Raw genomic sequence first — 72,089 nt, forward strand, 5'->3', positions numbered from 1 at the left:
GTTAAACTATGTGCAAATGTCGAGTGTTGCTAAACTACTGCCAGTCACGAAATGCACGCATATGTTACAACGCAAACTTTCCAATCACCACGGACAAATGTTTCGCGGGAGAGTTGAATGTTATCTTGAGTTGGAAGTCAAATAATTTCATGTTCTCTTTTCTTTCTCCTTCGTTGGTTTGTGCATGCACACACACACACACACACATACATACACACACACACACACACATCAAGCCCCGTATATTGGTGTCGTAGGTCTTTTTTTATTTCTATTATTTATTCATTTATTTATTTATTGCCTAGTGTTGGACTCCATGGGCCTTGTTTGCCTAGTGTCTGGCTGGTGGACCAAAGAGCTCGTGGGTCTACTTTCCTTGATGTCGAACTCTTGAGCTTTGTTCACTTAGTGTCTATCTCGTGAGCTGTATGACTCGCGGGTGTCGGACTCGTGACGTGCATCCGATTCTTTGCATAGAATCCATTCCATTTTACATTTTACAACGAAGCAAGATACGATGCGATGAATTAACAGTGTGAACGCGAGAACTAGACCTATCATTGTCAAAGGTGAAAATCAATGGAATTAGCGCTGGGAAAGACAAATCTAAGCAGACACTGCACTTGTGAGGGTAAACAAGAAAAAGATTAACTGCTTCATATGAACAGAGGAAATAGTCTGTGTGTTTGTATATAAACGATTCACCGTTAAAACGGGGGGGGGGGGGGTGAGATGAGAAATAGGACGCTTCACTGTGAGAAAATTAAAGAATAATAGGAGCGTGGGTTGTATTTCCTTTATTCCACACGTGAATGCAACGCCAAACCCTGTTTGACCTTTCTAAAAGGCTCTATAATGAAAGAATTTATAATATGTTTGTTTATTATACTGATATACAATGTATTCCATTTATCTATTTCAATCTTGCCGCTGCACGAAATCGTCAACTCCCTGCGTTTGAGGCATCACCGTGGCATATTGAGCTCTGGGCGATAATTTTCTTCCAACTTAAAAGTTTTTAGACATTTCTTTCTTTATTAGTTAAGTCGCATCAACATAATGCCTATATCTGGACATTTACCTGTACACCTGCATAGGCCTATATGTATGTATGTTTGTATGTATGTATGTATGTATGTGTGTATTTATTTATTTATTTATTTATTTATTTCTTTATTTATTTATTTGTTTATAGATGATTTGGCTCTATTAGTGTGCAGAAAACTTTTATTTATTTATCTTGTTATTTTTATTTTTATTTTTTATTTTTTGCACGAAAGTGCCAAACTCTCACCCCTGCTGTGATATTCCTTACGATTCTTACCACAAGAGCGTGTTCAGGAACGTGAAGGATTTAATGACTGCGGGGGATGCACAGTGTGTATTATATATATATATATTATATATATTATATATACATATATATATATATATATATATATATATATATATATATATATTATGTATATACATATATATATATATATATATATATATATATATTATGTATAAACATATATATATATATATATATATATATATATGTGTGTGTCTTGTTTCAAAAACATGCGCTTTCCTCGCCAGGATAAAGCGTTTTAATGCCATTTTAGGTTTTAATCTCATATAGGTATGTGTATATAATATATAAATTTACCCCTTTCTCTGCAAAAAGGACAATAAGGCCGTGTGAAACAATAAGAAATGAGATTTTTTAGATGGAAAAATCGCAACCTTTGATGTGCAGACTATGTCCACGTTGTTAGCAACATAAAAAAAAAACACTTTATTGCTTTCTGAAACAATTTACATGCATTGGGTATACTTGGTAAATGAGTTTCAATGGTTTTCCAATAAATACCCTGTGCCAAAACGGGAGGGGATGGAGGAGGTTTTCTGTCTGTAAGACTGCATGGGTAAAATATGTTTGGAATGCATGACTATGTCACTCAGTATTTTATAATCTTCATACATGTATTTCGATTTGATTAGATCTATTTATAAGAGTACATACACCAACATCTTCTATACATTGTATTCTGTTTTTAATGATCACTGCACGTCATTGGGGTCATTTTGAATTAATCAACTAAGCAACTGAATTTAATCAGTTTAATTCCTATTCCTAAGTCAATTACAGTTGACCGGTTTCTGTTTCGTATGACGAAAACGTACATTTTGTCAATCTGTTAATCAACATCTGGATATATCCTCGTATAAATTGCATGATTTAGGCCTATGAGAAGATCGCTAAGATTACATGCTTTAATGCAACAATGTTAATGAAACTTTGAAAAAATTCTGACCAAAAACAAAAAAAAAAACAAAAAAAAATTGAAGAAAGATATGAGCACATTTTTCATTTCATAAATCATTGCCTACTTCCGTTAATTTTTCACAGATATGCAAGTTGATGTTTTAATTTTCCCCCTCTTCTGAATTATTCCTAAAGAAAAATTCGTCATTGAGGTCCATCATCATGAAGAGTGCAACTAAAATATCAATCCAGTCCAAAAAGAGATCTCCATAAGTGCAAATCTTGGTGAATCAGAAACGAAATGACTGTTTTTCATGATACAGAGATAATTCGTATCAAGGCCTACAGAAACGCCCATGCTCTTTTAAGTTTTGAGGATAATGATCCACAGAATTTGTATAGCGCCATATATCTCTTGGAGAAACAATCAAATGCACAGACTCCTCCAAGAGAGTTAGCAGTTGAATGCCTGGTGAAAATGTGAGTCTTGAGTGAGGATTTGAAGTAATCCAGTTTGTCAATATCAAGGATAAAAGATGGGAGGAAGTTCCCTTGGCGAGGAGTGATAGAGGAAGATGCCCAGTCTCTATATCCCTTGAGATGTGTAATGGGCATTTGGAGAGTAAGACCAGATGGACGAAGGCCAGGGCAAGGCCAACGCCGCCAGATTAGGGAAGACAGGTATCCTGGGGCCTGACCATGAATGGCATAGCCTTAAAAGTGAGCAGTAGGATCTTGAAATCAATTCTGTTCTTGATGGGAAGCCAATGCAGCTCAGCCAGGACAGGGGTGATGTGATCATACTCCTAGCTCGGACCAGTGAGGAAACGTGCCGCTGCATTCTGTACTGCTTGATGGCTTGAAGTCAGTTTTCCCGTCCGTCTCATTATTGTTAGGCTCGACTAAGCCCCGATGACTAATTCTTGCACAACGCATCTGGGCAGATCTTTGCAAGGGTCCGGGTCGAAATCCGTGAAGAAACCCAGAACGCTCACCAGCGGGAACATGATGAAGGCGCCGAGCATAGTCCCTATCGTGGTACAGCCACCGAACCACATCAGCAGCTTGCGGCTGTCCGTCTCGCCCCGCAGTATCCAGCCCACGGTGGCCCGGCAGTACGAGAAGAAGAGTCCTTGCAGAATCCAGGCCAGGATCTTATATCGATGGAAATGGATAGATGAAATATCGTAATAAGTACCATGGCTTTGCAAAAATCCTGCAGAATTGTCATCTTATCTTATCTGTAATTTCTGGGACGTATCAATCTGGTCTAATAGGGAAATGTGACTAGTATAGTTCAGACAATAAAGACTTACCAAGATAATCTAAGGCAAATATCTCAAAAATTTGCAGCAAAACAATCTTCAAATACAAGTAGGCCTCGAATCTGTTCTGGGCCCTGTTTCATAAAGCTGGTCGTAAAATTACGAACAACTTACGAGCGACTGGTGATCACTTCTGATGTGCTGTACTTATCAGAATTTCCATAATTCAACACAAGAACTGATCACCAGTCGCTCGTAAGTCGTTCGTAACTTTACGAACAGCTTTATGAAACACCCCCATGGACTACCACGTGACTTATGTCAAATTGCACTTCTTAACTAAAATTGTAAAGGGAAGACTGGCTTTATTAATGAAGAGTATGCGTATAATTATGATTCAGAATATGTCAGATAACATTAAGTTTTTGCTATGTCCTATTCAAGTACGGACATAGCAGCTCATTTTGATAAACTGAAATAAAAGAAAGTATTATTTCGGGCACACAATGAACGAAAAGGAGCTCTGAGATGACGTAAAAGGTAAGTGACTGCATTGGCGCCGTTTGGCGGGTTCCATTCAGGCCGCACGAATACCTAATATCAGAGCAATTCAAAGTTTGGAGATGCATGTGTTGTTGACATAAAATTTAACGTACTCCGTTCAATGAGAAAGCATTATTTTTTTTTTTCTCTGGAAGGGCTCTCTTGTTTTCAGACATTAAACTTCTGGTAAGTTCCTGTCTTGTTTTTAACATAACAAGTGTAACAGCACAATACAAATTTGATGAACACGTATAATTATGGCTTGTGACTCCAGACTGGAGTTCTTCCGTGGAGATTTGGTTGCTTAGAATAAGTGAAAACTTTCGGTATCTTGCGTAACTTTCGTGAGAATTACCCAACCTTGAACCATTGGAATACTTTCATTACAAGTTACACACTCGCGTAGAACTGAATCTTAATGGTACATCAGAGTTTTAAGACCCTATCTCTTCGCGTACTATTTTACATATCACTTGTTACACCTGATGCCGAAACAACTCATTCTTCAGGTCTACTTTCTTTCGTTTTTAACGAAAATGCTTCCATGACTCATAATAACAATAATGATGATGATGACGATAATAATAATAATAATAATAATAATAATAATAATAACAATAATAATAATAATAATAATAATAATAATAATAAGGTCTTATTAACCCGGGATAGCCTCTTCAGTGTTGCCACTGCTCTACCACAGGGCCCTGCTATTATTATTGCCCTAGCGTTGCCAGGTACCCATTTGTACACCCTGGGTGAGAGGGACATGGGTGGGTATACATCTTGTCCAAGGACGTAAGCACTCGGCGGGATTCGAACTCGGGTACCCCGAACGGTAGTCGGGAGTCTTATCCACTTTGCCACAGCAACCCCACAATGACTCATGAATGACGTTACAAAGTTATGAAGCTTATGTCATAATTCTGATATTCCTCCACCAAGAGGAACAGGAGTTTGTTTCCTTTATTTTTTTTTTTCTGTCTGAGGAGATGGCTGGATAGCCCATATTTGACTAAGAGCATGAGTTCGGTTTTGCTAAACGTGTTGAATCCTTCGCGTGCATGCCATTGATAAAGCGTCTTAAACTATTGAAGGGCTAAAAAGTAAGGATCTTTTCCCTTATCTGTTTACATCGGTTTTTCAGTAGAGGGCAATGACGCGTATCCGTTTCACGACTACATGTATGATAAATACCCCTGAATTTTTACAATGGTAATACAAAATACCTATTAACAGCTTAAATAGGCTGTAAGCTTTGTTCCACTGGAAAGGATATAAAAAAAGAATAAGGAGAGGGCAGGATTTGTGTCGCGGATAAAGGAATCAAGTCCTTGTCGCGTGGATGTCACCTGATCGCGCCATCGATGAGGGTATCGCCAATACGTAGGTGCCGTGCGCAGAGCAGCGTTTTAGATGCATTATGGGATAGCTCATGGGACAAACTTGCCCCGGTTTTGGCTGCACATGCATTGTTACATCACGCTCTGCCTTAAAAAAGAGGTATTTTTCGTTGAAGGTTGAAGATTTCTTCGCTTTCCATCATGTGACCAGCACATTGAAGCCTTGCAGTAGTGAACCATGACTCTAGTGACCGCAAATCAGTAAAGCTTAGACACTTTCAACTCTTTTTAAGGTGAATATAGCCAATAAAAAAAGGGCTAACAACGGAAACGCAGACAAAGAACTCCATTGAATCGTATGGGAACTGCGACTCGCGTGAGACGACCGGAAGCGAACAAGGGACCGAGGAATCCCACAGTGCACCTGTGACAGAGCTCTTAAGCGTGCGCAGGATTTTTTTTACGTCATTGGCGATAGTGCTTGTACTGAAAGGATGCGTAGGCCTATAGCGTGGCCTGGCGTTGACTTGAATCCCATGCCAGTACAACACGATTGTATTCGTCTGTATAACCCCCTCCCCACCCCCCGGTCTGTATAACCCCCTCCCCACCCCCCCCCCCCCACACACACACACAAACACAAACAGACTGGTTTTGCCGAAAGGGTGCGTTTGGAGCGTGCCTTCTTTCAAACACCTTTTCTTTTTAATTACAGCAATAATGATAATAATAATGATAATAATGATAATAATAAAAATAATAATAGTATAATGATAATCACTTTTACAAGAAGAAAAGAAGAAGGAAGAAAAGGAGAACGAGAAGAGGGGAGAAAAAGAAGAAAATAGAATATGAGGAACAAGAACATGAAGAAGACAAAATGAAGAATAGGTAGGAGAAAGAGGAAGAAGCATGCAGAAGGAGAAAAGATTATCCGTTTATTTAATCATTCATTATTACGAATAGTTTGAGTTGCTGAAACACAATTATAAATTTCTTTTCACTCTTGTAAGCATGTACATACAGGGATGAGAAAATTTTGGTTGATATGGGGCTTCAAGTTTCCAACTTTTTCTGAGATAATGAGAAACCTCTTATCAAATGTGAAAGAGCATCCAATTTATTCTAAGAGGAATTAAAAGTATAATTCATAGAAATTGGTTTCGAAATGGCAGAAATGATATCCAAGAACAAAGAGGGCCTAATAAAAAGTAGGAACAACCTTTTTTTGCGACCACTTTGTTTTACTTTGTTTTGGGATATCTCAGCTATATCAAAGCCGATTTTCATCAAATAAACTTTGCATTCCTCTTAAAATTGTATGCTCTTTATATATTTCATACGCGGTTTCTCATTGGTTTTTTCATCTAAACCAAATCTATGCCATCAATAATTGATCTGCAAAATTCACACAGAGTATCTATGGGAAGTCAAACACAGAAAAACACAGACACGGACACACACATTATCATTATACACACACAAAGGCGCAGTCATACATACAAACATAATGTTACCTGTCGCACACAAACACAAAGGACCAGGGATCTATGTGAAATGACACGAGTACATACTCAAACATACACGCCCCTCCACCTCAATATACTTAGTACGCCATTCTTGGGACTTAACGGAGAAACCCGCCTTCGCGCGTTTTCAAAGCAACAGCCTTTCGCCAAAACGGGGAGCATTGAACTAATATGGTACATGAATTCCACCTTTCCAGTCAACGGAACGCCACGCTACCCGTGCATCCTTTCTTGTAAAGCCATAAACATAATTGAAGGGGTCATGAACTATATTTTTGTTCTTGTTGTTGTTGTTTCTCTTTGCAAAGATTCTTGAATGGAGGGCACTTAACATTGGGACCTAAAAGTTCGTTGACCCCTGTCTGTGACCTTTGACTTTGTGATGACCTTCAACTTTCCAAGGGACATCTACCATCCAAGTTTGGTCACAAACGGACAAGGGGATCAAAAGTTATGAGCCATAATCAAAATGCGCCGTAAAAACTTGTGGGCCCTAAAAGTTCGTTGACCAATGTATGTGACCTTTGACCTTGTGGTGACCTTCAACTCCCCAAGGGACATTTGCCATCCAAGTTTGGTCACAAACGGAAATATACATCAAAAGTTATGAGCCATAATCGAAACGCGCCGTAAAAACTTAACATTGGGCCCTAAAGTTCATTGACCTCTGTCTGTGACCTTTGACCTTGAGGTGTATTTCACGTTTGGTAAAATGTGTAACTTTGTATAACCACTCTTCCCTCCAATTTTGATTGGAATTGAAGTCCTCGGTAGAGAGTTATTCAAGTTTTTGTAGCGTTACGGACGGACGACGGACGGACAGACGCCGCAGGCAATCCCTTAGTCTCCCCACAGCTACGGTGGGCTCGACAAAAACATGACTAATACTGCCTACAAGTACTCTTTATCACTTTCACTGTTAACTAATTGATAGCTACAAAGTGGAATAGAAAACGAGTTGCAGGTATAAGGGAGGTGAGATGTTACTAAAAAGGGAACAACCCTTGTGATCGTTGAGTTGATTGGTCAAATATAACAACTATACCAGTTGAAATCAGAGTGGCGATGCTGGAGGAACATGATCAAGGGACACTGAAATATTATGAAGCTATAAGAAAAATGAAAATGTTGGGATTATCTCTGCGTTTCATTCTGGCTGAAGATGGGTGTGACTGTTAACGCCCTTCAAAGGTGTGGCTTTGGGCTACTCAACACTGGATCATTTCAAACAAAATTTGAAGACCTACTTATTTTGTTATCCCTATATATGCCCTTCGACTTGTACTGTCGCTGCCTGGTAATACATATATCTATCTCCTATGGCGACCAGGGATGATATCTTATAGCGCTTTGCATCCAGTGGAAAAGGCGCTCTAAAAATATATATTATTACTATCATTATTATTATTATTATTATTATCACTACTACTACTACTACTCGATCGTCTATACCCTAAAAATAGCTCACTATTAGCCCTCTCCCTAGTGGATGATCCTGGAATGGAGGTGTAGGGCTGAGCGAGGCGGTCACCATGCAATAGGCGCCAGCCGCAAGTCCACCAGCCGAGGTCAGAGCGACTACCAGATAGTTTTTAGTTGGACGGATGGTCACCAGAAGGAACCCCAGAGGCACACTGATCTCTGCACAGGTTGTAACAAGGAGGTATATGTCCGCCCCGTATGCTCCTGCTGAGTAGCTTTGGATAGACGGAAGAACGCCGTACGTAGCCGCGCTTATCAACGTCAAGACGATGAAAAGAAACATGTAGCCAGCTGAGCAACACGGAGTCGTAGCACCGGAATCAGTGAGTTGTGTAGCACCATCAGTTGACGAACTGCATTCCCGATCTACGTCGATGTGATCGACAGAGGTTTCGCGGGATCCATCGACTGTATTCCCATCAAGTGGTACTGGGTGGAGATCAGGAGCAGGATCCAAGGAGTTGTATGTGTGAATTCCGTTAGGAAGAGCGGTTCCCGAGTTGTTGTCTTGACCTCCGTTCTGAAGATCTTCGTCATTAATAGCGGAGTCATGCTCCTCAGATCTTGGCGTAAGTAACGGGGCCTTTTCTTCATCATCATCATCGCTTGCTTTGTCATGGTTACCAAAACCGCAATAACAACAGCACTGCCCGTTTTGTGACTCAGTTGAGTCCAACCTCGTGTTTGAGTGATCAGTCGCATCATACTGGCTCTGAAGGAAAGGGAGCCAGCGCAGTAGGCAAAAAGACAATGTGCTTAGTGCGAAAAGTACAAATATGAAGGTGAAGTATATCTGCGGTGAAAAGCGCTCGTTTCGATCGCCGCCCACTATCCACTGTGTGCAGTTTTCAACAACAGTTGTGTTGGTTTGAGGGTAGAACGTGGTGTTGATGTACGTGAAGTTGGCTTCGCAGTTGCCGTATCCCCCAGACCCTTGAATCAGAACGACGAAGCTTGGGATTACAGAACTCAGTCCCTCGCCAATGAAGTACCAATTTAGATATTTCGATTTCAGCCATGATACGAACGGTATGAAGGTGAGATTCGAGGTACTATCCACCAGAGACATGAAAAATGTTAACACCAAGAAAGCGGTGGAGTGATCTGACCTGTCCAAAGGCCAAAAAGAAGTGGCGTCCCAGAAGAATATCAGAAGAAAACTCGCGGTGGCACCGAGAGCAAGAATGACGTAAATGGTGTGGATTTCGAGACGACAGTGCCTGGGTGTCAAGTACTGCAGGCCCACGAATATCAGCGGACCTATCGCCGCTGCTTGTGTGATGACGATGACGTAGGAGCCGGTTTTGTATCCTTCAGGAAAGCCGAGGTTAGTCAAGAGAGGCAGTTCTACCCATATGCCGCCGAGGGCTACCCACGTACTGGTCCCGAAAGTCATCACCAGCAGCGATGTAAGAGCCTCGAGGAGCCATCTGTCACAGGACATGTTGTTCTCTCTCGATCAGGAACACTGAACGTAGATGCACAGAATGTGTATCGCGTACAAGTTGTTATCGAAACGAAGACCTCATAGACTTCCAATCAGGGAGAGAGAGATCAGATGACGGAACTTGCTAACGTCGTAGCTCTCCATCTCGTACTGTTCACTTCACTCTATGCATTGCGACATATTTACAGTTAGATTGGTATGGATACATGGTAGGGGTCAGGTTTCCTTATATGATTGACCGTGGTCCTCTTCTCCAGGGTTCACATCACGAGTTGGCTTTCTGCGTCGGAAGAAAGGGGAGGAGAAAGCCAAATGATAATGATAATAATAACACATATTCAATATGCGAGAAATATTCATACACATATAGCATTTCATGAAACAGATTCCACAGCCAGGCTATCTTCTTTTGTATGAAAATCAGGGTGTGTACGTGCTCGTGTTTTTGTCAAAGTAAAAACTTTTGCCAATAATTGGGTTCCAGGGTGCACACGCACTATGTGGGGAAAACATTCTCTGCAATAAACCAGCATTCTCGCGGGATCCACCTCCACACCAACTGGTTTAAAGGGATGGTATATAGTATTGGTGGAGATGAGGATTGGGCTTTTAACATTTTGCCAGATATCAAGAAAGCACTTGAGAAATAGTACAGAGCGTATCATTCTAAGAGGACTTCAAAGTTTATGTGATGACAATCGGTTTTGAATTGGCTGAGACATTCAAAAACAAAGCAAAACAAAGTGATCGTAATAGGAGGTGGGTCCCACCTTTTATAAGGATTACTCTTGTTCTGGGTATCTCAGCCATTTCAAAATCAATTTTCAGCAAATAAACGTTGAATTCCTCTTGGAATTACATGTGCTTTCACATTTCACAAGAGGTTTTTCATTATCTCACCCAATAATGTTAGAAACCTTAAATCGGGTCTCACCAAAACTACACAATCCCTTGAAGTTTCCGTGACAGTAAGACTGAAAGTGAAACGCACGCGACAATAGTAATTGAGGAAGTTATGGATAGCAGAATGATCATGAGGAGGAAGCAGCGGAAACCTCAACGCGCTATGTCTCGATTGACTGGCACGCAAATTGTATTTAGAGGAAAGTTTGAAATTAATGGGGGGGGGGAGGAATTCATCCTGACAGGGTTTTATGGCAAATCATTTTTCTAATCACAGTAATGCTCACAAAATAAAGGTAATTCTTCATGCTGCGAAAACCCATGTCAATATCATTCTCTGATCTAGTTGGTGATTTTGAAGCAAGAAGATATTATTAGCATCTGCGTCTTTCATGATTAAGGGCATGCTTTAAGGCAATGGAAAAGTGACCATATCAGGTAACATTGCGTTCAGGACGCTCAATTTGTGCAAGCTTCTGAGGTATAATACTTCAAGATAATGGTATAGCATCACTGTCTGCAGCGCTGCAATAGCAAACTCCTATGTGCTTGACTTCTCATTTACATCATAAAACCAAAAATAATGACAAATTTAAACAGCATGAACTTATCAAACTTTGCACATTATTACGATGAAACATAATGATATACACTATTCTATAGAGGTAAAGGAGCAGGAACCATCTTCCAGCACCCGTATACCTCAGTGCGGGGATATGTTTGTTACGTCGACATGGAGATCTGCATGTTTGACAGTAAGAAGTGCCTCATGTCAACGTGGATGAAGTCACGATATTTCTACAGTATGTTCCCCCCCCCCCCCACACACACAAATACAATCGGATTTTCGCATTGATAAATACCAATATGATCAAACTGTCTAAATACTACTAAAGGGTCATAAATTATGACATCTTAGCTATATACAGTATTGCAGAAAACTCCATTCAATTTGGTTAAGTGGTCACAGAGAAATGTGGATCGTTAGGAGGTATAATGTCATGGGTCTGATTCTTCCAAGTGTAGCACATGGATGCTCTTTGATCTGCATGTGTGAACACAATGGGTAGAACTTGGAGAGAAGGGATTCCTGACATGTTCTACATAACACCTCATTTTTCTGTGACCACTGAAGCAAATCGGATGGGGTTTTCTGTAAGATGTGGGTAATAAGTTATATTTTCATTCCCTGAAATTTTGTGTGGATTGATTCACTATTCTTAAAGTAATCACTGTGGAGAGTCCAGTTGTATTTTTTTTTTTTTGGGGGGGGGGCATACGGTATAGGTACAAACGCCCCCTGCTCATGCCTAGAGAATGGGAACAACTAACTATCTGGTAAGGGACCTTCATAGAGGATGGGACAGACATGGGCAAAGGGCAGAGGGTGCAAAATATGAATCAATGTCCTCGTTCGAGAAGTACAGGAAAACTTAAATAAACGTACTAATTGTGACTCCAAATTTCGACTGAATATATCCAGTGACTTAGCTCATCTTGTAACTAATGGAAGATAATCCTAGAGCTTTGGAGCTGCACATTACAATAAATGCACTGTCACCTAGCGTCACCTTTGTTCTTCAAGATGGAACTTTCAAAAGAAGTTCATCATTATTTTGGGCTCCGCAGATTACGAGCAGGAGAGTTGGTTCTGGAGGACAATCCCGCTATATGTCACTTTGACCAATATGTCACTTTGACCAGGGAGGTGCTAGAGAAGGAGAGACAACTACTGCTCTCCTTTGAAGTCATGCGCGGCACGCCTAGCAAGTTATGCGTTCAACTACAGGTGTTACCCATGTGCTTTGACAAAAGAGAGCATCAATAATCAGGACTAGCGCTCTCACATCTAGAAATACTTGCTCCTACTGCAATTCGCTCTCTCTTTCAATGTGATGGCAACAATGAATTTGTGTACCTTGAATTGGAGCAGCGAATCAAAATGCAGTGTAAAACTCACAATTTTAACAGCAAATAGTTTAGAAACACGGTGGAACACGCTTTAGCGGAGTACTTTATTTGAAAGATCAAAATATCCCTTATTAAAAGATAGAAAATTAACATGCGGAAATGTGCGCATTATAGAAGAATATTAGGTCTTTAAGAGGGCTAATTTTCATTTCATTTCGATTTGCGAATTACGAAGAAACTTGAAATACGTGTTTATAACATTGAATTCTTTCCTAAATTATTCTAAATCAATTCGAGTATTTCATTTAAAATCCTGCGGTGAAATAAAGCTTGTGATTCAACTAAAGGTGAAATGCGTTCTTTGTCTCCGAACTTCGTCTTGCAACTAGAGCGGTGCCGAGCATGACTTCAAAGCGTAGTGGAATGCTAGACATCCCATTGTAACGCCTTGAACCAAACACGTGTTTGCATGAATTACGAAGAGTTGCCACTCCATCTCTGTAACACCTCCCTGCTTTGACTGACCAATAGGTCACTTTGACTTGAACCACATATTTCACTTTGACTTGGACCATTATGTCACTTTGACTTGGACCATTATGCCACTTTGACTTGGACCATTTTGCCACTTTGACTTGGACCATTATGTCACTTTGACTTTGACCAATATGTCACTTTGACTTGGACCAATATGTCATTTTGACTTGGACCATATATATTTCACTTTGACTTGGACCATTATGTCACTTTGACTTGGACCATTATGCCACTTTGACTTGGACCAATATGTCACTTTGACTTGGACCAATATGTCATTTTGACTTGGACCACTATGTCACTCTGACTTTGACCTATATGTCACTTTGACTTGGACCATGTCACTTTGACTTGGACCATATATATGCCACTTTGACTTGGACCATAATTGTGACACTTTGACTTGGACCATTATGTCACTTTGACTTGGACCCTTATGACACTTTGACTTGAACCATTATGTCACTTTAACTTGAACCATAATTATGTCACTTTGACTTGAACCATTATGTCACTTTAACTTGAACCATAATTATGTCACTTTGACTTGGACCATAATTGTATCACTTTGACTTGGACCACTATGTCGCTTTGACTTGGACCGCTATGTAACTTGGACTTGGACCGATGTAACTTGGACTTTTGTGAACAAAACATGCACAGAATTTGAAGGCATTACTTCACGTTCTCATGCTGGCAAGCACTCTACCAACCAAAGCTGAATCTTTCTTTGCTGCGGAAATACGACACGTTGTAAGATGTAAATGTTATGTGACTGAAAATTCAATTCCATCTCATGTCCGAGCTGACTTTAATGAATCTAAGCGAAATCAGACGAACAGACTTGTAGAAGTTTCAACACATTCGGACGATAAAGAAGGAAGAATCGGCAGTCATAATGCCTTCTCTTTCACCAAAATACATCCAACAAACTGGACAATTTAATGATGTCATCACATCCCACCGCTCCATTTGGCTTACACGCTAAATTTTCTGTTGAAACTGTGGTTTTTGGTCGACATATTATAGCAACGGCAACCTCTTTCTCTCTAAAACCCATCGTTGCTAGAGGTTACTGCAAGACCATGTGCGATACTTTCCGATGGGACTGATCTGTGTGTAGTTCAATGGGGGACTATCACAAGTTTATGGGCCATTCTCCGATAAAGCGTGCAATTACCGTTGTAGAAATGACAAAAAATCAACATCAGAGATTTCATTTATTTTTCATCATTTCAGAAACTTCAATCCCTTAGGAATACAAAACAATCAATGGGTGATTTTTGAGAGCCCAAACTTTTCCTAGAAACATTTCCCAACGTAGAGTCCTTTTTTTGCGTAATCATTATTATTAAAACCAAATATCAGATACGTTACCAGAGGTAGCATCACAAAACTGATGATTGTCTGCCTATTTCTTGCTTTAAAATGGCAATGATAATGTAAAACTACAAGCTTAAACATCTACAAGCATCGTGGAAACATTTTGGAGTCAGCTTTGATCTAATCTGTAATAATAATGATCGTAATCTATAAAATGAAGGCTAAATAAAAATCAAAAACATGTACATATTTCGGCTTGAAATATGTTTCCCTAATCTGAACTTTTTACCTGCATTTGAATTACAACAATAATCTCATTGATTATGTATGCAACTTTATGAACAAGTATTATACCTCTCATAAATAGCAAATGCCAGGTAACATCTCTGTCAGATTAAATACATTTCGGATCGAAAGAAGAAAGGTGTGTGGTAACGTATCTGACGCATCAGACTCTCCGTTAGTATACAATTTTAAACCCAACACCAATCATGCCAATATATTCATTTTAACTTGTAAGAACATCACAATATGATTATTTTCGTTAAAACACCGCACTTCTAAACGTAAAAAAAATGTTCTCGTCCTCGATAGAAGATTAGATCATTCTTCAATAAAACTTTGAGATGTACGTAAAATACGAGTCAAGCAGGCACAATTCCAGAATGCTTCTTTTCTGATATAGTTCCGAAATTTTGTTATTATGATACACGGAAGACGGTAAGAATGAAATTGGAAAAGATATAAGCAAGTGATAAATACAAATTCAAATTCCTTTGTTCCTGTCTGTAATAAATTAGGTCTGAAGAACTAATAAGCGATGGTAACGTATCTGACAAAATATTTGTTTATTGACATAATAAACTACCAATTTACATCAAACCCCGATCACTCAAACATATGATTCAAAAACCTGATGCAAAACGTTAGAAATTGTTAGACATCAAATCCTATCGATATTTTCAGAACATAAGCCTGCAACGAAGGGAGTGATCTTGACTTTAACCATAATACTAACCCCATTTTATGCAAATAAGATGCAACATTATAATGAAAGGGAGACCGTTCATGTAGTTGCGTTTGCTGTGAAGTTGAAAAAAAAAGTGGGTACCAAAATTTAGCCTCTAAAGTCTTTCTATGTTATTGTGGAACATAACACGCACACAGGCACACACACAAACACAACAAAGCAGAAAGAAAATGAATTTGTAACATGTCTGACGGCACTTTTTGTAAATGCTACAATAAGTGATAGTACATTTCTGGTTTAGATGAGTATAGGTTTTAACCTTTTGCAAGATAATCGAAATCCACTTACACGAAATTCTTTACAGCATATAACTCTATGAAGAATTAAGTATTTACTTCATGAAAACGGCCCCGAAGTGACTGAGATGTCCAAAATAAAGTACAAGAAAGATGTCCAAATAAAAGGAGATGAGCCACCACATTTTGTTTGAAACTTATTCTTTTACTTTATATTGGACATATCGGCCACTTCAAAACCGATTTTCTTGAAATAAAGGCCTAATTCCTCTTAGAACTATCCTTTTAGCAAGTCATAACAAGAGAGCCCGTTGTAAACCGGTTAAATCCGCGCGCAAAAGCGCGGCACGGATAACCTTTTATTTTGTTGGTAACGTATCTGACACTTTTGATGGTAACGTATCTGACGTGCCGTTACCGTTCTCATACTATTATCTACTAAAATATTCATTTTCTCAAAAAAATTTTGTTGTGTGATTAATCATTGCCTTAAGTATTCAAAAGTATCTGAGCTTCGTTTTTACATACAGCATACTTTTTTCTAAATGAATCAAAGTTTAAGTAACGTATCTGATGTCAGCTTATCGTAACATGAGGCTTCCGCGGCTTCGGATCAGTATATTTATTTTGTAACAAGAGATTCAATGAACTAATCATGGTTCCATGTATGCGTTAGGTTGACTTTGTTTAACACATGAAATTACACTGCCATGCGGCATTTCTTTGATCTTCTCTCAAGAGTCTGAAAAAAGGGTAACGTATCTGACTGCGATTTGGCGACATGATATAAATTATCTCTTAGAAAAATATCAAAACATCATATTGTTATGTAATATTATTTTTCATTCAGGCACTCGAGGGGCAATGTAATGAGGTACAAAAGATTTGATCTGAATGATATGTTAACAAGTAACAACTTGTTATATGAACACTTCCTGTCCTGGCGACATGGGGTTTTTAGGGTTACATCAAACTTCGGATGGTATTTCTAATATTATCCCGGACGTCCCAATAGCTTTATTGGTATTTATTTTACAGGTCCGACCTCTCAGATGAATTTAAGCAAAAAAATTGGTTTCTGAGGGACAAAATATCGATTGAAACTGTATAAACATGCTGGCGACACGAAAATCGCAGTTTTGCACGCTTTATCGGAGAATGGCCCTTATACTGTACAGGTGACATTGCCTCTGCCACTTACGATTGCATATTTTTCATACAATATGATGGTGTATGATTAAGTACTATGATTATGTGATAATAATGATTGCTTATGTAAATAATTGCGTTTATAAGTATAATTGGGCATATGATTGCGACTAACATCACTGACCTGTGGGGGAAAATGTGAAAACTTTGAAATTTCTTACATTTCTTGTCAAAGGCATTATGAGCTATACCTGCACTGTTTTTATCTGAGTGATTGATGATGATCAGCGAAACTTGTGCATTCCCGAATCTCTGGAATGAATTGAAACAGTGCTTTCGTTGATCATCTTAAATGTTACCTATTGGTTTTTGGTTGCTTTTTTTTCTCAGTATTTTACATGTAGGCCTACTCTAATCATTTACTTCCTTTCTGTAGACTCTTATCTTTCTTTGTATCCGTTTTACGATATTCCGCACTTCAATTCTTCAATTCTATTCAATTCCAGCCTCACATGACATGAGTACTATTTTTAAATATGTTGAGCGCGATGGCAGTTCAGAAATTCGTCGTATTAAAGGGGATGGCTATAACTGATCAGTGGGAATCAGTGGGAATGCTGGGGGATGATTGTTCCAATCATTGTGGGATTCATTTGAGTACATTATATTTATTGTTGTGTGAAAATTATTTGCTTCAGAGTGGTCTCATATTCAAGTAATGTGCAGTATAATGTTTCCAAGTAAGCATGCCTGTACAGTGACGGGGCGATCGTTAACATTACTTGAAAGTGAGACCATTCTGAAGCAAATAATTTTCACACAACAATAGATATATAATGTACTCTTAAATGAATCCCACTGATCAGTTACTAGCCATCCCCTTTAAACAGACAAAAACGGATTGAGTATTCACGTCTGTGTGTGTGTTTATTTGTTTTTTTCTATCATACTCCATGCATTACCATCGTGAATGTCATAGTGTGCGGCAGTGAAAAGAATAACGGTTCATGGAACTTTAAAGTTATAAGTTCAATCAACAACAACAACAACAAAAAGAGAAAGAAAGAAAGAGAAAAACCCTAAAAGCGACATCTGTGACCCGCGTGTAATGGTTTCATCCGGAACAACGTTAGACGCTGTGCATGCATGCCTCGTGATCTGGCTTGCCTACCCTGGCGAGACCGGTGGCTCAAACCAAAAAAGTATTGTGGCACCTCGAATTGTGGCACCTCGAAACAATTAAACTTGTACCTGCATAGAAAATTATCAGTCTTTGGATCTGAATAACGACAAAATGTCAAGTGAAGCATTAAAGGACACTGTATACGTCAGCTGGATCGTGTATACATCATGCATGGATCATTGGAGTTAAATAGCTATGCTTGACTTTGGGCTTCACTCTGTGATGCAAGCATGCATGTCTTTAGGTTTGTGACAGTAATTGTAAGTACCTATTTTATCTAATTTTTGTCTATATTATGTGGGTTTCTGGGTGTACGTGCGTGTGCGTATGCGTGTATATGAGGCGAGAGGTTGACTGGAAGGGAGGAGGTACAAGCAAGCAAAAAAAAAAAATGTCAACGTAATAGTCTTGCGAAATGAAGTTGGAAAAAAATTCAATTTTCATTCATGTTCCTTGGGAAATTTGATATAAAGTTGATCACACAGAAAGTGATTAAAATTATATCGTTGGGTTCAAATTCAAGATTCACTGTTTAATGAAATTGCGAGGATATCTTGCGACCAGAGATATACAAGCATTAGTGTAGCCAAGGCATTGTTCTGAATGACAGCAGCACTGAGATAAACGCAGCTGCTCAGTGAAAATTTGAAACGAAAGAAGAGTTAAGTCGCAAAACGAGCTAACTCCATTCTTGTAAAGTTGAGTTATTGCCATTAACTTTGCTAAATAAACAACGAATATAAGAAATGCATACTTTTAATCATAACTTCAAATATATTCCTTATGTTACAAGGGAGGTATCACAGGAAAGGAGGTATTCCGCTCTATTTGGTGATATGGATTTCCTTTAAAATATTATCTAAAAAATGGCGCTAAGCCCAAATTAATCTGGCTGACATGTCATTCAAGATGAAGCTTACTTGCATGAGACGTACTTGAGACTGCTGGGGCATTATAATCATTAATTGTCCCTTCATACTTAAGAACGTCAAATCTTTCATGCGGGGTTAATATGAAACTCTTACGGGGGTAGTGAGCCAACTATAGGACGTAATTATTTCGTTAATTCGAAAATAAAAAGAAGCTGCGTCCCAACGAACCTTCGAATTACGATATTTGTTTATTTTGTTTTCGGATTTACGAATCTTCGGAATAAAAACTGTTACCTACAAAAGTTTACCCAGAGACGATAACACCGTTTTGAGGTTTTTAGGAATAAAGTTGGACTTTCCTCCCCTTTATTATACCTCCTCTTGGGGGAAAATACTTCATATTATTCACTCTCTGGAATAACGTAAACCGGTTTCCAATTATAGGGCGCCATCTTGTGAGGAGAAGCAAACAATATTTTGAAGAGTTTTATCGCAAAACGAGCTAAATCCATTCTTGTTAAGTTGAGATATTTGTGATTAAACCTGCTAAACAACAACGAAAATAATAAGAAAATAGGGGATTTTTATTCATAACTTTTAGAATATTCCTTGATATGCCACAAGTAAGGCATTACTGGAAAGGTTTAATGTTGCTTTTTCTGATGATGGACTTGAAATGTTCAAAAATGGCGCTTAGCTCATTTTGCGATAAAATTCTTCATTTGCATACGGCTGTCATGTTTTCCATTTTTCAGTCTGAACAGTATAAAACAAGAGTAGAAAATGAGAGATCTCGCATGGCTTCCTGATCTCTTTCGTAAAACAATCCTAAAACGCCAACGCGCTTTACAAAATAATCAACGATTAAATAGACAAAATCACTCTTCCTCATGACTTATGTGTACGTGCATTACGAAATTGATACTCAGTAATTAATTTGTGAAAATCAAAGGCTCAAAAACTTTGAGAGTGTCTTTGAAGTGCTTATCCCGCGAATCGCACTGATTTGAATGCACAACTTTTAAAATCCATGCCCAGACATGAAATGTAACACAAATGTTCTTACATCCGAATTAACCATAATTTGAAAGCACTAAACATGAATCGTTTAACTAATATGTCGCTCTACCACTTCAAACAGACGAATTTGAATGCACATAGAGAGAAAATGGATGATAATTTTAACAAAATTGGCCGGGAAAATCTATTCAAACAGATAAACATGATATGAATGATGATGATGATAATGATAATAAAATAACAACATACATAATAATGACTACTACTACTTCTACTACTACTACTACTACTAACAACATACATAATAATGACTACTACTACTTCTACTACTACTACTACTACTACTACTACTACTACTACATACTACTACTACTACTACTATTACCACTACTACTATAACTACTACTAATAATAATAATGGTAATGATAACAATGATAATAATGATAATTCACGAGAACAAACTTCTGTTTTTGTTGACAACAGTGTACACTACACACACTACATACCCTGTACCACTCTCTGAGAACCTCCTCCAGTTTGCTTTTGTATCTGTTATTTATGATTTGTATGTGATAATGTATGTCCATTTATATAGCAGCTCTTACGATATCTGAATATTTAAACTTCTTTTTCACATTGTCATACGCGGAATAATGTAACCATATTACTAGATTATAGTCTCTATGCTACTACCCAGAGTGCCTCCAGGCGCAAGAATGATTTTGCACATGAATTCACTCGCAGCAGGCACAGCTGACGGGTGATACAAAACCGGCAAACCCTATTACATTTATAGTATGTAATAGTCATGATTTTTTTTCTTCTGAAATTTGACACGATGAGGTCCGTAGTGCTGATAACGGCATCGTTTTGGCCGAGTCAGAACTAACCCGGAACTGGGGTCATACACCGTTCCGGGTAAAAAATGACTTGGAATTTGGTCATGAAGACCCCGAATGGGGTCACCCTGACCCAATTCATGACTCTGAATGGGTCATATCTGACCCCATTTCTTGTCATTTCTGACCCGGAACGGTGTGTGAGCCCAACGGACCCAGTTCCGGGTCAGTTCTGACTCGGATGTTTTAAGAGTGTATGCCTTACAGTCCCCCCTCCTCCCCTCGCTTCGACGGGAAAGGAAGGGAGGAAACCCTCTATCACATAAGATAATAGTGGATTTTGTTGTGCCTCTTTCAACTACTTTTTCTTTTTTTTTTCTTAAGAGCTACAAGTATGTGTGTGCGTGTGTATGAGCCCTCAATATATACCCACCCCTCCCCCCCCCCCCCCCATTCTGCGGTCCTTGCAAAGCATGTAAACACTTTGCAGTTCAATCCTTTTCAAATTCAACAATCGCTCCTTGCACAGCTTGTTCCAAAGACGCATTCATATAAGCATTATACGGTATACACAAAACGCATCGGCCCGTGAATTTTGGGAGTTACACATCGTCGTATATCGTTATTGAGCGGGATGAGTACACGCTTTATGATATCATGATTTAATATACACATGGCCATATTGGAGGGATATCCCGATTCTACTGAGGCTATTAAAAAAGCAAGAAAATTGGTCTTTTATTTCAGCCACATATTATGATAAAGAGGTATGTGTTGTATTTCAAAGGTATCAACGGATTTTACTTTGCATACCGTCCCTTGGTGCTTTCGAAAGAAAACATAAATGAATTGCTTCATACAAAGTGCATATTTCAATGCCCCATTATCTTTATAGGCCTACAGCTATATCAGGATGAGCTTGCGGGATTTATCCCGTAGATCATTTTATTGTCCAAAGTACCTTTCATCGACAAAATACCCCCCCCCCCAAAAAAAAAAAAAAACAACACACACACACACACACACAAACACACACACAAACAACAACAACAAAACAACAATCCACGAACTTTCAAAAGCTTAAGTGGAAGAACCATGTGCAGAAACATTAACAGAGAGGGACATGGTTTCTGCAGCACAATTAATACGCAAAACTCCATGAATTGCTGAGTCAGTTTGGGTCGTCTCCTTCAATGATAACGAGATTCAAAGGTAATGACGATGCACAAACTTCTGCACAGCCGTTACATTTTTCCATCTTGAGACCACTGCAGACATGGCAATTATGTTTATGAAACAATAGAGACACAACAATTGGTTTCACAGTACAGTTGTATACTGATATACTCACCATGCTCACACGCAATCATCAAGTTCGACACGGACCATGGCTCTTCAAAACGTTCATTCTCTTCACAGCTGTATGTTCTGTCCAGCGAGACCGGCGCTCGCTACACAAACCTGTGCGGGCGCTAACATTGGTATGCTGAACAGTCACGTTTCAACTCGAGACAATGATATTACGTAACTGAATCAATTCCCGGACAAGAAGCCTGCAACAAACAGAAGACAGGGCGACGTGTTCTTCCGTTCTTTTTTTTTCTGTTCTTTGCATTAGTGAATAATGTTACATGTTTGATACTGTTAACCTACTACTGCATGTATAATGCTTGTACAGTGTAGTTCTAACCTGTGTGGACCCCTCTGAAAGCCATGCAGCCATAGGGTGACGTGGGTGTTCCACCCCAGGAGTAGAAAAAAAAAATGAGTTGAATTGAATGCTCCTGTACCACTAACCGCAAACCGCAAACCGGTTGGGGAACTTATTTCCTACAATATTGACATTGTCCTTTAGTTCTCTACACGTGAACACCCATGGACATCGATGTCATGCACCACCTCCTGAGAGAGCAAACTTTTTCCATGGGACATCCATTTGATCGACCTTGTTCTACAAATACATGTACTGCATATCTTACATTGAACTTGATTATGTCTGACGTAAAACAAGTTAATGATATTCAATTACACACCGACAGAACCATCCACGATTCAGTACGTATACATTACGAATCAATCACTTCCTTGATAATAATACATGCCTGTCTCGCCGTGTACAATCAAAGGATCACCGCAGACGGCATGTGTGACTATCCTCGCACACAGCATGGGTGTTGAATCATATCGTTTTCAGATTGCCAGCCTTTCCCCTTCCCCTTCACATACGCGACGAACGATAACAACATAATTACAGGCTGTCGTAGACTGAAACAAGATTTTGTTTTTCTTCTTCTTCCGGCTTTTGAAAAATGGTTTTCAACTACTGCTAAAAGATCTGTTACAAGACTTACGAGTTCTATTAAAAGGTGGGACCCACCTTTTATTAGGATCATTTTGTTTTACTTTGTATTTGGATATCTCAGCCATTTCAAAACTAATTTTCATCAAATAAACCATGAATTCCTCTTGGAATTATATGCTTTTTAATATTTCATAAAATGGTTCATAAGTATCTCACAAAAATTAAAAACTGAATCCCCACCTCAACCATTTCTATACCATCCCTTTAAAGACCATGATGAAAAAAAAAAAATCATTCTTAATTTCATCTATGTTTGTAAAATAAAAAAGTCGCACGCATTCGTAACTTCTTAGGTAGAAAGATTCTAGAGAAACTAATACATTGTACATGCATTTGTTTTAGCTATAAAATACATTCATGTAAATGGCATCCCTGAGAGGGAGAGAGAGAGAGGGGGGGGGGGGGATAGAGAGATAGGAAAACCGCAGATGGTAAAAACAGTGCTGCTAGAATGGTGAAAAGGGTGGGGTCCATTTATTTTGCCTAGGTTGAAGCGCCTGTACTGGACACAATTCCCTGTAGCTATTCCCAGAATTGTGTATAATTTGTTCTTCTGCAGAAGAACAAATACTATACTCCATGACATAATTATTCATGAATAATTATGTCATGGAGTATAGTAATCAATAAATCCCCTTCCTATTCAAAGGACACCATTACTCCATACACACTTCACCGACAAAAACAAAAACCTTCCCTCTTCTTATAAGCATTATTTACTTGCTTTACCAGTTTATGGGGATAGTTCTCTTACTGTTCTAGGACCCATTTGGGGAAATTCTACTGTAGGTCACCGGCCAGACAAACTTTGATCTGAGACAGACAATGTACCTTGCGAATTGTGAAGTCTTTGAAAAGTTTTTCTGACATTTAAGAAGTCTTGATAAGGCGCTTACATAAAGAATCTTCTAGATTACTATGCTCCATATCAATGCAAATCATTACCATTATCATTATCATGATTGTTATGCAAAAGAGTTTTTTATCTCGTGATGCCCTATACGGTACTATGAAAATTATATATTTCATGTGCGGTCTCATCACGTAGGCCTAAATTATTGATGATGAAAATGTCATTGTCTAAACTTTTATGCATCAGGCGCACAAGAATATTATCAGAAGTTAGCTACACTCACTACGAGCATTTTTATGCGCTTTAGATAAAACACACCAAGCCCAGCTTTCGAAGCACCACGCCCAGTTCACCGGGACATCCCCGAAAAACGGCCTTCTGTAAACTGTAGCCGATGAGGGCGACAACCCGCACACGGAATGAGACAGAATTATTACACGTGGAGTGCCGGTGTACACCGTACCCGTGGTGGAAGTCGAGGAACGCGAGAGAGTGAGGCCACAATATTATTATTGATGATATCCCATGCATTTCTGGAGCAGTTTTATTGGTTAGATTGTGTTTGAGCATCCACAGTATTTCTCAAGTATTCCATTCCTGCTTATTTCAACGGCAGGGATTCTGCAGCGTGGCATAAATGTGATACGATAACACAGACAACGTACATGAACTGCTGCCAAATGCAAACAGAATCCGACCAGCCACACACCACCACGCCCACGGCACGGCGACACCACGCGCCGCGCCTCGGACCTCGGAGCTAGGCCTGGCCCAGAAATAGCAGAACATTAATGCTGACATAAAAGACATAAAATGGCTTCAACCGATCAGGAAAAGATGACACGAGTGAAGAATGCAATCGGAAGCATCCCGGATTTCCCTAAACCAGGCATTCTATTTAGGTAAGAATGACTGTACATCTGTCTAACGTCTAATTACTAGGCCTCTAGGGCCTAGTAATAGTAGTACATCTCATCTCACTGTACATAACATAAGATTAATATCAAGATTTAAGAACGTTCAGCACGCAGCACAGCATGCATCGCTACAAAGCTATTTAATCACTAATAATTTACAGCCTCCCTTCTGGCTAAATGCTCTTCTTTTAATCTAGCACTAAATTTGAATTACCACTACCAGTAATACTAGCCCAACCAGACACTGTTACGCTATGCGAAAACAGCGTCTGACGAGCACGGCATGCAGCCTCGAATTGAGGAACCTCAACACAACTACAAAACTTAGGAACATGTATACTTTTCTCCTTTAAACAGAATACTTTACTCACGTTAAATGCATGTTTCTATTACAGAAGAATAGTTCGCCACACTGGGTCCATGGAGACCACTTGCGATAAGTCCGTGGAACAAATAAATGACACTTTCTGGCGCAATTCCTGACCGTCGGGCTTCGTCGTTGCAGGATTCAAAATGGCGCCTTGACTTATGCGCATGCGTGACCGGATGTGCTCCAGAGCGAGCACGTGTGCGTTGAAAGTGTCGAACAAACCTTGGCGTCTGCTACACAATAACCGTGGTATGGAGCTCAATGTTCCTCGCCCGACCAGACGCCAGCCGCCGCCAAGCCCAGTACATAGCTGTATACTAGTAAGCGTGCGTACGCTGCTTGAGTGTAGCAGCACGGTCGACAGCGCGACCTTTTGAAAGGGCATTCACATCACGTGACCACCCGATATCTAAACTTGGCCTGGCGTGAAAGATTGTGTACGGTGTGGACATGCTGGATATGATGATCAATTTCGGTAAGTTTCATTACGTACATTTGAATACTGATAGCATCAGATGTAGAGTAAATATTGAAGAGTATACTCAATGAGTTTGAGGTGACAAAAATGATCGTAAGTATCAAAAGTCAAAGCTATCGTGATACGATTACGTCGCTCTCCTAGTGGTTGGTGGTCGCGCTCGTACAGCCCTGTCGCGACGTACCATGTACAGCGACTGGGCTGTATATAGTTACAGTACAGTATTCATCGCATAATCGGGCATCTGATAATCGGGAACCTCGCTTAAATGACATACGCTTCCCAGAAACATTTCCAATGCACGTTATTTTCACTGGATAATCGGGCGGGGACCTCTGATAAACGGGACAATTTTTCTTCAAGCGATCTTTGATTTTGTTGATATTTCACACAAAAAATATACCAAAATACCACAATAATATTTCATAGATTCCCTATCAGTTGTCGTTTACATCAAACTTACAAAGCAAGCTTCGGATTGGTGTGTTTTGACCTCCGTCCATCCAGTACACGTACATTTCAGCTCGCTGCCCGCCTTCGCTTTTCTGTACATGTGTATATATGGCGAGCCAGATCGCTACAACACATGTACAGTGCAGTGATCGCGGCAAGTAAACAATCAAGCCGTGATGATTGAATGACTGAAGGACTTTTCATTGACGTTCCCACATCAGTTCTGGGTAATCATTTCCCATGGTTGTGGATATGTATTTATACAGAACGCCCTACGTGTCCAAGAATTCTACGAATGTTTAAGAAAGTGCTAGCTTTTAATCCACATATTTTGTGTTCGAAGAGAGGCGACAGAAGAAGAACCAGGTTGCGATTACTCTACATCATTGCGAGAATGCAGGGACAGCTAGAGGGTCGCGCCGAGGGTAGCGTGGTTGTGTATTCATGTACATGTACAGTACGTCAGTATGCATGTGTGTGTGTGTGTGTGTGTGTGTGTGTGCACTACATAATGTACATGTCGTATGCCGTTAGTGTATGGTGAGTGCTCATCGCGAAATCGGGCACCCCGCTTAAAGGGGCCGTGTTTGCTACTCCCAACCTGTCCCGATTATGCGATGAATACTGTAATAATAACCGAGGGGGGGGGGGGGGGGGCTGCACTGTAACCAGTAACACTAACCATGCTTACAAACAAATGCATTGGGTTACTTGTGCGGTTACCAGATCCCTTGACCCCTTGACCCTTAACCCCTTGATCCGATCCCTTGACCGAAAGATCAGCCTGTATCAGGTCGTCGAGGATATGTTCCATGTGTCGGACTGTGTCTGGCCTGTTGGAATCCCGAGGAGACATATTTTTCTTTCTACCAGATCCCTTGCCAAGGACAATCTTGAGTCGATGTGGATGTGTTGTCAACGTTAGAATGACTGAGATTACGTATTAATGATGTATTGATAGCTAGTACTACTAATGATTAGTGTATGGACCCTGGTCTCTCTATAAAAATTCCATTTCTTGGCACTATAAAGGCACTTCCATATCCATGAAGATATCTTGAATATTAGCTAGCTCAAAGTTTATAGCTGATGTGTGCCCTACATGTGCACTTAAGGGCACATGAGGAGTAGTAGGTTAGTGAGAGGTGCATATGAAACTCTTCCCACTTTGGTATTGTGCAAATGACATTTCTATTTTGGTGGAAAAAACTGTTTTGGTAATCTGTTCAAATTCTATGTATGCTTTCAATAATGTCATGGTATCGTCATATTTCATGTCATCTCACAATTTTTTGTATTTTTTTTTTTTTTTTTGTCTCACAGGGACATATTTCCTGTCTTCCGTGACCCCAGCATTCTGAGCGACATGATGGACCTCCTGTCTGATCACGTCCAGCAAGTCTTGACCAAGAAAGTTGACGTTGTCATTGGTAGGTGAATCAAAATGCATAAAAGTGGAAAGGTATGCGACGTACAACCCATACTTACTGTCAACCAGTTTTGTCTAAAATGACACCTGCCGGTCAGAGTTTGAAGTGAAATTTCTCTGTCCATTAGATGGTGCCGAGAACATTTAATTGCATTCAAACAAATTTGGTCAAGCAACAAAGGTCAAGTGGAAAGAGAGGGGAGTAGTATCATTTCACAAGAGAATTATCGCCAAATTTGCACATTGCATGTGATACATAATTCATTAGTGTTTCAGGAGGCAACATCTCTGCTAACATCTCTGGTCTTCCATGGGGTCCAGTTGGCTTTTAGGCAGGACCACTTCACCGGGTTAAACACCCTGCTCTTTGCGATGAATAAATATAGCAGGATTGTGACTCTCTTAAACATGGGACCTCCATCTTTATGTCCTATCGGAGGGACAGAGTATTTTGCCTCTACCCAGAGGGGATGATATGATTACACACAACACTGCTCAGTGGGACCCTGGAATCGAACTGGGGTCCTTTGGATCGTGAGACAGATGCGCTACTGACTAAGCTAACTCACCGCCCATGAACTGTGAAAAGACAGCTCTAGGTCCCGTCCTCTGTTATCAATCCTCTGAATCTTTTGCAGGTTTGGAGGCCAGAGGATTCCTGTTTGGCCCACTGCTAGCCCAGCGCCTTGGCTGCAGCTTCGTTCCCGTGCGCAAGAAGGGCAAACTACCGGGTGAATGTATTCAGGTCTCGTACACCTTGGAATACGGCACGGTGAGTCCAAGCCAAGTGCAGGCCTCACTTCAAGTTCCATGAACCTGTATGAGGACAAGCTAATTTTGCTACAGGCATTTCTCATAGACACCTGCTTGGAACTAGTCTTAAACGTGTTAATGATCACAAAATTCATTTACTTAATGAATTTTACTTTCTCATTTTGACTTGAGAAAACAATTGCCACTTAAATTGGGAAAGATGAAAATTAGGAGCAATATTTTTGTATCTCCTTAATTTAGGGGAAGCTGACCATGAATATAAATGAAAAAAAGAGGAAAGAAAATGGAAACCCATTGGGATTAAAACCCAATACCTCTGGATTGCTGGACTGGTGCTGTTACTGACTGAGATATGGAAAGGCCGTAGTGTGATGTTCATCCCAGAAACCACTAAATTCTCAGTGCACGTGTGGTCAGAAGCTGACGTAAACCTGACATAAACCCAAATGATAGAAATCCACAGGGGAAAAATGTGAGGGATCACTGCAAATTTTTGAACGTATATGATGAATGCAAACAAAAGTAAAATGACTACTTTTTGAATATATAGATATGATGCACATATTATTTATATTCAAAAAGTGAAGACTGAAGCAAAATATGTTTTTCTTGCTTGTCACACCTCCCCCCTCTCCTCGTGGTAACCAGGATGTGTTTGAGATGCAGAAAGGCTCCATTCAACCAGGTCAGACTGTCATCATTGTCGACGATCTCATTGCCACAGGAGGTAAAACAATACTGCATAATGATGACAAATAACTATTTTGTAATGGAAATGATCATTATACAGTAACAACTAATCCAAGACAAAAACATGTGCTGCCAACACCCACTTTTCAGACTTTTTAGCATTTCAAGTTCACAGTTTAATTTACTTCAGACTTTTTTTTTTTCATAAGTTTCAAACTTTTTCAGACTTTTTTCTGCAATTTCTCTCACACCCCTGAATTACTATTTGGAGTAATACTCCTGATAAATGTAAAATAAATGAATAGCAATAGTAATAGTAATAATAACAGATTGGTAGGTTGAGCCCTCCCGTGGATGTCAGAAGTGCAAGAAATACACATACCAATACATGCACAAAGTGTATTCGCCTTGATGAAAATATTTCATCCAAGTATAAAATCTCACAAGTGTGTATAAGGAGATTACGGAGTACTGAACTGAAACACCAAAAGCTTGTAGATAAAGTCCAGATAGGGCTACACCAGTAGCAAGCCAGTAGGTGAATTGCTATTTCTTTATTTTTATTTTTTTACAGTTTTGTACGTACAGGTCGGGTGTGACAGTAAAATGACTCGCTCAGGTTTCAGAAAAAAATGCATGAGTTATGCTTGCTTTTCTCCAACGAATACTTCATATATATTCTGCTTCACATCCTGCTCTACCTTGCTCTTTTCTTTTTTTATTTGAATTTTCCATTTGCCACATGTGTTATACATGTGAAAATATCTTGGTCTACAGCGTGAAATGTTTTTAGGTATGATGTCTAGTCATTAATTGTCCTGGATATGTTTCGGAAAATACAGCATTGCAAGTCACAGTATTGAATTGTAATTCTGTGTTTTTTTTTTCCTCCTCTGGTCTGCTTCTAATCCCAGGAACAATGAAAGCAGCTTGTGACCTGGTGAAGAAGATGGAAGGGGAAATCCTGGAATGCATCGTCTTGATTGAATTGGTAGACCTCAAAGGAAAGGAGAAGCTCACATATCCCTTCTTTACGCTCGTAGACTTTGAGGGAGAATGAGTAGAATTTGCAATACACCTTTTTTTTTTTAATATCTTTTTCAATATAATACTTAAAACTGATTCAGAATTCCTAAGTCGGCTGTTGGTCATTAAACCCCTTGACCTCAATAGGAAATGCCTACCTAGTTTGCAGCCGCTGTAACAACTTCTATTTGTGGCAACGAATGTGGCATATTTCGTCACCGATAAATCGAACCGGCTGAGTGCGTGTTTGAGAACGTGCGTGTTTGAGAACGTAAAATAAATACTCAAATTTGAGGTTTTGGTGTAATCTAGTGGTAGGTGTGGTCTATCTTGTAACAAAATTTTAGACCAAAATTTTTGTATCAGTTCAGAGAGAGAGAGAAAGTGGCTTCACTGTTATGCAATTGACGATTAATTGATCACAGTGTAAAACTTCAATTGCGTTTTTTTTTTTTTCCAAAAGTAACTTTTGTGCTCTCTATGAAAGGCTTGGCTACAGAAGGCTTGGTCAGTTTGATTTATTGTTGATGATTTAATCATGATGAGTAGTGATCAATGACTTTCAGAAGTCAGATTATCCCCAGTTCATGTGACTGGCAATCATTTTGTGTAGAGATCAACAATCTTCTTACCAACATAGCTGACCCATTACTCTAAGACAATGCTATTTATACTACTAGTATATGATCTAGTCCATCTATCATGTTCAGAAATTAGTGCAGTACATGAAGAGAGTGGAATGTACCAGATAATCTGCATTCCACTATGTGAGCTTGTAAGGGTGATCATAAAAATTGCAATACTCTATAGCAAACCAGCCCAACTTGTATATTAATTTCCTTTTGAGGATTAATCGCATTTTACATTCCATCAACTTAAGTGTGATATACCGTGCAGTTTGCGCATGCAAGTCAACTGTTGTCTTCCAGCACTTCAAATTTCAAGTTCCTACTTAAAGCTGTGTGTGGCCTCAGTTGTGCAAGCTGTCGACGGATTCCCTTATGTGCATCAGGTCAATTAACAGACAGCAATTTGGATAAACATGATCACCATAATTATTGCATATCAGTTCCTTGTTCTCCTGTCCCCCCCCCCCCCCCTACTTCCGTGTGAGAACATCTGTGGGTTGTAGGCTAGTAAACCAGGAAACCGCTCGTGATGATGAGATAATGACAATCTGCGTGCGATGGATCACAAAGACATTGAAGCTGTGTGTAGAGCCGCATTTAACTAGCTTTTGGCTTGTTGGTGATGCTGCGAGAAATGGTGTCCTTGGAAAACGTTCCAATTCAGAAGGTATGTGTAACTCTTAAAGCAGTTCATCTAGCTTTCCAAACCTTCTGGATGGATCAGTTTGTGTGTTGCCCTCTAAGCTAGTCAGTGGTGGCTACATTAATGTGTTTTATAGCCATAATATTGTTTAGACTTTAGATTTAGGCAGTCAATACTTTGCTATCAAACATATGATTCTAACTTCTTCGGTTTTTACCAAATCACCTTGTTAGGGTAACATAGCTGACATGCCACGGCACTAGTTCTTTTTGTTCATCTTCTCAAGCATCTAATTACAAGGAAGTGTTTAATCTGTTGCTGTCTCTCTGCAACAAAGTTATGTGCACTTTGAAATACAATGTAGATTGAAATGAAGTACCATTCCACTCAATGTTCAAGGTGATGTTGGTATACATTGAAGTAGACAAATTGAGCGCTAGAAGTGTCATTGAATTTGAACTTTGAATAGCAAGGGAATTATTTTTAGTTTCCCCTGTTTTCAAAGTGGTAAAAGTCTACATGACATTAGCACATTGGACAAGACAATGTTGTCATTGCCTTACTCTGATCCTATTGGTTGATACAGTAAAAAAAAAATCTTACAGAAATCATATTTTCGGTGACTTAAATAAAGGCACTGCATTTTAGGAGTTTAACATGTTTTGAAGGAAGTGGTGTGAGTCTAAACGACATTAGCACAGAAAAGACATTGATGCCATTCCCCAACACTGATCCCATTGGTCTGTACATCGAAAAATCTCACAGAAATGGTTGTGATTGTTCAATCAGTAACAAACAAAAAAAAAATGTAAAAAATGAGTGAGTGATTTAGCAACTGCAAAGACCTACCCATGGAAAGCGAGCAGAGCTAATTTATCTGCATTATTTCACACAAAATATGAAATTATTTTCTGTGTACAACCAATAGAATTTTGTGGTGATTCATGTGCAGGTCAAAAGGACAATTGTGAGGTTGTGATATCATCACCACACCTAATTTGCATACTGTGTTGTTATTATTATTATTATTATTATTATTATTATTATTATTATTATTATTAGTATTATTATCATTATCATCATCATTTATTTGGCATTTCAGCATAAGATACAGATAGAAAGTTATATTACATGATATTATTATTATTATTGTTATTATTATTATTTATTCGGCATTTGCAAAACAATACAAGTGATAACAGAGAAACAGAATAAACAAACAAAACACATGAAAACAAAGTGTCAGGCTTTCCCTGTTGAGCTTCCCAAAGGAGCCTGGTTGGAAAAAAGCAATCAAAATCACTATGACCCTTGGGCCTCTCCAACCAACTTAAGGAAGCATATCAGGGAGTTGTTGAACATAAAAGAAAAGAAATAATACAATTTGAATTAAGCGTGTACACCAGATGGATTTTTTTCTTCAAACAAGCTAAAAATATTTTGGCAAATGGGTATACATTCCACCCCCCCCCCCCTCCCCGTAAAAAAGAAAGAAAAAAATCCAGTATACAAAAAAGTGTTATCAGAGTACCTCAACAACAGCAAATATCCCCTCTAACTACTACACTACAGTGTATGAAGCCAGCAAGTATCATCAACATACCCCAAACCATCTTCGATACACAGTAAATATAAATGAAGAATATGGTGATTCTACGTACGTGCATACCGCTGGTTGCAAGGGGAGGTCGAAAGGGCAAACTTGAATCATCGAGGCTCGAGGCCTTCCTACCCGACCAGTGCATGCTATCAAAGTGAAGTTGACACTGCTGTTCTGTAACTGGAGGGCCATGTTACTTAATTTGATCAATGTGATTCAAATCTATTTATTTAAGATTACCGAAATATGGAATGGACAGTCGTTGTGAATATTTGGCCATCTATCTGTTGCAGCTCGGTTTGCCCTCTGACTACTTTTTTGAATGTGCCAAAATGAATGTTGTCAATCTGCCGTGATCCATCAGTATTATTCTGTTAATATCAAAACAAGATGCTTGCTTTTCAATAATTTCATCATTTTTTTTTCGCTGTGCCTTACCAAAGTGTAAAGGGGGAAGTATAATCACACTTTTTATTGTACAGTAATTTTTACATTAGTTTTGTTACATTAATTTTAGCACTGTGGAATGGAAGTGTGCACAGCCTTAGAGATGTTTGCTCTCATCATTTATCAAGCTTCATTATTTTCATGTCTAATGATACCTCATCAGTCCCCTTATTTTACCTGCTGACTTAGCAGATATCTCTTATTGAGAAAGCGTGTCATAATCTTATGTCATGATGATGGCAGTGTTCTACATGTTACAAGACATGATGACATGGATTATGAGAGCCGATGTGGAATGGTGATCGGCATAAGGAGCTGGGTAGGAGAATGATGGCAGTGATATCAAAAGACTTTTTTGTTAGTATGAATTTGACATGTGTTTGTTTATACGTGTATTATTCATGTGCCAAAGGTGTAGGCCTAATGCTTTTAATGTTTCTATAAAGCAGTAATGACATTAGTCCTCGGGGAGCCAAATGGGACAAGTGGATGTCGGACATCTTTATCAGGCCTGGAAAGGATACCATTGACCCTTGACCCATGTAGCCCCCACCCTAAAACAAACAAACAAACAAGCAAGCAAACAAACGAACAATCCGCGGCTTCTGTTATTGACCACTAAATAATTGAATATAAGAACGGCCCAAGCCAAAATTTGGCTGTCATCTTTGGAGACCCCTTTCAAGGAAGGCAAAGATAATAAGTGATTATTCTAACGGCTCTTTTACATTTCAGTTTGTAGAGATAACATTCTCATGACTTAAAATATAGAGTTATAGGATGTCCTCTGGTATGTTTACATGTTTGTTTGTTTTTTCATTGTATGATTCTCTCCAGCGAACTTTGGTCTTTTTATGTAGGATGGGTCCTATTAAGTTTGTTGGTCAGTAACCGGATAATAGGACGCGAGAGGTATGAAAATTAATAGCAAACGATATCAGCGGAGCAACATGATTCCATGCGAACGGAGGATACGTTTTATTTCACAGGAGATGGCCCACCGTAAGAGGTGCAACAAAGCTGATCGTGCAATTAAGGGTGATCACTGAAGCGCAAGCTATAGGCGATAGATGTGTTTGAAAACCAACGGATTATGTCAAAGATTGTCCGTTGCGCCATTGCCACGTATGGATCCATGGCTGATGTTACTTGCGCTTTTTAGGGAGACTAAATTATGTATCATGTAACGGCAACACAATGCTGAAGAACATACAGAGTATTATTATATTAAATGGGTTAGTCAAATACCGGTTAGTGATTGGCTAAACACAAGTCACGTGATGGAGGCACATTGGTTATGTTCGCCCATGGGCAGAACATTTTTGTAATGTTCTCCCATGATGGGAAAACATTTTCACGTAAAAAATGACAAACGATAACAAACGATTGAACGATCAAATTTTTCACGCAGTCGATAGGATAAATTTGCCTGTACATTTGACTAGCCCATATAATATAACAGATGATGACTTTTGTTGTCGGGAACATGTACCAAACGTTCCACCCTCAGGGTTTGAAATGCTCTTTCGGGAGGCTATAAGTCCCTCGACTTCGTCTCGGGACTAATAACCTCCTCAATAGCATCAATAGCCCCGCCAGTCATCATCTATATAATTATGTAAAGTCAGACAGTAAAGAAAACACTACCACGTAACACTGTTGTAATCTTTGAAATGTGCGATTCTCTGTGCCAAAGAAAAAAAATAAACACAATGATATAAATGAAAAAGAAGCAAAAATTGTTCACACCGTGTTGAATACTAGTATTGAGACATCATGCGTAGAATGTTATTCCTATTTTGTAAACGGCGATCATGGTATACAAAAGAATCATTAAAGTAATTCAGTGTGTAACTGAATGGGAACTTATTTCTTGTGCTTGTGCGTTGTTTGATTATGAGCGAAGACGCCTGTACTCCAGAACCTTTGTGTGTTTGTGTGCCTATGGATATAGAGTACTGCTGCCCGTTACCGCAATGTCACAGTGCCGTTCTGCGTAAAGGCCCTTATAGGCCCATCTGGTATACAACATACATGTCAAGTTTTCTCTGCAAAGAGGTAATGAGTAGGAAATATGAAATAGACTCGTGATAGCATCGCTAGACAATTTCGCTTTCACACATTGTAATAATCCATACAGTTGATAAACGTGATTAATCCATTTAGAGGGATTATTTTAGACAATGTTCACGATGTTGACCATCAGAATAGTCATTAAACATACGGACGGGAAAATCTCTATTTTATATACACTGTGAGAGAGGACGTTACAAATATATTATTACAATCTGTATATGTTTTATTATATTTGTCGGACAAATTTGCTCTCAACCAATCAGATGCAAGGATTTCAGTAGCTTATACATTGTAACAGAAAAAAAAAATATCTGAGTAAACGCTTCATGAAAGCCCCACCCCCGCTTCACTTGAACTTTGAACATACTATGTAGTGTATTATTCAGGTTAATCATAGGTTGAGGTTCATCAACAGTATTACGTTATCATATTGGTCGTCTCAATCGCTGATGGGAACATTCACAATTTTCTTTTCTTTGACCCCCACCCCTATATACTGTGTCTAATACTTAAGCATGCGTGCTTTTTTATGTTGAGATAATTCCTAGAATTATTTCTGCTATGCGAATGATATCACACTTTCATAAGAAAAATGACAGAGAAGATAGTGGATATACTAGATAGATGGTATTGCGGATTGTGATATAAAGTAAATGCATTGCGAAAAGTGGTGTACGATGCCAATTAAAAGCGTTCATAGCATAACCCGAAAAAAATAATAAATTGAGCCATTTCGTATTCTAATCATATTTTAGAGGGTATAGGATAGATCAAAACTTGTCACAGGTAGGATAAAAGCGAGCTTCGTAATGTTCAAACTGTCACTAAAAAGTGATAACAAAACAAAAACAAACGAACAAAAAAAAAAACAACAACCAAGAAATCAACGAAGATATTCACCTCACAGGATTATTCCGTATTGTAGGAAATCAGTGTAAGTTGGACTCACCAGCCGAAGCCGTGCTGTATCTGTCCCCGGGAGCTGCCCTGCCTGCCATTGGCCACATTCAAGATGGTAATGAAAATTTGCGGCTTTGCAAATTGCAGACGATCATAAAAAATTACGATATGGTGTTTAAAACATGTTTTTTTTTCTATAAACTTTTCTATAAACTCGTCCACACCAAAACTTGGAGTTTCCCGTTAGAATCCCTCGATCATAGTTTCGAAATAATGTACTAGTACTTTGAATTTAAAGTGCACTCAACTTCCTCGTGTTAGGTATAGTCTTTGCTGCCGCAGCCTCTTTGAGTTTGTTTCACAATTTGTCAAAATTTGATAGTGCATGTTGCTAGAAGTCGCAGTCTGAAGTGTGAGCTCCAATCACCTATAGTTGTTGATGATGTATTTCATAATTGATTACGATAATGTTGACAGCGGTACTTATAAAGATGTTTATGTGCGCACATGTGTGTATAACTGTACCTACATCAAAGCTTGTGTGATTGTATTTTTGAATGTTGTTTTTTTCGTTATGTGTACATACCAGTGGAAAACAAATACCTATTTTCATATCATATCATATATCGTATCGTATCGTATCGTATCGTATCGTATCGTATCGTATTGTATCGTATCATATCATATCATATCATATCATATCATATCATATCATGGTATATCATATATATCTATTATAGTTTTACGGGCGTATGTTGCCGCAGTCTGATTGATTTTGGCCGATTTATCCGTTTGCCATCCAATATATTAACCTATATCAATAACAACAAAGTTAGCTTAGAGATGGAGATGAGGGCAGAGGGGGGACAGGTCAATTATTGGATGTTTCTTATTTCAAGTCTTTTTGTATATTATGTAGTGCATCTCTCACGAGCTTCGAAAAGGTTTTAATGTCTCCTATTACTCTATTGGCTTTGAAAACTCCTTTGACCGAACGTTCACTCTGGCAAATAAATGACAATACTGCATCGTCAAGATACATAAACAACCTCCTCTTTACAGCCTTATAGATTATCATATCATGTAAGATATAACTTAATATAACACAGTGCATGCGTAATCTCTTCTCGGTACACGAATTAAAGAACGTGCTTTCATGTGTTTTGTTTTGGGTTTTTTTTTTTGCAATATCGTGAAGGATGCAACAAAGGCAAATCTTATTGGAGAATGTAAAAAAAAAAATTGTTCAACTGAAAGTGTGACAATGTCTTTGTTGTATCAATGTAAGTTTATCTAATATCGCTGAGTACAGTAATTTTTTTACAGTGTCAACTCTAAAAGTTAATATTTTGTAGATGGTTCTAAATGTCATCACGTTATATGGAAGACATTGTATCTATCCAGCGTGTTTAGTTTCAAAATTTTCTTCTCTGTTCTATGGTATCTATCAGAGCGTGCAGTGAAGAAATCTTCACTGAACCACAGGTACACGCATAGTATAATAATCATCATTATTATTATGCGATTAATGATACTAATAATGATGATGATTATGATGGTGATAAAAAATATACGCTATACCTGGCATTGCCTTTGAAGCACTGAGGAGAACAATATATTGATTCTGTAACAAACATGACTAAATGCAAAATATTGTTGTTGGTCCTGTAATTTAGGATATTTCATGCCTGCCTATAATAATATGCGCCTGAGAGGTCAAGCCTACACAGCTTGCATGGCAATTTCACGCTCGAGGTATCACGGGCTCATTTTCTTACTCAATATCAATTTGTCGATTTTTATAGTCAGTGCTTAATGTTCGCTTATTGTTTGTGATACTCTGATTTTGCATGAGTTATAGCTTTATCTTAAAGGGGCACTCCAGATGATTTTCATGATTTCACATTATGTAGTACATAAATCGATAGCTCCGTGTATAGGGCCTATTATTTGTGGAATTCGTTGCGGTCCTTGAGGAGAGAACAGCTGGAAAAAGCAATGCTTTGAAAAACCTTAAATAAATTGCAGTGATAATGACATAATAGGAGGCTCACATATTTCAGAAATAATGCAACACTGTAATTCTATTACAATACAGCTTGCTTAACCACTTTACCTGTGTTATATAATCCATACATGTCGCCTTCTTTTGTTCTGCTTCCTTGAGCCCCAACTCATGCATTCTTATGGTGAGGTTGCCCTGTCCCCGTCCGAGTTCATTGCAATTTGTTATAAATTTTGAAAACATACTTAGTCTTCATCTTAATCACTGTAAATTCTGAAAGTCTATACGCAGTATACTTGTTCAAATGTAAAAGTCTTCAAATCATCCGAAGGTCTCCTTTAATGAGCTAAGACAACAATTTTCGGTTTCAATCAATGAAACGGTTTTTATGACTAATTTCGATGTTATCACGGTTTCGAATCTATTATAACGCCAATCTTTGTACATGTATATCCTCACAAATAGTTTCCGGACGTCCAAGCAGTCTGAAAGACCAGTTTTATCTTTGATCCGAGAGGTCGATCTGACTTCTAAATATATATATATATATATATATTTATAAGAATCCCCACCCAATTATTTAATGCAGTTCAAACCAAGAATTACGTGTAGGCCTATCTGTAAGTGGTCTTTGTTGTAAGCTGCGTGGAAAGTCAAATTTTTAATTTTTGCAGGATTTTGGGAAAAGGTATCTTCAGTGTACCAATCAAATCATTGCTAATCATTGGTAAACCCTCTACTCCGTAGATACGCCACTCTAGATGATTTCATTAATTCTTTTTTTAATTGTTGCAAACGCCAAATAAAACGTGATGCCTGTCAATGCGTGATCAGACCTTACGTGATCAGCAATGAGATATTCCTGAATCAGGTTGTCAAAGTTTCTATTAATTTTCTGCCATCCTAATTGTTTCAATGAATAATACCCTGGAGTGGGCCTCATTCACTCTCTGTGATCAAAATCCCATCCCATATAGGTCTGCTCATTAGAGGCGCTGATCTGATATCTGTACAACACACATTCACCTGCCGCGGTGCGAAACAACTTGATTGAGTGTGTTTATATTAAAGTGGGCATTATGGCACTTTGGGAACGGAGAATACGCTCTATACATAATTGATGTTATTCATCATTGATGGTGCCCATTATACATTGCACATTAGTCACGCTTTTAGTAGTGCTCTTTATGTATGAGAACAAAGTAATCAGTTCCATTGTTACTTTAATGAACGCCACCCTGGAGTTTCGGTGGTAAAATGTGGGCAGTCTTGCGTCGTTGCAAATCCGTGAAGTTCATTAATATTAAAGGATAAGACTCCAATACCTGTGGTGACATGCATGGAGTTAGCTCCGGAAGGCCCGAGTAATACATGTATTATAAGTGCTAACGGGAGGGCCGTTACATGGATTCTATATATTGCTATAACAGTGTTGCATTTTCCAACTTGGACGCAATAATATTTGATGTTTGGACTTTGACCCCATGACACGTTACCCTGTATGTGAATTCGTGTAAAAACACCATCTGCTTTGGAGACTGTGAATATTTCCATATGAAATTATGCTTTCTGTCACTAATTAAACAGCACCCCCCCCCCCCCACACACACACACATCACACAAAGAATTCGTCTTGCGTTAATCAAAACTCCTCTGAGTGAAAATAGAAATAGGCTCACTTCCTCTTTTGATGGACTTCAAACTTCTGTGTCCAATTTGTCATTGGTTGCAAAAACTGCTATAGGCCTCATAAAGTGATGTGAAATCTGCTTGATCAAGACTGGTAGATCAATTAATACTCCGGGACGTGACTCATATCGGTGTGCCTACAGACACGAGCATTATACGACAGCACCTGCCGAGATCAAGGGTAAGTTATGTAAAAATTTCTCCTAATACATCCACGAAAGGGGGTTCTTGGATACTACTTGGAGATTTGATATAATAAAATAAGCATGTTCATACAATATTATTGATATTTGTCAAAAGACGTCGACATCGCGTCAACAAGTAGCAGGTATTTTGTTTTGTTTTCTTTGTTTGTTGGTTGTTGTTTTTGTTGTTGTTGTTGTTTGTTTGTTTGTTTGTTTGTTTGTTTTGTTTTGTTTTTTTTTGGGGGGGGGGGATATCTAGTCCCGCCATTGCTAGGTTTGGTCTGCCCCAAAAATTTTTCGAAGTCATTATTGGTTTTACAGTTTATAGCCTTCGGTACAGGTGACATGACTCGACATTACTGTAACCAGTGTCTTATTGAGTATTCCCTATTGATACAGTATGCCCCCCCCCCCCCCAAAAAAAAAAAAAAAATACAATCGAATTTCCGCACTAATAACTTTCAAAATGATCAGTCTGTCTAAATGCTATTTCAGGGTCTAAAAATATAACATCTTAGCTACATTTTGCAGAAAACTCCATTCAAATTGGTTAAGTGGTCAAAGAGAAATTTGGATAGTTGTAAAACATTTCATGGATCTGTTTCTTCCAAGTTTAGCCTTTGGATGCTCTTCGACTGCATGTTAATGTGTGAACACAACGGATAGAATTTGGAGGGAAGGGATTCCTGACATGCTCTTCAAAGATCCTCATTTCTCTTTGACCACGGAAGCAAATTGGACGGGGTTTTCCGGAAGATATGGGTAACACGTTATAGCTTCATACCCTGAAATTGTATATGGATCGATTCACTATCTTTAAAGTAATCATTGCTGAGGGCCCCGTTGTAATTATTCTTGGGACATACAGTATTGATGTCGCATGATATATTGTGATGCAAATTTTCCACGTGATTTGGATAAAGAGATGATCACCGCATTGTGCATTACTGCAACAACTGCACGCATGAAGTAGTTTATATATCAAGCTATCATACTAAAGAAACATATCAGAAGATGTCTGCCTCTTGTCCTGTTCAACTCGAAAGGGAATAACCATCGCTTCCCAACGTTTATCACGCAATTATTATTCCAAGATCACGCACAAAGTGGCATTAGCCTATGTGTTGTTAGTTTCCATTTCACAAGAAAGTCAAAATCCATAAGTTTATTTATTCCCTCAAACAAAACGAGCCAATAAATGAACATTCAGCTAAAGAGAAGGCCGAAGCGCTGTGTGAAGCCTTGGGATGCATGGCCAGATGCCAAAATTGCATTTATATGTTCTTATACCTATCCCTTTCGAGAGTGTTTGAAGTTGGACGAATGTCCCGAGTGATATATAGTTATTAGATGTATATTTTGAATTGTCTGATGAATACTATAGGTTTTACCGGCCGATTTTTTTTTTTTTTTTTTTTTTTTTGTCGTTCGATTTCATATCAGAACCATTCATTTTCGTAAAATTTGCACAGGCATCAAAATATACGGCCATTCAAAATCGTTTTCTTCGATCAAAGGTTAGTTGACTAATTTGGCAACCGATTATGCATTTGCGTATTCTAATTCGTTGAATGCGCATACATTTTCGGCAACGGTTATTCAAATTCGTCTCCACATTTCGCCAGCTCTTTCCTAGTATTCAAGTTCGGATATGGGCAAACAAGTTCATAAAAGGAGCATTCAAATTAAACCTGTACAATGTCCATTTTAAAAAAAAAGTACATTACTTGTACTGCGTTTTAAATTGAATGTTGAAAACGTCTACATGTGAATCACACAATGATATCATATAGTTTTGTATAAGATGAAGATCAGAAAGCTGTGTGATAATCATGAGTAAGATAAAGACTTTATGAATTAGAGCAGACGCTGAGTCATAAGAATTATATTTGATTAACTGTGGAAGCAGAAATTAATATGTTGAGGTGATATAAAGTGGTGATGTCACACTCATGAACTTTTTTAGGGTATTGTTGAAAATATTTGAACTTTCACTAACAGAGGAGTCGAAATTCATGTGATGATAATAATTTGACAGATAATTGTTCATATACCCTTATTTTTTTATGTTACTTGTTTCTCTCTGTATGTTTTTGTGATTTTTTTTTAGATATGTGAAATGAAATAAAGTCCTCGAAGGCGGATAAAGAAAAATAAGTAAGATAAAGATGTCAAATGAAAATCATAAAGAGAATATGATGACCTTAATGAAAATAAAGACGTAGATTAGAAATAAAGACAACCATGAGATGACATGACGAAATGAGGAATTTATATTGAAGTTTACATAACAACAAACGGTGGCCCGGTGGCCCAGGGCCACCAAAAATGAAAGTCGGGCCACCAAATTTTAAAAAGGGGCAAATTTTTGGTGGTCCGAGGCGGGCCTCCAATTTTTTTTTTTTTTTTTTTTGAAAACTATGTCAATAATTCGTAACTTTTTGCGCCGGAAATGCATAAATGCATGCAGTGAATGTATGACTCATAAAAAACGGGACTTTTAATGTTTTTTGTCGTTTTTTTTTTCGGGCCACCAAAACTTTGATGATTTTGGTGGCCCCATCGGGCCACCAAAGAAAAAAAGTTAGTGTGGAGCCCTGGTTTAGCAAAAGAAAACAATCTGGATGTCCAAATAAACAAAATTATGCTGATCATGATGCTGAAATGTCATAAAAGTAAAAGTCCATTCAATGACTAGCTGGACGTAGTCATTCTTGCCTATTTATAAGTATTTTGGATGCTCAGTTGTGAAAATCGCTTGCTTATAAAAACGAAATTGAAAGTGCTCTTAAGTGCTTATCGCGCCCATCGCGCTAATTTGAATGCACAAACTTGGAAATCCATGCCTATACACGAAATTAAATGCTCACATCCGAATTGAACGTGTGACCACTAATTTTGGTGCTTAAAAACAAATTTGAAAGTATTAGATGTGAAATCGTTTGACCAAAGTCACTGCAAACATACGAATTTGAATGTACATGAAATGAAAATAAATGACATTTTTACGAAATTGGCTGGGAAAACCTGTAGTAAGGCAAAACATATACACTTTGTAGTTATAACTTTTGTACTGCATGGCAAAAGTTTATGTATGGCTATAATGTTTTGATAAAGGATAAAGTTAGAACGAAAGCTTGCTTTATTTTCGATTTTTCTTTTTTTCTCTTTCTCTTATGATTACTTTGCAAGTACTGTTTGGATAGTGCACATTGTAAAATGTTCCGATTTCTGCCTCTCTCTTTTTGTGTGTGTTATTTTTATATTCATAGTTTCTGCGAAAGAAGGAAAGAAAAGTTATTGTCTTTGCTAGAATGAAATATCACAACTGGCCCTGAATAAAGCGGTGATTGCACTGGTTGCCCTATCAAATTGAGTATCGAGGCGGAATTAGATACGTTGACCATTCGATTGTGTCTGAAGTTGATGAATAAAAATGCATATACTTCGTAATGCATAATTTCATCAGCTCAGCTTTACAGCTGCGGTAAATCATTAGCTATTCCTAGCCACGTTTCTGATCATCTTTGTTGCTCAATAGCAGTTTGTAGGTATGTTTGCAGTCATCGCTGTCCTTTTATATTTGTATTTATTCATTCATTTGTTTATTTATTTATCTATTCATTTGGCCAGTTCTGTGTGCTCTGTTACTTGTGTAATGTCTGTCCGATTTTGGTCTGGGTACCAGAGGCAAAACCCTGAAAGATGCAAGAGTAGCATCGACCCGATTCATATTCAGCACCCTCGACGTAGGGTATTAAACCATGGAATCTTTTCAAATTTTCACCATTTATGAGGAAATAACATGTATGGAAATTAAGATTGTTGGCGGCCATCTGGATTATCTCAAAATTCCCAAGGATACACGATTGGCGTTATCCAGATTCGCATTCAGCACCCTTGAAAATTTACTTTTTCATAATGTATAACCATTCAAATGCATTGGGTGGACGGTAAAAAAAAAACCCAAACAAACCAAACAAAAACAAAACAAAACAAACCTTAAGTCTAAAAATCTGTATTTTTTACCCACCAGACTATTTTGAATTACTTTATATTTTCCTCTTGCAATTAAGAAAATCCAAGCCTTCACGTCGATTGCAAGAGTTGCCCACAGTATACAAGCACTGGTTTTAGTGGACTCCTTAATTTTATTTTTCAGAACATTGATAATATAACAAGTTTGGTTAAAACAATGTATAAATGCTATAAACTCGTTAATTACCACTAATTTTATTAAACAGTCAATCATTGCGTACTTAAAGGGTTGGTATAGTTTCGGTTGAGATGGGGCCTCAGGTTTCTAACGATTCTTTAATGATGATTTTTTTTTTCTATTGATAATATGAGAAACCTCTTATAAAATAAAGAGCATATAATTCTAAGAGGAATTCAAAGTTTATTTGAGGAAAATTGGTTTTGAAATGTCTGAGATATCCAAAACAAAGCGATCCTAACAAAGATGGGATCTGCCTTTTATTAGGATCGGTTTCTTTTATTACTTTTTTTTTTTGATATCTCGACCATTTCAAAACAGATTTTCATCAAATTAACTTTGAATTCCTCTTAGATATACGCCCTTTAACGTTAAAGCAGTTTCTATAAAAGTATCTCTCAAACAGTTAAAAGCTGAATAAACATCTCAACCAATACTAACCATCAGTCTAAGATCATTTTGCAATAATTATTCTAATATTATATTACGCTCTGTTGAAGAAAAATGGGAAAACGGAAATATATTGAACTGAATTGAATTTAAGTGAATTATCGTGTTAAGTTATCAGAACTCCCCATGTTATACCTCAAGATAACAGGACAGTATAGGCAACAAGTGAAGGCGGTAAGCGGGATTATTATTCCCGCCTCCAAGCTTTGAGAAATACAACTCTTTTTTTTTTCCAACAAATATTGCACACTTTTAAAGATGAATAATATGGATCTGAAAAAGGCAATCATCTTTAACAGTAATAACATCTCTATATGAATTATATGATTAATGATGTAAAGTTTTTACTTTAATGAAAGAAAGGAGGTGCAAAACTCCATAGTAAATTTAACGATAGACAAGAAGTTCCATCATGAATCATGATAGACCTCAACATGATGTTCAGTCCGTGAAATGAGAACAAACCATCATTAATGATTGAACGCATGGTTCTCCCATGGGCTTTTTGGAATCTCGATCTCGAAATGTATCGAGTAATTGTCGCTGCAGAAGTGGTCGTGAACGTCATAGAGCAAATTAAGTTCCGCATAGACAGATGATGTGAGTGCTAAATATAACAGAGACATGCACTGCTCTGTTTAGCCACTTTCATTCCTCGAAATTCCAGCATTGTATCTAGCGGTCGTGCATGCTTCCTATTAGCATTCAGCCAGGTGTATATAGGCCTTTGGCTGTTCATGCTGTGGACGTGGCGACTGCTCACTGTTACAGACATGTCATATCTTAGCCGTGTGTCACTCACTCCATCATGGATCCACTAGACTGATATAAGTGGCGTGAAATCAAATAGTAGTATCAGACCATACGTAACTTGAAGTTGTGTGAAATTGTTAAACCATGGTCAAACTGTCTACATTACATCCAGTGTGTAACTTTAATTTGCTGTAAATTAAACATAGATCCTTGCCTAGTTTACCGCGAATTAGTTAAAGAAACATCGGTTTGAAATTTCGCATAGGGTTTCCCGGCGTTATAGGCCTAATTAAGTACAATTAAAGTACTTCTCGTGACGTCTTTTTCATAACTATAAAACTGAAAATATCACAAGGGATAAACCACATTCGGTAAATGAATTTCAACTGTATTTTCATCTTTTATTTCATTTCTGGCAAAAGTATGCAATATGACATACAAAATAGAGTACAATGTAACTTTTGCATATTCACTTTTGCATACTATTATGAGGTAGAAATCATAGTCTGCAGAAAGTAGAGAGGTAGTGGAAATGATTTTAGCTATATTCATCATCATCATGTTGCAGTAATAATTTGTGATGCCTATGCATGCTACAAACCAATATTGTCTAATAGTAATAATAGTAGTAGAAGTAGTAGTAATAGTAATGATAATAGTAATAATAATAATAATAATAATAATAATAACAATAATAATAATAATAATAATAATAATAATAATAAAGATATATATTCATATGTATATATATATATATATATATATATATATATATATGAATAAAAAAACTGTTCATAATAATGATTGCAATGTACAAGGGACTTTTCATTGATATCTCTCTTGCTGCACACTAGATTCTTGATTCATTCGTGTCAAAAGATATTCATTTCTGTATTGTTGATGTTTCTTCTTTTGTTTTCTCACATAGAGCGATATTTTTGGTTTGCAATGAATCCACATATAGGCCTATTATCTTGTTTGTCAGTTCATCCTTAGAACTAGAAATATCATTGTCCAGTCCTTGCTTCATGAAGAAGAATGGAAGGCAACCCTGCAGAATTCTAGAGGGTAATTGTCACCATCGTAAGTGTATAATAACTTGTGGCGTTGTAGATTTTGCAGGTCTGGTGGACAGCTGGGTGTACGAAGGCCTTGTCACACAGAAACGATCTCGGTATCTATTGTCCACAGCCAGTTACTCGTGACTCCCATTAGAGCCCATATACATGTACACTCCAGTATACATACAACCTGTACATACACAAATCTAAGACAGAAACACTGGGGAGAGCAGTATCTGAAACTCCATGCATGTTGTTTACCAGGGCTGCATGCAGGTTTTCAAGCGTTTTTGTGATCAACTCTGCATGTCCATCACGCCACACATTATAATGTAATTCTCATGTGGTATCATGAACTGTGCCCTTTTATGGGATGTGTATTTTACCTACAGTGGAGCAAAAATCACAATCACCGTCTGCTTGCGACCATTATTCCTACTTATAAAGACAGGTAAGCTAATTCCTGCTTGTTAAGCTCACTTCTATAGATACTATTTAGAATAAATCTTAAAAATACTATTATTACCATCATTGTTATGTATCATAAATACTGGCGTTTGAATGAATATGATGTGCTGCATCTATTGTGTCCACTAATCATGTATATCAGGGCGTCATGTTAGGTTTTGACCTTGCTTTCCGATTGTGTGTATGGAATGTATTGTATTTATCTTTGTAGTTCATACAACAGCGTGGGACTCGATGTTTATACTGTATAGACCTATATAGCAAAATATAGGTGACCAAGTATGTCTCCTGATTCATTTAAGGGCTATTCATTATTATTATTATTATTATTATTATTATTATTATTATTATTATTATTATTATTATTATTATTATTATTATTATTATCATCATTATTATCATTATTATTATTATTATTATTATTATCATTATCATCATCATTATTGTTATTACTTGAGATGTTGGCCTTTAGAAAAGACAAAATCCTTCTCTTTCTCCTCTCTCTCTGTCTTCTGGGGAGAAGGGAAGAGGAAATAACGAGAAAGTTTCAGGAGACATACTTGGACTAAAACCATTATCTAAAACCTTACAGTTATCATGTATAACTTGTTACACAATGCTAACATGCACACGAACACACAGACACCGTCACACAGACAGACAGACACGCACACACAAACACACACAGACACACTAACCGCAAGGAATCACTCTCCGAATAACTTGCTAGGTCGAAAAAAAAAATGTCGAAAAGGGTATGATTTTAGACATATAGTATTACGGCGGCCTCTAGGTTTTCCCCGAAAAGCGGGTATATTTTTCTTCCTATCGCCATTTTGGAATCTTATTTCACAAAGTAGATGTTTGACATCAGAGAGGTAATATTTTGAAAGAATGATTCTATGATTAACGACAAAAGATATGGATTAAACACAATTGAATTAGACATCTGTTTATTTCTTTACTGCATTTCAGGAAATGCAGTAAAATCATTATTTCTATTTTATTTGTTATTTTCTAACTATAGTGTTCGAAGTATTATCCAAAACACCATCGAGGGTATTGCTTACTCGGTACCATAACAAAGTAAGTCATTCGATATAGGATTCTGTTACGACCATATGGTGACGCCATTTAGGGTATGTTTTTCAGGTGTGACGACAGGTATGCAAATTCATGTGCCGTAAAATCATGATAATAGGCCTATAGTATTCAGGATCCATTTCTGAGGTGTGTGGACGCGGATGGGTTAGCACATTAAAGTGAGGGGGAACACCCCCCCCCCCACACACACACACACACACACGCACACACACAAACATGAATGAGGTCTGGTTTCCCCAATTAGGGGCAAGTATCAACGTTAACCCGGAAACTGTGTCGACGTTTGGTGTTGGGGATTTCGTGAATAGTTTCAAATAGATATGTGCATGCCTCCCGAATCCGTCAGTACCGCAGGTGCATATAGACATCTGTAACAGGACCAATCTTACGCATTGTATGTAGCGTCAAAAGTCTATAACAGCCTCCCAATCAATCTCAGATGTGAAACCCAGTTAGGTAGATTTGTGTCAAACATTCATTATATCATTTTCCAAACTCCGTTTTAATAAGGTAATTCTCAGATTTGTATAATTCATTTTGTTGTTGTTGTCTAGATTACTTTTTTCCCTCGGCTCTGCCACCAAAATGATTTATATGACATTGTGTTTTGTTTTGTTTTTTGTTTTGTTTTTTTGTATCTATATGATTTTTTTAAACCCTAATCAGGCTTTGTTATTGTATTTTGTTTTGTCAATATGTTTCTTGTCGTGTTTGTAAATGCTATCTTTTGTTTTGTATTATACTTTGTTGTTTTATACCATGTATATTGATATATACGGAGTCACTGAAAAACAGCCCTGAGGCTGATAGTGGGTTTTTTTTAAATCGTATCGAAATAGATAAAACAAACAAAACAAACAAAACACTATTGACGTATGCTGTATATTTTTTTAACTGATAAGTGAAGAACTACTGTTAAAAAAAAATAATGCGATTTAGGTTTCAAGTTACATATTGGCTGGGAGATTGATCTGAACTAGCAGTCCTTGGATTATATTATTTTGAAAGCCCATATGCCAATTGCCTGGAGAGAAGGGGAGAACTACTCGAGACAGATTTCATTACAACAAACGGGTATAGATATCTGTTGATCTGATTACTGCACAACAATGACGGCTGCATTGTGGCTGCATTATACTGTGTTGAGAAAACGTTTGCGATTTACAATAATTGGGCCTTACAGCGTTGTAGACCAGCACTGATGTGTATGGGACTTGCAGTCTCCCGTTAATTAGACCTTTGTCTGAAGGCCAGAAAATACTTGCAATAAATCGCTGCAAATGTTCGCCGCTTTATAGTAAGTACCTAGAACTCAAGTAGTGCATGCTCAGCCATTCTTTGTGGTTTCACTTCTGTTCACTCAATCAAATTTTCAGTCGCATTTTTTTTTTTCATGTGCAATTAGTCTTTAATTCATAATTGTATTTTGAAATATAGAACTGTATAAAAGTAGTTGTATACGGTAATAAGATCCGTATGTGTTCTCTTTAAATTTAATCTGCAGAATTATTATATTTTTTATATAGTTTAACATGCACACCGATGGCACCCAATTCAGTCTTTGGGCTGCTATAATGTATGTACCATTTTTGTTTGACCAGAATAAAGCCATGTCTACCTACCCATTCAATACAATCACATGCAGATTCATTTCTTTAAAATCCTATCAAAATCATCAGGTGTAGGCCTATACGCTTGAGTTGAAACGAATTATTGGTATCAGTGACTTGAACTCGAGCCTCTGGCTATAGGGCTTCACTACCGAAAGCGCATAGCACCAAAATACAGATTTCTAAACAAAATAGAGTGATTGGAATGTTACTCACTCACGAATGACGAATCATTATACATGTCCTGTAACACCCAGTCTCGGGTTAACTTCGGCTGTTGTGTTGCGTCTAGAAATCACAAAGCCTGGAACTGTTTAATCAGAATGTTGAGTTGAAAATGCTGAATGGTGAACACCTATATTTTCCATTAGCTGAAATTATTGTGGTTTGGAATTTTACAGGACCGGAATTAGACGTTTAACACGCGCATCACCGGTATGCAATTATGATGCCGCTACGTTGTTCACCTTGACCATAATCAATAGTGTGAAATCAACCAAACAGGACAGAATAATGTTACTATTTTTATGAAATCGCAACCACCATGCAAATTTAATGAGATGATGACTAGCTTGCCGTACAACTCTTCTACTGGATAATGGAAAAATATTCAAACAGCGCTGTAACATTTGATTTCTTTTCCGTTTGATGTTATAGAACATCTCTCTCTTACGTAAATGTAATAATTACTGATAAGCTTCAAATCTTCAAAGTTGGGCTGGAGGCTATAGTTGGTGACCTGCATGGTTGCGAAAAATCAAACAGCGCTATAAAATTTAACTTCTATCCAGTGATATTATCGAACATCACCCCCTCCGTAAATGTAATCATTGCTAATATTAAAGTGAGTATCTCATTTGGCTGGAGACTAGTTGGCGACCTGGTTGCGACTAGAGTTTCCCAAGTCAGTGCTAGTGGCGATGACGTCGCCGCGACGTCTTCTGAAATGTTGCCGAGTCTGAAATGTTGCGGCGAGTTGCGAGACGAGAAAATGTTCCGATTTTTTTTTTTCGGAGACTCATTTCAGTCTCTGCAGCTGGTCGCGGAGACGTCTTCCTGACGTCTCCTATGAATAGTCGTGGAGACTAATTGTATTCGAGAGGTCTCCGAGACGTCTCCACGACTTGGCGGAGACCCTTTGCTGACTTACCGGAGACGTCGTGGAGACCTCTCCGCGACTGAGGAGACGTCAAGGAGACGAGACGTCAAGGAGACGTCACTGCAGCTTCGTCTCCGCGCCCTCTAGACGAATAAATCATCTTACTTGGAGACATCTTCGTTGTCGCCATGGAGACGCTTTCTTGGTTAGAGCGCAAGCCATTTTGTGTGTGTGTGTGTGTGTGTGTGTGTGTGTGTGTGTGTGTGTGTGTGTCTTTCGAGTCGCACGAGTTGCGACTGATCAGTCACGGCGGTCGCGGCGAAGTTCCCTCTTGTGAGATACGGCTTTAATAATCACAACTCTGCATCGATTAAATTTGTGATGCTTTTGTTTAATTTTAAAAGGAGATCTGGCAGAGAGATTTTTTTTTTTTTGAGGGGGGGGGGGGGGGTCGGGACGTGTAAGCCATCATAATTCTATCATGAGTTTCACTATTCAGTGTTGTAAAGATACATGCGGACGGTATAGGTACAGTTATCTCATTTTATTCTTGTTGAAATGATTTTGTTTTTTTTTTAACTATACCCACCATTTCCCCTGACTACATAATGCTGTGGTTTTATTTCATCTTGGATGGACAAAACCTCTCGAATTTTTCCAAAAAAAACAACAACAACAAACAAACAAACCCAAAGTAGAAAAGCACTCTGAGAGCTCAGAACTCCGCCAAGCAATTACTTTAAACCGATGAACTTGCTCTTCCATAAGTGGTATGCAGTGATCATTGATTTCCGCCTCTATGTATGCATGCTGAAAAAATGGGTGCACGTCACGACCGACACCCACGAGTCATACAGCCCACAAGTCATACAGCTCACAGGTCATACAGCCCACGAGTCATACAGCTCACAAGTCATACAGCCCATGCACTAGTTATACTGCCCACGAGATCGACACTGAGTAAATAAGACCCATGAGTTCGACATCAAGTAAAATAAGCCCACGAGTTATACAGCCCATGAGTTCGACACTACGCACAAAAGGCTCACGAGACCGACACTAAGCAAAGAAAGCCCACTAGACCGACACTACGCTTAAAAGGCCCACGAGACCGACATTAGGCAAAAGAGGCCCACGAGACCGACACTTATAGGCAAAAGAGGCTCACGAGACCGACACTAGGCAAAGAAGGCCCACGAGACCGACAGGATGAACAGCGCCACCTATAGACCAATTGATTCTATAGGGTGTCCAGATAATGGCATAAAGAAGGTATAAGAGATGGAAAAGGAGAGTTGCTGGGGTATTACCTCGTCAATTGCCCTCCCTCACGCCCTGAACGGTTCAAGATCTTTAATTGTGTTTGCGTATGTGAGTGTTTGTGAAAAATAAACAAAATTCAGTAAAAGTGCATGAGATGTTTCAACATTACTTTCGAAAATGCCAAAACACCCTCGTTTCCCTATCTGAAAAGCCCATACCGGTATACACCTATACTTAAAAAAATAATAATAAAATGATCGGGATGTTCGTATCAACCAACTAGAAAAATACCCAGGTATGCAATGAAGTTCAATACAAGAAAACTATTCACAAAATGGTTAGTGCTGTAGCGCACACCTGCTTTACATGATATGGTGGGGGGGGGGGGGTAATCATCTGCAAAGGCGTTGAAATGGTATAAATTCACAGAAAATAATGTAATCGTCAATTAAGGCAGCGTTAAAATTTCGGGAAAAGAAGATGCATCCATGAAAACAACTTTTCTATGTCATGAAAAATGTACCGTTTTGAGAAGAATGATATTACAAGCACAAGCCACTGAAATCGAGGTGAATCGCTGCAATAAAAAAAGTTTTCATCCGTTGAATTTCATATAACTTAGTTAAGGAGAAAATTACAAATTAAACTCTAAACAGGCGGGTATAAGCAGGCAGATAGGATATCTAATAAGGCCTACTTAACCTGCGAAGCGAGAAAGAAAAGGGCGAAAAAAAAAACCTTAGATCCTGTCCACCGTCTAATTAGAAATTAGGAAAGCCTATTAGATAAAGCACGATGGCATCTAAAATTAAACCATTCATCGTTCCTGCCCTCTATCATTTTTTCATACATTTTTTTTTTCTTGGGGGGGGGGGATGGTCCCATGAAGAGGACAATTCTATTTAAAAAACAAACAAAAAGAATGGTAACAATATCGCTCCCCGTAGCGTGACAGAACTGCCCCCTAAAAGCCACACGTGTACAGATACATACTTAATGTCGTTGATAATATTAGATGGTGCTGTTATTAGTTACTGAGTAGTTACAATCTCTCGCTCGACAGCGTAACGAAATTGCACCTGCCAGTATGTAGTTTTCCCCTTAATGGAACACCCTTTACAGGTACATATTTGTAATTGACATGTAGATGGCGCTGTTCATCCTGTCGGTCTCGTGATCCTTCTTTGCCTATTTTCGGTCTCGTGGGCTTTCTTTGCCTAGTGTCGGTCTCGTTAGCCTTCTTTGCCTATAGTGTCGGTCTCGTGAGCCTCTTTTGCGTACTGTCGGTCTCGTGAGCCTCTTTTGCGTACTGTCGGTCTCGTGAGCCCTAATTGTTTAGTGTCGGTCTCATGGGCTTTCTTTGCTTAGTGTCGGTCTCGTGAGCCTTTTGTGCCTAGCGGCGAACTCATGGGCTGTATGACTCGTGAGTACTCATGGGCTGTATGACTCATGGACCAATTTTTGATGTCGGTCTCGTGGACCGTAACTCGTGGGTACGGTGTCGGTCTCGTTGGATGACCCCGAAAAAATCGCCCTATTTCCCAATATAGAAGCCTTTGTTACGTCATAAACCCTCAGCTGCGTGACGCGCCTCGCCCTAGCAGGACACTAGAGCACGCACTTTAGTGCACGCATGAAAACCTAAAAAGTGCGCGGCTTGAACTCCCGAGTTCATTAACCCTACCTGCCAAAATATTGAAAATCCTTCATAAAATCCATAAAAGTTTCCGGATCACTACCAAAATTTAATCATTTGTTTCTTGCGTCATTCTCAACCTTTCCTGCAAGTTTCATCTAAAACCGTTCCCAACTTTTTGAGTTATTCTGCACGCGGACAAACAAACGGTAATGAAAACATAAACCACCCCCTTGGCGGAGGTAAAAAACAAAGGACAGAATGTACAGGTACCTGTAAGTATAGAATGTACAACGGGTAAAGTGATTATAATTATGCTGATTATTTTCCTGTGGTAATTTCATTATCAGGGTACATTCACATGTTTACTCAAAGGATATTTTCCAGAAATTCAGTTCAACAAAAATGATTTTCCAACTTATCTGGAATTGGCGATATAAAAAGAAAATACTTTTTATGGTTATTGTTAATTGTATGCAGGTATCAATTTTCTTATTTATCTTTATTTGCTTTCTTTTAGGAGAGACTGAATTGAGGAAGCAGCCTAATGATCGCAGAGTCTGACATTTCAAACCTTGCTGCTTCTCGCGGGTGACCACAACATCATGGCGACTGACTCTCATGTCTCCTGGTTCGTCGCTCTTCTCGTCGTCCTGTTCGGTGGCGGAGCTTGGATCAGCATTTCAGGATTTTGGGTGGAAGTGCCCATTTTGATACTGCAGGGTATTCCCGAACAATACGAGATAAATTCTTACATCACGATCGTCATTCAAATGGCCCTCGTAGGACCATTAATATTTTTGCTTTTCAACCGATTCGCACCGAAACGATTCTACAGGCCAGAAATTCCAGTCATCTACGTGACAACGTTCGTAGCCACTCTTGGAACTCTCCTAGTGGCGTGCACCTGGGACAAATACACCGTTTGGACAATAGATGGCAAGCTTCACAGCACTGCATTTCTGGTTCTTCTATTCTTCATCTCCCTGGTTGATGTATCTTCCAGTGTTACCTTTGTTGGGTTCATGTCAATCTTCAAATCAAACTACCTTAACTGGTACTGGGTTGGGCAAGGCACAAGCGCGCTCTGGCCTACACTCGTGATGGTGATACAGAAAGGGACAAATCACAATCAATGCGTCGAAAACTCCACCTTCATCAACAGGACTTTGGTTGGCAATCACTCTGTAGTGTATAATTGCACGATGTGGACGCGTTCGAGGTCTCAAGTCGAGTTTGGACCGACGGCATTCTTTTACGTTCTCGCTGCGATGATGCTAATTTGTCATCTCTCGTTCATAGGATTAAATGTGCTTCCTTGTGCGAAACGCGAGTACGAGACGCCTGAAGACGGACGCCGCAGACAACACGATCCATGCGGAGGACTATTTCAGAGCCAGGGCGACGAAGAAAAGGAAAATACGCTGTTACTTGATAGTGTTGAAATGTCAGGAGCAGCAACAGAGACTGAAGCAGAAACAGCGTCTAATACAGAGTCAGACCGTGTGCCACTGTCCACATCACAATACATTTTCCTTTACGTCGTCATCTTCATGGACTTCTTTATAATGTATGGTATAATGTCACCGATTCAGAGCTTCTCCGGGAGTGCATATGGACAGGAAACATACCAATATGTGGTCATCTTTCGCAATATAGCCAAGGTTGCAGGTTTTTTGCTGTTTCTTGTGAAACCCGTTCACAGTTTTCCTGTAGTCATTGTAACCTTCTTGCTCGGTTTCGTCGCCTCCATTTACGGCCTGACAGCAGCTGTGATGAGTCCACACCCTCCCCTAGAAGGACTGCTCATCGGCAAGATACTCATTGTAAGTGATGTAGATCTATAGTGCGGTCGGACTTCAAAATGAAAATCAGTTAATCAAAAGAAACATGATTGTCCTGTTTAGAGCCTGTCAGGAGTTGTATCGACATAGACATGAGCTAGAGGCCGGAATTCTTTCCAGAGGCTGATCTAGCGTATTAACAGGGGATCACGACGACATTAAAAAACGGGGCTTACGATATGGAATTAATTCAGGAATTCTTGCAACTTTCTGAAGCATACAAGCTCAGGTTACATCAAAGCCCTTTCACAAACATTTTCGCAGGGCGGTCACTAAAAATGGGAAAAAAACACCAACAGCAACACATTTCCAGAAGTTTTGACAGAAAATAGAATTGGCCCACGAGTTACCACAGATTTATACCCTTTGAAACTCAGTAACTATGACGAAAATGAAATCATTTCTAGAACAATCTGTACACGTAACACCTCATTAACCCCTTACAATTCCTAAACTGAAACACTCGTTCTTCGTATTCGATCCCAAAATGTATTTGTAAATTTGCGTTTGTGTGGGTTGTTTTTATTAGTAACTTTCCAATCTTGCGAGAGAATCATCTGTTTGACCATCGCTCGATGACGATATGTACATGTATATAACATTTTCTATTCCTTCCTCGTTTTATCTTTCCCGTTTTAGAGATAATAGGGAGCTTTAGATTTGTGACGTGGACGTTATTAGAGGAAAAACAAAACTGTTCTGCGCATGCGCAAGACCGCTTACCAAAATCGATCTGTGTCTTTGAGAGACGGTCAACACAACCGTTGTCTTAAAGTTTCGCGTTGCAAAGTTAATCTCCCTATTTTCTGTCTGTTATTGCTCATATTGTTCTGCCTTTTGTTTCTTATTATTGTTCCTGATTAGACTCATATGAAATATTTTTATCAAATAAAATCGATTTATATCTCCTAAAAAAAACAACAATAGCCAACAACCTGATAATTACCTGAACGACGTCGTCATCTCGCTGTGATAACATTGAAAGTCCTTTGCTAGCTTTACCCTAATCATAACGCGCCAAGCTTAAAGATCTTAGTTCTTCCCTCATGGGTTGTAAAGGCAGTTGACTCTCCACAGGCCCCTGCCATCATAAGATTGGGTGTCAGATTATTATGTATATTGTAAAATCTGTCCTTGCCCATAAGGAAATATATTTGTACCAAATTATCAAGTGCAATGACAATTAAGAGAGATGATACACGGGCATATGAAAATTAAAACGAAAAATAGGGCAACTTTATAATGTTCTCTGTTCCACCGATGCATTACGTACGGACAGTAATGTTCTCTCGTGTAATTTCAGGTCATCGCGTGGATTTTCGAAGGGACCTTTTTCATCTACTGTCAGGCAGCTACCATGTGGATAGTGCGAAAGGGGACCAACACACGACACCATCTCATATGGACGGGACTTACGAGTCAGATTGCGGCCGTCCTCGGAACTGTCCTGATGTTTCCCCTGGTCTCAGTCTTTCATCTCTTCCAAGCAAACAAAGCCGGCCTCTGTGACGGCAAAGTCACTTGCAAGGAATTCCACCTTTAGGGATTTAAACCACGACATTCAATATTTTGTCTGTTTGATTTTAGTCATAATAATCATAAATGATATCATAGTTCATGGTCTTGAATGTACCGCAATATAGATTGTACTATGTCTGACAAACGCACATCTAGCCAATGGTGCAGTTTCGTTTAATCGAGGTCGAACGCCGAGGTGAAATAAAATTGCGCAAGGGCTAATGTATACATTTTGTGTGGAGTGTACATTGGCTATAATTATGCACACACACACACACAAAAAAAAAACATCTATGCCATTTGTTAGACAACGTAGAGAAATTAAGTATTCATTACATTAATTTGTCTTGGCTATAGAGGGATCCTCCGTCCAAGAATGAAAAGATTGGGGCTTATTGACGACGTACAATGTGTAATAAAATCAATGAATAATACGTGTTACTATTTCGACATAATCTAAGTATCACAAATTATCTTATGAAGTTCACTAGGCCCACTTAATATAGTAAAAAAAAATGTGGAAACAATAAGTGCTTTCTCAGCTGACAAATATGTTACAAAGAATTATTATGGAGTGAAACCTGACAAATCATAGTTTTCATGTATTCATGTATAACATGTATAAGTTGCCTATAAGTCACGTAATGGCCAGAGGTCTGCACAATAAACATAATGATAATTACTGCAATATTCTTAATACCCTAACTACATAATTATACAAACACTGAAATAATGCTTTGCTGTTTACCACAAAATATTCATAAAGATAATAACTATCATAAAAATAATGAGTGCTATATGAATGACAGTAAGAAAACACTGACATGCAAAGCAAGTATGTTATATTTATATTGAAGACAGAGAAATTAGTCTATATCTATATACTATAGTATGCAGTTTGGGGATTATTTACATCAGATGGTAAGGAATTCTAAAGTAAAGGGCCAGTGTAAACTGGTGTAGGGCCTGCTTTACATGAATTGTGTTCTCGACAGAGGTAAATATGAAGAGACTGGTGATTGTCTCGTGGAGTTGGTAAAAAACTGTGCTGTCTAACAAATGAAATAGATATGCTGCTGGAAGTTCTTGTTTGTGTTGTAGGTTTAAAAGGAATAATTCAAATGCGAACAGGAAATAGATCACTATACTGTTTCAGAACAATATATTTGATCAGACGATGAGGCTAATCTACTAATCATTGTATTGGAACCATGCATGAAGACATTCAGGTCAGAGTCCCTTTAAATTCTTTAATTGAAACTCAAAGTTTGTTTTTTTTTTTTAACTGAAACTCTTTAACTGAAACTCTAGAAACTCTTTGATTGCTTAACAACGCAACAACAAAAAAATAGAAGAAAACAAGAATAAGAGATGCACTCTAAAGTCCTTAGATTGAAATAGATTGTAGTCAGGGACCAATCTAAACGTTGGATTGAAATTTTCAATCTAATAGAGTTAGAATTCAATCTTATTCGATTGAAACTTTCAGTCCAATTTTGGATTGGTCCCTGACTACAATCTATTAGATTGACTTTCAATTCACGGAATTTAGAGAGTGAAGAGTTTTATCGCATAGGAGCAAACTCCATTGTTATCAAGTTGAGATATTTGTGATTAAAGCTGTTAAAAACCAAAGAAAATAATAAGAAAATATGGGATGTTTTTAATTATAACTTTTAGAACATTCTTTGTTATGTTACAAGTGAGGTATCACCGGAAAGGTTTTACTTTGCTCTGTCTGACGATGGACATACTTCAAAAAGTTTAAAAATGGCGCTTAGCTCATTTTGCAATGAAACTCTTCAGATGCAGAATGAACGTGCTGAACTGTGCCTGCATGTATACGTTCTCATGTGCGGCTGTACAGTATGTCCCCTCCCCCTCCCCCCCCCCCCCAAAAAAAAAAAAAAAAATACAACCGGATTTTCGCATTGAAAACTTCCAATATAATTAAACTGTCTGAATGTTACCATCAGGATCTTAAAACATAACATCTTACCTACATTTTACAGAAAACCCCATTCAATTTGGTTACGTGGTCACAGAGAAATGTGGATCTTTGTAAAGCATGTCATGGGTCTGATTCTTCCAAAATTGAGTACATGGATGCTCTTGGAATTGCATAATGTGTGAACGCAATGGACAGAACTTGGAGGGAAGGGATTCCTGACATGCTCTACAAAACTCCTCATTTCTCTTTGACCACTGAAGCAAATCGGATGGGGTTTTCTATAAGATGTGGGTAATAAGTTATACTTTCATACCCTGAAATTGTATTTGGATTGATTCACTATTTTTGAAGTTACCACTGTGGAGGGTCCCGTTGTATTTTTTTTTTTTTTTGGGGGGGGGGGACATACGGTATATGATAGTGTATACACATTGTTCGCATATTCATGTCACTTGCTCACTCTTCCAGTTGGACCTAAATGCTTCATGGAGTATATTGCACGAGCACGTCATGGTAAAAGAGTGAGTGCTGCCAGATGATTGCATATTAGTATCAGTGTACTACGACAACGTGTGGAGTGTTTTTTTTTTTTCCTTCTTCTTCTTCTTCTTCTTACAGCCCGGGAAGTACGATTGTTCTGACTTATACAAGTAGTTTAATTCAAGTGCGAAAATATTTCCTTTGTAACGCTGACTGTACCTTCCACGAGTAGTTTCATCTTGGTGTTTGTTTGGGAATAGCCGAGTGATGTTGGAACTTTTGCTTTGAGTAAGGTGTGGGGAAAACAATAAGTTATATAGAGATATGGGACGGTATAATTCCATCGAGGTTACCTCTATTATTGATGTATGCAAGGTTGACTAATATTATTATTGCATGAAAGTGATTAATGTTTGTTTGCAAGGAAGGAACGACAGATTCATGTAGTTTGTCGAAGGATGTCATGTGTTCATGTTTACCACAGTGCAACATGATAACGACACTTATTTGCGTAGTTATTGATGTCTGCATCTCATTATTTGTAACCGTCTCATGAAAAATATAGATTGGTGGCTTTTTTCTTTCAGCTGATTCTTGAAATAATGTAGCATATCTATATTTTTTACTGCTGAAGATTTGCATGGATTTATTGGAATAACGTCGCAACAAAATAAAGACTGAAAGAAGTGATACTCAATGTCTCTATGTACATCTTATGAGATAGCTGGAAGTCTGTTTAGATAAGCCGCGACTTCCAGCAACACCATTATGTAAAATTGTTTGTCGGAGTCCCGTGTATAATGGTGTATGTGGTTAAAACTTCAGATTCTTACGTCTGAAGTCCTGAATTCGAGTCACTCCTCCTTGCGTCCTGCGTCTATCGGTAGTGCGAAAGGAGACCAAGAAAGTTGACTATTATACGTAATTATATCATTATTGATTAAAAATCAGTGAATTAAATCGCAGTGAACTATTTTGTGATGTTTTGTTTTTTCATGCAGGATATAATGGAAGACCCTTTTTCGTGAAAAGAAAAAAATATATGCAAAAGACCAACAAGGATAGAACAACGAATCTTGCATAGTGTGAAGAAATATTGAAATTTAATGTCTCTTTGGTAGGCATGGAAGAACTCAAAGACATTGATGAGGGGAAACATTGCCAGCGTTCCTACGACCACCCCGATCTGGCCGAAGACTCCGCTCCATATGAGATGCTTTCTGCTGTTCTTTCCGTGACGAAAGATCCAGGCAATGGCTGCTTTGCAGTAGTAAAAAAGGAGTCCCTGACCCGTCCAGCAGGAGACCTGTAAACGTGAATGAGGAAAGATTAACCCCTTAATGTGTGGACGTTGTCGCATAGTGGATTATACTCCCGACTACCCGATCGCAGGACCCGACTTCGATTCCCGCCCAGTACTTACGTCCTTGGACAAGATGTTTTTACCCACCATCCCTATCCCTCTCAACCCAGGTGTATAAATGGGTACGAGCCAACGCTCGTATCGGGTAATGATAATGGCTGCCCTCTGGTAAAGCAACGGCAACAATGAAGAGGCTATCCTGGATAAATTAGACCTTATTATCATTATAATGTCAAAGATAATTCTTGTAGCATTAGTGTTGTTATAGTGTAGCAATCCGTCTAGTTCTCGGTGCCGTTATTCAGCAGAAAATTTGCCCGGATAACAAAGTCCTATAGACAGATCCGAGGAGCGATTTGTATATATTCTGGCTGTCTATCGGCAACGCTATTACTATAAATACCCCCCCCCCTCCTTTGTGTTATGTATATGCTGTCGACACTCTTAAGCAACACTGATAATTATTCGGGGCGAGATGGAAAATCTACTGTTCTACCCCTCATAAAGTGGTTAGAATGTTCAATCCCAAATAAGATGGTTAGATAATGGTTAGAATAAAATGTGTAGAATAAAATGGTTAGAATATCAATTGAAGCGATCGAGGGTTGTCGTACATCATCTATGAACCGACACTTGCAATGAGAATCTTGCCGATGAGAAGCCCTTGCAGGGGAGGGTGTGGACTCATCACAGCTACTGTCATGCCATAAGTTGCGCAGAGGGCTCCGAGCAGGAAAGTTATAGAACAACCAGGACGAAACTGCGAATTGGTTTCAGAAGGAAGAGGAAGTAACCTACCATCTTGGAGATGCCAACGGCGATGACCACGTACTGGAATACAATCTGTCCATAAGCGCTCGCCGAAAAGCTCTTTATGGGTGCCATGATACCGTGTAAAACGAAGAACTTTGCGAGCATAATTGCGTACAAGCTGTGTCAAAGGTTACTTTGCTGTGTCAAAGGTTCCAGGTCTACGTCATCACCGGGACGAGCACGATGACACAGACCTCCGCAAGGATCGTGCATCCGCGGCCAACCATTACTGCTTGAGACGTGCTCGCGCCTCGCGCACGGCAGTATGTCGAGGCAAATAAAAGAAATGAGGCAAATCAACATTATTGCGGAGAGGGCTAAGAATAATTGGCGCGGACCAAACTCGACTAGAGGACCACGTTTCATCCAGGATGTAGGCCTACAGTTATGTATCTACAAGGCGTTTCCAGCCCACTTGCTGTTTAGAAAGCTGCCATTTTGCACGCACGAGTCTTCTCGTAACACTAGCTGTATGATTGCTATGAATGAAAGTGACAATGCGCCCAGGCCCTGACCGATCCAAAACCAGTTAAAATAGGAAGGTTTCAGCAAAGACATGAAACCAGGAAACGTTGATTTGGACAATATGGAGACCATCGAAATGCAAATGAACAGAATGAGAAAAGGAGTGTTATGGAGCTTGCCGTCGACATGCCAGACCGTGTAGCGATTCCAGAGGAATGCTAACAGGAGGTTTCCGGTAGTCGCGATGACTGTCGATTATAGATAGATCGCTGGAATTTCAGGTCTGCGCAGACTTTTCGGAGCAAATCGGTTGAAAATGATGAATATTAGTTGGCCAATGAAGGCGAATTGTGTTATGCAGCTCAAATATGAATTTACTTTGTACTGTTCTGATATCCCCTCGGCGATCAGAATTATTGGTATTTCCACCAAACCCCCTACGCTGATCCAAGACCCGTTACCAAAAAGGATGACGAGCAAAGTGACGAGCAGCGAAATTTGTTGTCGTGCAGCACACACCGCGGTCTTGGGGCGGCTGAAGAACTGTCGGACAGAATTTGCCATTGCTGACATGATTTAACCCACATTCGTCGATGCAGCTACGTAAAGAGAGAAAATGTTTCATAATATAAGTACAATAATTATATCAAATCATATTGTAGTTGTGTAGCCCTATACATCTATATGCTTACACATTTCAAATCGGAAAGCGTGTATAGCAATTATTGATCGTATTTCAGCGATACCTATATATAGAGATAATACTCCTGACCAATAGAATTTGATTTGATTTGATTTAATTTAATTTACTGAATGTAGCCACATAGGAAACACTTAAATTATATTGAGCAAGCTACCACTGTACTGGACAATGGCTTTGAGAAACGTCCAAAGGACTAAAGACAATGCGGTGGGGTTTTTTTTTTTTTTTTTTTTTTGGGGGGGGGGGGGAGGGGGGAATCACCGCCGACACTAAAAAATGGTGCCAAGATCAGGACATGGGTTATGTGCTAAAGTCAGTTTGGTGTTTGTTAAAAGTGAACTTCGACAGTTTCTTGTTGGACAAGTGTGCATTGCGTTGTTTGAAACGATTGGACGTTAGGAGTTGGTTGATGCGGTATATTTACACACTAAACACTGCCGTGCAGATACCAAAGCATTTTTATCAGACACTCTCAAGGGATTTGCGGCATCACTCAAAAGGCTGAACCAGTGCATGTGCGAAGTAGTTTCATCAGGGAGGTGGAAGAAGCACCTCCCTGGTTTCATTTGCAACTTTAACAGTCTATAGCGCAATACGCCTAGACAATATTACAATACATTTTGTATGGCAGTATCATAGCATTATACGATGAAAACAAAGTCTTCAGATGCAGAAATTATTTATTTTACAAATACTGTATACCCGGAATAATACCTTACAATGACCTCGCGCATTATCATGCCATAATATCAATCAATCAGCTTATAGTAGCAACAGCCGTATAGCGAGGTCAACGCCCCTGCCCCGTAGGGCCTATTTATATCGATTTAATAGTCTTGATGAAACAAAATGTATTTCATTACCCGCCCCCTTCCCCTCTGAAAGAAGACCCAAACCCTAAAATCAAAGACAAAGCCATTATGAAAAAAAAAAAACAACCAACAACTAACATACAAAAACAGAGACATTATAATTAGCCTATATCACATACTATGTCATAGACGTGATTGGCGCCTGAGTCTGAAGTTTGAGGTGACGATGAATCTTGAAGAGCAAATTAAGTAGGTTGTGTCCCGACTCCTGGATCAGTATAATCGTTGGTGGTTCTGAGTCACAAGTCACCTCCTCTAACTTCGGAGTTCCCCAAGGGTCTGTGATTGGCCCACTGGCCTTTACACTCTTCTCATCTCCATTAGAGGATGTCATCAAGCACCATGGCATAAGGTGTATGACCTATGCAGACAATACTCAAATTTACCTTGTCTTCAAGAAGCAGCATATTGCATCAGTCTACTGCTATACAAAGACTCAGTGCATGTGTCTCGGACATTAAGAGTTGGTCAATACAGAATGGTTTGAAGCTAAATGAAAGCAAAACAGAATGTATACATTTCACAAGCAGCCACAGGATTTCAAGCCCAATTAGTACGATTTCGTTAGATGATACTACTATACAATGCTGCACAGATGCAAGGAACTTGGGTGTCATAATTTAATATTATTTGATCACAATCTGTCTTTGAAGACTCATGTGAACAATGTGTGCAGATCAGCCTCATTTGCCCTACACAAAATTGGCAGCATCCGCCAATTTCTGACGAAAAAGACAACCCAGAGACTCGCTCAGGCACTAGTTATGTCTCGCACTGACTTTTGCAACAGTCTCTTGTATGGTCTGCCTGATGCGCAAATCAACAAACTGCAGAGAGTTCAAAATTCAGTTGCCAGGCTTATCGCTAAACGTCGTTCACGTGAGTCGATTACCCCACTACTGAGAGAACTGCATATGTTAAGAATCCGCGAACGAATTAACTTCAAGATTCTTTTGTTAACTTTTAAATGTTTGCGAAACATTGCACCGGTTTATCTTCAACAGTTGATAACTGAATACCTACCCTCCCGGAACTTGCGGTCTAACAACAAATCACTTTTAATACCTCCTCCTGTCAATACACAATCTTATGGTTCTAGACAACGGCGTAGCCAGGATTTCATCTTAGGGGGGGGGGCGGTTAGTCTGCGAGGGAGCGAAGCGACCGAGCCCGAGCGAGCGGAGCGAGCGAGGGGGGGGGGGGGAGGGTGTGGGAGGGGGGTGTCCCCCCTCCCACGGTAAGAACTTTGTTGCATTTGGATGTTGTAAATGGTGCAATTTGATGCATGTTTTTGCGCGTTTTATCGACGTGAAACAGTCCCACTTGTTTATGGTAGCAGTTTATTTTGATGTAGATTATTATTGAACAATTTGCCTGTAAAAGGGTATAATTTAGATACACTTCTTGTATTAATTCTTTTCACTGAATATCATGAACGCGACTGAACCCGAGCGAGCGGAGCGAGCGAGGGGGAGGGGAGGGTGTGGGAGGGGGGTGTCCCCCCTCCCACGATAAGAACTTTTTGCATTTTGATTTTGCAAATGGTGCAATTTGATGCATGTTTTTGCGCGTTTTATCGACGTGAAACAGTCCCACTTGTTTAAGATAGCTGTATATTTTAGTGTAGATTATTATTGAACAATTTGCCTATAAAATGGTATAATTCAAATATTCTTTTCACTGAATATCATGAACGCGACTGAACCTGAGCGAGCGGAGGGAGCGAGGGGGTAGGGGAGGGTGTGGGAGGAGGGTTTCCCCCCTCCCACGGTGAGAACTTTTTACATTTTGATTTTGCAAATGGTGCAATTTGATGTATGTATTTGCGTGTTTTAACGACGTGAAACAGTCCCACTTGTTTAAGATTGCAGTATATTTTAGAGTAGATTATCATTGAACAATTTGCCTATAAAATGGTATAACTCCAATACACTTCTTGTATTAATTCTTTTCACTGAATATCATGAACGCGACTGAACCCGAGCGAGCGGAGCGAGCGAGGGGGTAGGGGAGGGTGTGGGAGGGGGGTTTCCCCCCTCCCACGGTGAGAACTTTTTACATTTTGATTTTGCAAATGGTGCAATTTGATGCATGTTTTAACGACGTGAAACAGTCCCACTTGTTTAAGATTGCAGTATATTTTATATCATGAACGCGACTGAACCCGAGCGAGCGGAGCGAGCGAGGGGGAGGGGAGGGTGTGGGAGGGGGGTGTCCCCCCTCCCACGATAAGAACTTTTTGCATTTTGATGTTGCAAATGGTGCAATTTGATGCATGTTTTTGCGCATTTTATTGACGTGAAACAGTCCCTCTTGTTTAAGGTAGCAGTATATTTTAGTGTAGATTATTATTGAACAATTTGCCTATAAAATGGTATAATTCAAATACACTTCTTGTATTAATTCTTTTCACTGAATATCATGAACGCGACTGAACCCGAGCGAGCGGAGCGAGCGGAGCGAGCGAGGGGGTAGGGGAGGGTGAGAGGGGAACCCCCCTCCCACGGTGAGAACTTTTTACATTTTGATTTTGCAAATGGTGCAATTTGATGCATGTATTTGCGTGTTTTAACGACGTGAAATAGTCCCACTTGTTTAAGATTGCAGTATATTTTAGTGTAGATTATTATTGAACAATTTGCCTATAAAATGGTATAATTCCAATACACTTCTTGTATTAATTCTTTTCACTGAATATCATGAACGCGACTGAACCCGAGCGAGCGGAGCGAGCGAGGGGGTAGGGGAGGGTGTGGGAGGGGGGTGTCCCCCCTCCCACGGTAAGAACTTTTTGCATTTTGATTTTGCAAATGGTGCAATTTGATGCATGTTTTTGCGCGTTTTATCGACGTGAAACAGTCCCACTTGTTTAAGGTAGCAGTATATTTTAGTGTAGATTATTATTGAACAATTTGCCTATAAAATGGTATAATTTAGATACACTTCTTGTATTAATTCTTTTCACTGTATATCACGAACTCGACTGAACCCGAGCGAGCGGAGCGAGCGAGGGGGTAGGGGAGGGTGTGGGAGGGGGTGTCCCCCCTCCCACGGTAAGAACTTTTTTGCATTTGGATGTTGTAAATGGTGCAATTTGATGCATGTTTTTGCGCGTTTTATCGACGTGAAACAGTCCCACTTGTTTATGGTAGCAGTTTATTTTGATGTAGATTATTATTGAACAATTTGCCTATAAAAGGGTATAATTTAGATACACTTCTTGTATTAATTCTTTTCACTGAATATCATGAACGCGACTGAACCCGAGCGAGCGGAGCGAGCGAGGGGGGAGGGGAGGGTGTGGGAGGGGGGTGTCCCCCCTCCCACGATAAGAACTTTTTGCATTTTGATTTTGCAAATGGTGCAATTTGATGCATGTTTTTGCGCGTTTTATCGACGTGAAACAGTCCCACTTGTTTAAGATAGCTGTATATTTTAGTGTAGATTATTATTGAACAATTTGCCTATAAAATGGTATAATTCAAATATTCTTTTCACTGAATATCATGAACGCGACTGAACCTGAGCGAGCGGAGGGAGCGAGGGGGTAGGGGAGGGTGTGGGAGGAGGGTTTCCCCCCTCCCACGGTGAGAACTTTTTACATTTTGATTTTGCAAATGGTGCAATTTGATGCATGTATTTGCGTGTTTTAACGACGTGAAACAGTCCCACTTGTTTAAGATTGCAGTATATTTTAGAGTAGATTATCATTGAACAATTTGCCTATAAAATGGTATAACTCCAATACACTTCTTGTATTAATTCTTTTCACTGAATATCATGAACGCGACTGAACCCGAGCGAGCGGAGCGAGCGAGGGGGTAGGGGAGGGTGTGGGAGGGGGGTTTCCCCCCTCCCACGGTGAGAACTTTTTACATTTTGATTTTGCAAATGGTGCAATTTGATGCATGTTTTAACGACGTGAAACAGTCCCACTTGTTTAAGATTGCAGTATATTTTATATCATGAACGCGACTGAACCCGAGCGAGCGGAGCGAGCGAGGGGGAGGGGAGGGTGTGGGAGGGGGGTGTCCCCCCTCCCACGATAAGAACTTTTTGCATTTTGATGTTGCAAATGGTGCAATTTGATGCATGTTTTTGCGCATTTTATTGACGTGAAACAGTCCCTCTTGTTTAAGGTAGCAGTATATTTTAGTGTAGATTATTATTGAACAATTTGCCTATAAAATGGTATAATTCAAATACACTTCTTGTATTAATTCTTTTCACTGAATATCATGAACGCGACTGAACCCGAGCGAGCGGAGCGAGCGGAGCGAGCGAGGGGGTAGGGGAGGGTGAGAGGGGAACCCCCCTCCCACGGTGAGAACTTTTTACATTTTGATTTTGCAAATGGTGCAATTTGATGCATGTATTTGCGTGTTTTAACGACGTGAAATAGTCCCACTTGTTTAAGATTGCAGTATATTTTAGTGTAGATTATTATTGAACAATTTGCCTATAAAATGGTATAATTCCAATACACTTCTTGTATTAATTCTTTTCACTGAATATCATGAACGCGACTGAACCCGAGCGAGCGGAGCGAGCGAGGGGGTAGGGGAGGGTGTGGGAGGGGGGTGTCCCCCCTCCCACGGTAAGAACTTTTTGCATTTTGATTTTGCAAATGGTGCAATTTGATGCATGTTTTTGCGCGTTTTATCGACGTGAAACAGTCCCACTTGTTTAAGGTAGCAGTATATTTTAGTGTAGATTATTATTGAACAATTTGCCTATAAAATGGTATAATTTAGATACACTTCTTGTATTAATTCTTTTCACTGTATATCACGAACTCGACTGAACCCGAGCGAGCGGAGCGAGCGAGGGGGTAGGGGAGGGTGTGGGAGGGGGTGTCCCCCTCCTACGGTGAGAACTTTTTGCATTTTGATGTTGCAAATGGTGCAATTTGATGCATGTTTTTGCGTGTTTTAACGAGTTGAAACAGTCCCACTTGTTTAAGGTTGCCGTATATTTTATTGTAGATTATTATTGAACAATTTGCCTATAAAACAGTATAATTCAAACACACTAGTCTTCTTGTATTAATTCTTACACTGAATATCATGAACGCTGTCTGTTCAGCAATCAAACAGAAAAAGCATGCACACGAGGGTGTAGATAGGGGCATATCCCCTCCCACACGAAGGTGATTTTGCGTTTTCAGACCTGAAATTCAGCGATCTGGTGCAAATTTTTGGTGCAACACTTTTTCATCGAAGTGTTAAAATCACGGAATTTAGCTCTTATTCCGAATGTGCACCATCTGTGCGTATGTATAAAGTCTAGTGAGGTAGAACATAGGGGAAGGGGGATTCCCCCTCCCGCTCGCGGAGCTTTTGCGTTTTTAGAATTGAAATAAAGCGATCTTGGTATAGCCACAGTCTACTTCTTTGCATGGCGGGGGGGGGGGGGGGACAGGAAGAAGGCGTTGGCGAGTGTTATCTCCACTCTTCCCTTCCGATGGAGCTTGTATCTTTTTAAGGCTGAAATTGAGATATCTCGTATACGCATAATAAGCATATTTGATGGAATCAACATTTGGGTAATCAAAAAAAAAAATGATGGGGGGGGGGGCTGAGGGAGGAAAGGGTCGATTAAAAGGGGAAATTCCCCTTATACATGAGGGAACCTTCAGTTTTCGGAATATTAGTGAAAAGTCTTGTGCACTCAGAATTATTCAGAATTTTTTTTAATCTAAAAAGTGTACTTAGCTAGGGAAAGCGGCAAAGAGGGGGAGGGTTTGGGAGGGGGTATCCCCCTCCCAAGCACGAGAGATTTTGCATATTTTGAATTGAAATTCAACGATCTGGTGCACACTTTGAGTGAAATATTCAAAAAAAATATATCTTATTTGATGAAAGGTTGCAAAGGAGACCCGCTTCATGTGCATGCATACAGTATACACGCATTTTTTTTTCCGCCTCCCAACTCCTCGGTCCAAATCTTAGGGGGGGGGGGCGACCGCCCCCATCGCCCCCCCCCCCCCCTGGCTACGCCAGTGGTTCTAGAGCTTTTCAGTCAGCATCACCTCAACTCTGGAACAGTTTACCTGAATGTTTGAAACAAACAGACTCAGTAGCAAATTTAAATCCATGTTAAAAACGTATTTGTTTGAGTAGTATTATTACTGTGTCTCATGTCTTATACCGTTACTGAAACTGTACCTTCATTATGGATTGCCCTGGGCACTGTAGTCTGAATTCATGGTAAAGGGTAAAATACATGCACGTGAAAAAAGTGAACACACGTTCCCATGTTTCCGTGTGCTTACATGATTCAAGATAACAATTATTTTCAAATTTCATCTCACATATCACTAAATTTGGGATGTGAATAAGCATAAAATCTATCTAAATGACTTTACACAGTTAATGTCAGAGGATAAATAAAGAAAAGCGGTGATAGTGGCATTCCTCATGAATAAATGATACAGCATTCAAACCCTGATCATTGTCTAGGTGTAAATCACACACTCCCATCAGCATATACACCAACTGACCCCTGTGCAAAGTTAAAGTTTTGTACATAGCAGAGGGTTGAAAATAGAGAAAAAATTTGAACCCTAACTTGAAAATAAATCTTGAATTTCGATTAAACTGATTCATGCTTCCATGACTAATTCCTTCCGACATGTACACTATTTAGCTATTGCTTATCTCAGTGTCAGTGTTATCTGATGTATAGCTTTTGAACTATCGAGGATCGAAAGTGGGAAGTGTATATTGGTAATACACAGTATAATGGAGATAGACAGTTTTAGTACCAACACGTATACAGGGAATACAGCTGCATGCAGTCCAGAGATAACGCTGCCATGTAAACCTTGAACCAAAACTTTAGAACACCGCATGCCAGACGACATTTTTTGGCTCATTTTCGTCATTGTTTAACTTTTATTATTGTTAGAATGTGTTTTCAATTTCGTCCCAGGCACTCTGGAATGTGCGAATCATGCTCTCTTCAGTTTCGTCTTTTGTCTATCAATATTAATTGTGATTCTATTTTTTTCATTCAGTTTCATGCTTTAGTTGTCACCCAACCCACTTTTGTCAATTATACGATGTACAAATATTCGTCAGTCACAGTATCTGAGCACGAGACAGCAAAATCAGTTTCGTCTCACCTCCTTAGTTCACTCTTATAGCTATAGTGGCATTCATCTTCATAATCATCATATTATGTCTGTTTTTTCTGACAGTTGTGATGAAGTGTGTGACGTTGCTAAAGATTCTGAATATCTTAATCGACAACTCATAGTGATATCAAAGCGGACGAGAAAAAAAAAGCCAGTGAAATTGAAACTTTTTACGTTTCTGTTTTATGAAATTAAATTTTAAAAAAATCCCAACTCTGAAATACTAGTATGATAGGAAGTAGAAAATCGGGTTTGTTATTTCATTTACAGAGCTCTATGGTCAATGGCTGGCCTCTCCCCAGGCGTGTTGGTTAGTGGGCATTCCATTCTTGCTGAACTTTCTCGTCGTTTGTTTGTTTGTTTGTTTGTTTGTTTGTTTGCTTGCTTGCTTATTTGCTTGAAGACGTTTGTAATAATTAATGTAGCATAACAGTCTTTTTTTCTCCCTCTCTCTTTTAAACTGGATCAGGAGGAGAAACATTTTATTTATTTTTTTTAATCTTATCTTCCCAAATAACAAGTATGTGATTGAAATCTAGTGGTGGCATTATATCCAGAATTTATCTTTTCAGAAAAAAAAAAATGTGGAATTTGTTCTCCAGTACACTATCTGTTATTGTCAGATTATTCGTATACATCGTTTGCGGCTTCGCCACTTACTCAATGAATCTTTCTTGATTTTTTTTTTTTTATTTTAATGTACACATGTACATGTATTTCGAATATCATTTATTGATCATTTTGTTTTAGGGCCCCCAGGAAAACAATGAATAAACCCTTTATGGAGCCACCCTTGATAAAGAATACTGAAATAAGTAAGTAAGTGAATAGATAGAGATAGATTGATACATACAGTAGGACAAAGTTGAATTTTGCATGAGAATACTGA

General features: G+C 38.9%; 4 protein-coding genes across 4 annotated transcripts in view; 3 read left to right on the forward strand and 1 right to left on the reverse strand.

Annotated features, from left to right (window-relative positions):
- Positions 1 to 3,156: 3,156 nt before the first annotated feature.
- On the reverse strand, positions 3,157 to 9,860 carry LOC140233223 (solute carrier family 52, riboflavin transporter, member 3-like). Its single transcript, XM_072313337.1, has 2 exons — positions 8,403 to 9,860; positions 3,157 to 3,408 (listed from the first exon to the last, which is right to left on the reverse strand). The coding sequence occupies exons 1-2, from the start codon at positions 9,858 to 9,860 to the stop codon at positions 3,157 to 3,159; spliced, it is 1,710 nt and encodes a 569-aa protein (XP_072169438.1).
- Positions 9,861 to 24,895: 15,035 nt separating this feature from the next.
- Positions 24,896 to 30,476, forward strand: LOC140233224 (adenine phosphoribosyltransferase-like). Its single transcript, XM_072313338.1, has 5 exons — positions 24,896 to 24,984; positions 27,624 to 27,730; positions 28,368 to 28,501; positions 29,152 to 29,230; positions 30,108 to 30,476. Exons 1-5 carry the CDS (start codon positions 24,896 to 24,898, stop codon positions 30,251 to 30,253), a joined length of 555 nt encoding a protein of 184 aa, XP_072169439.1. The 3' UTR covers positions 30,254 to 30,476.
- Positions 30,477 to 47,251: 16,775 nt separating this feature from the next.
- On the forward strand, positions 47,252 to 57,556 carry LOC140233400 (solute carrier family 52, riboflavin transporter, member 3-B-like). Its single transcript, XM_072313507.1, has 3 exons — positions 47,252 to 47,324; positions 54,574 to 55,879; positions 57,201 to 57,556. The coding sequence occupies exons 2-3, from the start codon at positions 54,659 to 54,661 to the stop codon at positions 57,438 to 57,440; spliced, it is 1,461 nt and encodes a 486-aa protein (XP_072169608.1). The 5' UTR covers positions 47,252 to 47,324; positions 54,574 to 54,658; the 3' UTR covers positions 57,441 to 57,556.
- A 3,413-nt stretch (positions 57,557 to 60,969) lies between these two features.
- LOC140233225 (lysosomal phospholipase A and acyltransferase-like) overlaps positions 60,970 to 72,089 on the forward strand; it is a 25,199-nt gene continuing 14,079 nt past the window's right edge. The window contains exon 1 of the mRNA XM_072313339.1: positions 60,970 to 61,154. Within this exon, the coding sequence (XP_072169440.1) occupies positions 60,970 to 61,154 (185 nt within the window). The remainder of the gene's footprint in view (positions 61,155 to 72,089) is intronic.

The sequence above is a fragment of the Diadema setosum genome, chromosome 9 (genome assembly GCF_964275005.1).
Source record: "Diadema setosum chromosome 9, eeDiaSeto1, whole genome shotgun sequence".
In the NCBI taxonomy this organism is placed as follows: domain Eukaryota; kingdom Metazoa; phylum Echinodermata; class Echinoidea; order Diadematoida; family Diadematidae; genus Diadema; species Diadema setosum.

Excerpts from the sequence above, each read along its gene's own strand:
- LOC140233223 (XM_072313337.1), bottom strand. The coding sequence starts at position 9,860 with ATGTCCTGTGACAGATGGCTCCTCGAGGCTCTTACATCGCTGCTGGTG. Across the intron at positions 3,409-8,402 it reads CACTAGGGAGAGGGCTAATA|ATCCTGGCCTGGATTCTGCA; the intron begins GTGAGCTATTTT and ends CATCGATATAAG.
- LOC140233400 (XM_072313507.1), top strand. The coding sequence starts at position 54,659 with ATGGCGACTGACTCTCATGTCTCCTGGTTCGTCGCTCTTCTCGTCGTC. Across the intron at positions 55,880-57,200 it reads TCATCGGCAAGATACTCATT|GTCATCGCGTGGATTTTCGA; the intron begins GTAAGTGATGTA and ends GTGTAATTTCAG.
- LOC140233224 (XM_072313338.1), top strand. The coding sequence starts at position 24,896 with ATGGCTTCAACCGATCAGGAAAAGATGACACGAGTGAAGAATGCAATC. Across the intron at positions 27,731-28,367 it reads GAAAGTTGACGTTGTCATTG|GTTTGGAGGCCAGAGGATTC; the intron begins GTAGGTGAATCA and ends AATCTTTTGCAG. Across the intron at positions 28,502-29,151 it reads ACACCTTGGAATACGGCACG|GATGTGTTTGAGATGCAGAA; the intron begins GTGAGTCCAAGC and ends CGTGGTAACCAG.